This window comes from Columba livia, chromosome Z, assembly GCF_036013475.1.
Source record: "Columba livia isolate bColLiv1 breed racing homer chromosome Z, bColLiv1.pat.W.v2, whole genome shotgun sequence".
Classification (NCBI taxonomy): Eukaryota; Metazoa; Chordata; class Aves; order Columbiformes; family Columbidae; genus Columba; species Columba livia.
Window position 1 is genome coordinate 29,925,518 of NC_088642.1, and position 72,089 is coordinate 29,997,606.

Below are 72,089 nucleotides of genomic sequence, written 5' to 3' on the forward strand. Positions count from 1 at the left end.
ACTGCAGAAACCATAGAAAAGGAAAACCCAAATATTGGAAACTGACACTGCTGCTCCCAACATAAGGCGAAGTCTAACAGGTCTTAAGGGTTTTGCACAATGCTGATGTGTAGGGTTTCTGCCATTACTGAATGTGGAGACAATACACAGACCAAGTCTTCCACCACCATCGGCTTCAGACTGCTGCTCATCATTCAAAGCCTGTTGTTCCCAGGGCATTTAATGATACTTGAACCAAAGAAAATAGTATGACACTCATCAGCTGGTAAGAGAAAACAACCATGACTGTCATCTCTGCCAGAGATTTTGTGCAAAAATTAAAAAAAACTAATAGCACTGGCTCCAGCTGGGACCAAAGGCACCAAATGTTTCCCTCTGCAGTCACCTAGTTGGTCTCTGCTGTCTGGACAGTTGTCAGGTGAAGATATGACAGTCTTTATCAACCCTGAAACAGGCTGATCCTCAGCCTTGGTTAATTGATATATTCTGTTTGCTTTTTCCTTCAGGTCTTCATGCTGTTCATGTTGTATTTTTCTTTTCGGTTTTTGAGTTACTATTACCGACTTAAGTTCTGTATTTTTTTAATGTTTCCTATCTTGCCTGGCTTTAGCTTTATTAAACTCCGTCACAGCTCAATAGCTGATTTTTTCAATAAAGCTAAACTGGCCATGTGCTGTAGTGATCTGGGCCCAGACTAGGAGTTACAGTGGCATGACAATGGAATTAGTAGTTCCTTTAATTCTTTTTAGAAGCATCTTAAGTAAGCCTTCCAGAAAACTATGAAAAATTTAAACAAACCACTATTCCTTGGTGGTTTTGTATGTTATAGACACAGTGATGAGTATGAAGTAACACACTAAAAAAATCTGGGTTTTAATATGAATGGTGCAAAAGCAAACATATCCAATATCAAAATTTAATCATTGATTTAGAAAAACAGATAAACCTCTGATATAGGATTGCATTGCAATTTTACTCTGATTTATTGATGTGTGCATTTGAGGGGCTTAGCACTCTACTGCTCTGGTGAAATACAGCATTAGTACTTAGGAACAACATTTTTGAAGATTAGGATTTGAAAATTCAAACCAGAAAAGCCAACACTTGAATTGAAAAGCTGGAATTCAAAACAAAAAAATCTCAACTCCCTTCTTATGCTTGATATGTCTCTTTGGGTTTTAGAGATGATTTGTGCACAGAATTTGATCATAGCCAGCATAATGAATCTGAGTTTCTATTAATACTTTTGTTTAAATGTTTACATAATTAATTCCAGCCTTATTCAGTCCTCCTTGTATTATTTATGAACACTTTTTTTTTGTATCAGGAGTATTTGTAGATAGCAAAATTTATTCTAATGTTTGCTACAGATGGTGGATATGATTTTAAGCGTGCACAATCAACCAATTTAAATGATGAAGTAATTTTCCCATGTTCTCTATATCACATATGTGTGATATAAAAATATCATATGTTTTTTAAAAAATATGTTAGCTTATGAACATTTCCACCTTCTATATATTTCCAAGCGAAGAAGGTATGGCCACTGTCTTCAGAAGCAGTTTGGGAACTGCTCACCTTCAGATATATTTGTCGATCTTGGTGGCTAAATCTATGTGTCTGTAGGATCAGTGTACACATTTGTCCGATGTATTTACTTGTAGATGGTACATGATACTGAGGAATATGCTTCATTTCAGAAAGATGTAGCCAAAGGAACGAAGTATGGACACTGGCGTGAGTCTGAAGAGTGGCAGAATGGAAGACAATGCAGACACGTGCATTTGGAGAAATAATTTGTGAGTATTTCTGCAATTTGATGGGTTACAGTGCAGCTGTAATGATTTTCAATGAAGTCAAATGTGTGGTGAAACTCTGAATTACTTCAGGTGGCCCAAGATCTCACCTTCTCTTATATTTTTTCCTTAACCATATTCTGCTCAAAGCAGGGCAAGTTGTATTTCCTCTTGTTGCAGATAAGTGAAATGCACCTCATTCAAAAGAGAGAAGTAGCAATAATTTGACAGAGTTCAATAATATTGGTGGAATTTAACAAGGTTTAAGTGGTTTGACAAGATTCAATAAATTTGATGGCAAAGTTCACCTAATTAATTACTACATGGAAGAAAGATACAGAGGAAAATTTAGTTAGAACTGAGTTAGAATGATGCACACAGAGGCTGGAGACATGAAGAGTAAGGAGGATCCTCTCTTTGAGTCACAAGGTTCAGAGTGGACCTCTCTGCTTTCTGAACTTCTTTTGGAGCCTTGTTGTAGCTGGGCCCAATCTTGGTCTCAGTCTTGGTCAACAGTTTATGTCTAATGAAAGAGACACAAAGAGTAAGGAAGACCCTCCCATCAAGCCATGAGATTCAGAGTGGACCTCATTGTTTTCTGAAGTCTTTTTGGATCCTAGAAGCAGCTGGATCCAGTCTTAGTCTCAGACTTGGTCATCAGTTTATGTATAATGGAATTAGCCATACAATGGTTATAGTAATATTGAGTAGCTATGTGAGTTAGTAATGTTTTATAATATTAATTCAGCATGTTATCTGTCACATAGTGAGAATCTGTAGTAGGTAAGGGATGTCTCCACCTTGGGTAAGAAAGAATCTCTTAGTCTCAGGTAAGGAATCTCTAGCCTTAAGAGGCATCCCTGCTCGAGGGGAGAGTCACCTGATTTGCAGTCCAGCTGTAGTTCAGGAAAAGTCCATCTTGATAGTAATATTTATAGACTGAATAGCTGGTTATTAATCCATAGTATAGACAAGATAGATGTAGTTTTTCTAGCTTTGGTATCTTGTTCTGTACTTGTTATCTTGCACTTTTGGGTTTCAAACTCATCTTTGAAAATACTTTTCAAGACTACTTCACTCCCTTGTATGTGATCCAGGGGCTTTCTAGCTCACAAGCTCACCGCAAGGACATGAGGCCTGTTGCTCCTTAGTCAGCCTGAACCAAAGTACAGATAGGAGTCAAGTGGATCCATCACACTCATGTAGAAGTGTGTGATCAACAGCAGCTGTGCCCTAACTGTTGCCAAGGACTAAAAGATGGAAGTAAGACAAGAAGGCACATGATACACAATTTAATAAAAGGTTAAGTTTAAGATAGCATTTTTAGCAAGACAGATTAGTAAAGACACTGTGGTCATGAATGCAAGTGACATCTTCCAGGTTGTCCAGGTTCAGCTCAGGTAGATCCTGATATTCTGCCACTGCAAATCATGCTTGAATCCAGTGGCACCTTCTGTGATGAAGCTTAGGATATGCATTCAAATAGTTCCCTTCGGCTGTCTCTGCTCCTTGTTCACAAGGTAAATTATTGTATTGAAATACCAGTACTCATTACACCTATGTTGATACAGATGAGCAAGGTACAAGATGGAGAATGAGGGTCTTCAAGAGAAGATGATTTTAACAGAAACACACAAGAGAGAAAATAATTCTAAAAAGTAAGAGGGAGTTCAGTGGTTATTAAAATTGTCTGTGGTTGCTTCACAGTATGATAACATAATTCCAAAACATATAATCTGTTGAGATTTATCAGACATGAAAGAAGGCTGATAATTATTTAAAACAGAAAGTCTGACTTTTATCTTAAATGAAATGTTCCTGAAACAAGGCAGGTATTGTTTTGGTGAAGTTATACGAAATGCTGTTTTGATGTATTGAAGTTTATTGCTTGATAATTTTTATATCTCATGGCATTAATGCATGACAATTGAATAGATTCAGCTTTGAAGAAGAATTCCCCAGTTCCAGAGACTGATAATTACAGTATCACAGATAACTTCAATACAGATAAATACTTTTAAAATTAAGTCTGTAAGAAACGGACTTTGCCTGAACTTTGTCCAAATCTGCCTGAATTCTTGGGAAGATCTAGATTATTTTAACATAATCTGGATATGAAAGTTTTTTAATGCCTAGAGCTTCAGAGAAATTTAAGCTTTGCATAATTTTCAAGGTTTCATATCTTTGAACTGGTTACTTTTCAAAATTAACATTTGTCGTTTTATTGCATTTATATTGTTTCACTCATCCCATTTTGTATTGGAGCGAGACATTCTTGCTGGGCTCCTCACTTCACTAAATAAATGTTAGGTTTTGAATATTTTGTCATACCACTAGAGGGTTGTTTGAAAACCAGGAGTCCCTCTGCTTTTCATCAGCTAGTCTGTGGTAAACCTTTTATAATAATATAGTTTATAGCTTGTATCTTCATACTCACATTTTCACCAATGAAGGAAGTTGTGCATCAGTCTTCCATGTGTGGTTACATTTAGTGTAGTGAAAATGCAGCTAATTTGTACTTGTGTAGAAAAACATCAGACTCAAGGCCATACAATATCTGTTATTCTCAATGACGGGATGAGCTTTGCAGAAATCTTATAATTAGACTGTTGCTTTTCAAAAAACCTTAATTTTGACCCTCTTCTTGAGAGATCTTTTGGCTTTCTGTGTTGTATTTCCTGTTGATTCTTGGTGTAGAATGCAGACTATAGGCTCCCACTACACCAAACTTTCCTGGAGTTGAACCAGGGAGAAGCTTCCTGATAGAGTTTCTGTCTCTGGGCCAAAAGTCCTAGTTTAAGTCTGTCACGGTATTATGTAGAATACAGGGTAAGTATAGCTACAGTAGGTAGCTGTGCAATCAGGATGAAAAATAGCAACAAAAACCTCTGTCAGCTAGGCAGGATTTTAACTGCTTTGATTTGCGGCTATCACAGGCTTCAACAATAAGGTTGCTTTGGTATTTTAAAACACTTCCTATTGCTGATGCTATTTGGGCTAAAACAAGTTTCATCCAGCTTAAAGAGCTGGCTGACATCATTGTGAGACCTCTCTCCATTATCTTTCAACACTCTAGGGAATCTGGAAAGGTCTCAGTCGACTGGAAGCTGGCAATTATTGTCCCAATCTACAAGAGGGACAACAGGGATGACCCTGGCAGCTACAGGCCTGTCAGCCTCACTTCTGTGCCTGGCAAAATCACAGAGAAGATTGTTTTGGGAGTTATGAAAAAAACACCTGAATGTCAACTCAGTCACTGGTCCCAGCCAGCACATGTTCATGAAGGGAAAGTCTTGCTTGACAAAATTTCTTCCTATGAAAAGGTTGCACACCTGGTTGACCAAGGGAAGCCTGTTGATGTGTTCTTTTTGGATTGGAGTAAAGCCTTTGATACTGTCTCTCACAGTATTCTTCTTGACAAGGTGTCCAGCACCCAGCTGGATAAACACACAATGCAGTGGGGGAGAAATTGGCTGATGGGCTGGGCTCAAAGGATGCTAGTAAATGGGGTTATGTCAGGCTGGCAACCAGTCACCAGCGGGATTCCCCAAGGATCCATCTTAGGGCCAGTGCTCTTCAGTGTCTTCATAAATGACTTGGACACAGGACTTGAGGGAATACTAAGTAAATTTGCTGATGACACAAAATTGGGAGGAGTTGTTGACACTCTTGAGGGCAGAGAGGCCCTGCAGAGGGATCTGGACTAATTAGAGGACTGGGCAGTCACCAACCACGTGAAATTCAACAAGAGCAAGTGCCAGATTTCGCACCTGGGACACGGTAACCCTGGCTGTACATACAGGCTGGGGGATGAGAGACTGGAAAGCAGCACCACTGAGAAGGATCTGGGGGTTCTGGTCGATGTCAAGTTGAACATGAGCCAACAGTGTGCCCTGGCAGCCAACAGGGCAGCCGTGTCCTGGGTGCATCCAGCACAGCATTGCCAGCCAGGCAAAGGAGGTGATTGTCCCGCTCTGCTCTGCATTGGTGAGGCCTCAGCAGTTCTGGGTGCCACAGGATAAAAAAGATATAAAGCTACTGGAGGCTGTCCAGAAGAGGGGTACAAAGTTGGTGAAGGGTTTGGTGAGGAAGCCATGTAAAGAGCAGCTAAAGTCACTTGTTTTGTTCAGCCCAGAGAAGAGGAGACTGAGAGGAGACCTCATCACAGCTACAGCTTCCTTAGAAGGGGAGGAGGAAGGGCAAGCACAAAACTCTTCTCTTTAGTGACCAGTGACAGAACCTGAGGAAATGTCAGGATGATGTGCCAGGGGAGGCTGGACATTAGGAAAAGGTTCTTCACCCAGAGGGTGGTGGAGCACTGGAACAGGGTCCTCAGGGGGGTGGTCATGGCCCCAAGCCTGTGAGTATTCAAGAAGAGACTGGACAGCATCCTCAGACACATGGTATGAACTGTGGGATTGTCCTATGCAGGGACAGGAGACGGACATAATGATCCTTGCATGTCCCTTCCAACTCAGGACATTCCATAATTCTATGATTCTAAGACTGGCCTTTAACAAAAATAAATTTATTCAGCAGGGATAATAGAATCACTTCAAAGAAAATGTTCAGGTTTATTTATATTCATAAAGACTTGCTGCTCCCTGCACCTTTTAGTGAGAGTGCAGCATTCTACTCACTCAGCCATAATCCTGGGGAGGTGTGTGATGACTTTTAAAATGGTAACGCTTAAACTGTAACAATGAATACAGCATGTCCAGTTACGCAGAGTTAAAATAGTGTAGGTTTCTTCAGCAGTGTATCCTCTTTGCGTTCAGTCTTGGTTTAATTTCTGTGGCTGCAGGATAGCACTCAAGAAGACGACTGAGAATCAAAATGAATCACAATGAACTGAACATCTTGCACACTTTTAGGACATAATTCCATCTGGACTTGTTGTTTTCATAGTCAATTATTGTAGTTCTTAAAGTAAAAAATTGTCAGATGACTTAATTACAATAACTATATTGTTTCATTTTCTAATGAAAAGAAAAAGGGCCAGTGGAGAATAAGCAAATTTGAAATGATGAATAAGAAATAAGGAAAGGAAATTATGCTGAAATTAAGCATTGTTGTGTTCCTTATTTGTCCTGTGACTGCTTAATAACTGTAACTCTGATCTGCAGTCCTGTACACATTAACAATGTTGTATGCATCCATTGCTTGGTGCTGATTTACAAAGGAATGAAGAAAATTATAAATTAATTAATAACTTGTTCTTACAAGTCAACTAAATTTACTGCAAGTGGATCTTTGAAGCACTACTTTATTAAAATGTTGCTACAAAAATGTGGTGTGTAAGAGAAGAATATTATTTTCCTTTCTCAACTTGAGTTCAGCACAGAAGCTGTTAATGGAATTCCTGTTCCTCTCTCCCCTCAAGCTCACTGCTGTTCTCATTCAGCTAATGTTTCTGAAGGAACTGGGAAGAAGCAGGTGTGCCCTACTGAGTAGTATGTCGCATATGGTAACTCTCGTTTCTACAGCGGTTTTTCTCAGAGGTTGCTGGTGCTGTACAGTAACATGCCTGACTAATTGCCTCTGGACATTTGTGATGACTGTCCAGAGCGATCTTCAACTGGCAGTGTGGACTGACAGGTGCCGAAAGACATTGTACTGCTCGCTGCTCTGATTTTAAGAAGAATAGAGAAAGTGATTCAGCTTAATAATTAGCAATTTTCCTTGCATTCAGGTTTTCCTTCTTCGTCTGATTTGCTAACTTTGAGATTTATGACCTCCACTGCTCACAGCAGCTGCTGCCATGGGCTGCAGCCATCAAGATGCTCTGAAAGGCTGTGTGAGGCTACATCGAGAAACACAAGAGGAAATTGAAATGGCAAGACTCTGGAGATGGTTGATGAAGCTGGCTGATAGCTCCCACTCTGGAGGGAACCATAGGCTGTACTTTTTCAGTGTGGAAAAATAGACAGGAAACTTGGAGAGAACATGGGTAATGGCAAACCTATTTTCTCGCTGTTTATTAATATTCCTTTGAATGTCTGTGCTGGTGACTGTTAGGCCATTTAGTGACATTTCAAGGGAATGTAAAAAAAACCCTTCTGCTGTAACTGAGGGAATGCATGGTTAGGGAATCTCTAAAGTTTCAGGGTAGCCAGCTGCTGAGAGCAAAACAAATCTCTTTTCAGCTACCAGTCTACTATATGCATTGCAGAAAGCTTGCTTACAAGTGGTGGCTCTGCAGGTGAGAGTGGACAGCTGCTTCTCCAAATGAGCTTTGCAGGATGTGGGTCAGAGGTTTCATGATGCATCAGTTCACTGCTGGGAAGGAGCTGTGACTTCTGTGTAGAAGGAGACCTTCGCTTAGCCTTATGGTCTGACTTCCCAAGTGACAGGCAGGACCAGCTGCATCGGGCACCCACCACTGAAAGTTCAGCTGCTACCCCTCTTAAGTGCTGCTTAGGTGGCCTCTCTTTCAGAAACTAGGATTATAATGTAATCTCTCCCAAAGGGATTTGAATTCAAGATAAGCCTGTTTCTCAGCAACCCATACCCAAAAGTTCCGTGACAGAACTTTCAATACATTTATTTTGAGGGAAAAGGGGTGCAAGGGATTAGGTCCATGTGAGGTGGCTGTGAGGCTTTGGTGAAGGGTCTTCTGATAGAGTGGGCTGGAGGTGTGAGTCCCTGATACAAGTACTGCTAGGTAGCAAGAAGGACAGCGTATGGTCTGTCCACACATACTGCGATATAGGGCAGGAATAGTTTTTCCTTATTGTACCTTGGTCCTGTTAAACCCATCCTCTTCATCCTCCCAGGTGGCCAAAAAGGCCACTAGCATCCTGGCTTGTATCAGGAATAGTGTGGCCAGCAGGATTAGAGAAGTGATTGTGCCACTGTACTTGGCACTGATGAGGCCCCACCTTGAATCCTGTGTTCAGTTTTGGGCCCTTCAATACAAGAAAGATGCTGAGGAGCTGAAGAGAGTACAGAGAAGAGCAATGCAGCTGGTGAAGGTCCTGGAGCACAAGTCTGCTGAGGAGCAGTTGAGGGAGCTGGGGCTGCTTAGCCTGGAGAAAAGGAGGCTGAGGAGAGACCTTGTCGCTGTCTCCAACTACTTGAAAGAAGTTTATAGCATGGAGGATGTTGGTCTCTTCTCCATAGTATCAAGTGATAGGATGAGTGGAAATGGCCTCAGGTTGCACCAGGGGAGGATTAGGTTGGATATTAGGAAAAAATTCTTCCTGGAAAGGGTTGTCAGGCATTGGAACGGGCTGCCCAGGGAAGTGGTGAAATCAGAATCCTTGGATGTGTTTAAAAGGCATTTAGAAGAGGTCCTTAGGGACATGGTTTAGTGCTGGAATTAGGTTAGGTTGGGGTTGTACTTGAGGACCCTGAGGGTCTCTTGCAACTGAAATAATTCTATTATTCTAACAATGTTTTTCTGGCTTGCTGCTGATGTGAAGTCTCTCCTTGTCCTATGTGAAAGACAGTACTAAGAAGCAGCCAAGTGAATTGCTGCTGTGTAGTAGTATCCGTCCATCAACACATTTTTATGCAGTATGTTACTTTTCAATTGAATTCCAGTATCATTAGTTTAATTGGAAGTCTTTTCAGACTTTTTTTCTACTGCTAAAGGACTGAAAATAATTACAATGAAGTAATTAACAAGAAAATTTTCAGTTTGATTCTTGAAAAAACATATTTGAAAAAATCTATTTCTGTCATTCATTCGGAATGGACAGGATTATTTTACAGCTTTGCATATAAAATACATCAATTTACTGTCTAAATGTAGTGCTGAGATGTGACAAGAGACATGGGTGAGAAGCTGCAGCTGAGCGGGTTATTTAATCACTTATTTTTAGCAAAATTTTTCTGATATGAGGAAAAGCACAACTTTTCACATATAAAATTAGAAGGGGAGTTTATAGGTAAATGTAGCTGAAGTGTCAGTCTAGAAATTTACCTTATGACTACTTTCATCTTAATGTTGAAAGAGAAAACCTGGGAGAAAAACAGAACTTTCTTCAAGCACAGAAGTTTGACCAGTTTACATAATATTATTATGACACTAGATATAAGTTTATGCATGCTAAGTAAGCATGATTTTCCTTCATAAAGAGAATAGTAAGGGAAAAAACCTGCATTTGTGGTATCAGGCTGAACAAAGGGAAACTATGACAGAGGAAGCAGAGCCTTGCAATTATAGTCAAGAGGTGAAATGGAAACACTGTTCCAATTAATACAAGATGCCCAGTTTCATCTGCTGTCTTGCAGATCATTTTGGTAAATTCTGTCACCTGAGGAAAAGTCCTACTGTTTTTTATATAGGTCACGGTTATTATTCCCAAAGTCTGAAGCTCTCCTGAAGGTAGGCTGCAAATATAAACCCTATTTTCAGCTTTATAAATTGGAGAAACATATTCCAGCTGACAGAAGTAATACATTTAAGTAATATAGATAAACCATTATATCAGGAATAACATCTCTTTCAATATTGACTGTGACATATCCTTAATGTTGAGTACCACTTGCATATGCCTCTATATATCTGCTTCCTTACTTGCCAGTTAAGACTGATTTTGCTTAAAACTGTAAATGCATTTTGTAAGCTAGCAGTCATTCCAATATGTAATTTTACAAGGAATTTAAATTTTTCTGTTGTCCCTTCTCCTGATCACCTTAGGATTAATATTTTATAGAAAGAAATAGTGTGAGCATTTCTCTCAAATGTCTTTACTCTGCATTCTTTACAAAGAGAGAAAAAAAATACTGAAGAAATACAGATATTGTTTGATGATTTTAGGTTATTTATAAAATAACAAGACTTTTTGTTTTGGGTGGGAATATTATTTTCTTCAAGCTGTAGTGTTTTTGTGAAATTTCAGGGAAATTCACAAAAAAAACTTCCAAGCAAAAATATATTGAAATACAAGAAAAAGTATTGAAGTTTTCTTCATTTTTTAAAATATGAAAAATGTTAATTTTTATTACTGGAAGTAGCTTAAGCCTATTAAAGCCTTCTTTCCAGCTGTCACCGCTGCTGGCATGCAATCATTACATGCTCTAATTTTACTCTTGTAAAAGTTACCAAGAGCTACTGCTAGTTAGTAGTGATATATTTTATCTTCTGGATCAATTTTCCTCCTTTGCTTGCTGTACTATCGTGAAGTTTTATAGAAATGAACCTTAGAGTTAAAAACATAATAGCAAACATTCACAGAAAAGAAAAAAAAAGAAGTTTTAAACAATGATTTCATAATATGATGGGTTAAGAAATAATGTAAAAATATAAAAATGGAAATCCTTTAAAGACACTTTGAATTTAATTTCAAACTGGGAAATTTAGATTTATAATTTTTACACAATATTTTGAAACATTGAAACAAATCATTTTCAAATCAGGGCAAAAAATTCTCTTTCATTGAGATGTCAAACATTTGTTTCCATTTTGAGTTGTTGTTTTTTAATATGTAAAATGCTAGCAGTGAAACTATACTGAAATAGGACCAGTATAAAGAGCTGGAATTTCTGAACACTTGATTTTTAAAAGTTTGTGAAAACTTACCTTGTGTTGCTGTAGTATATCTGCCCTAGAGCTGAAGCAGGTGAAATAACAAGGATTGCAGTTTTGCATCTGGTATGAGGGGTTGCAAAATCAGATTCTTAATGTATTACGAATAATTATAAAGGCATTAATAGTTGTTCAGCTTTACATGGTGTTAATTTTTTGAGCTGTGAGGCTTGTCATTCATCAAAAAACATTTTTCTTCTTTGATGAGAAGTTTCATTTTTCTGGTCTCTATATTCTGAATATAGTTAGAATCCCCCAAACAAGTCCTGCTTGTTAGTGGAATACTGACCCTGTCTCTGGATTAGTATAATTAGTATAATATTCAAACCACAATGACAAGACATTTTCACCTGTTTGGCCTCAGACTGCTCATAGTGTTGTCTTCATTGACAGGAGCTGGGTTGTTATAGAATCCCATGCTGTCCTGCTGTGTTCTTCATCTGCAAACTAGCTTGCACATCCTATGCTCTTTCTGCACTGCTCGACGATTGTTTTGCACTGCCTCTTGGAGTGTGAAAACAAAGCTTATACCCTGTATAATTGATTTTCTCCTTTGATTTCCTCTCCTTCTTGTTCAGTAAATGAAACTGCCGCTCCAAAAGATATTGGTGAAAATTTAATATAGATTTGGGTTCTGATATGGCTAGCCAGAGCTGTCGTTTATTCAAAACTGGTAAAGGAGAATAGCCTGCTTGTTTAATTTGGGCTGTTCTCTTCCTCACACTATACAGGAAATAATGTGGAAAGGAAGGTACTGTAGATAACACGGTGGATGATAGTTTGTCATAGCAGCTCTCTCTGGAAAGGGATCAGGCAAATACCCAAGCACACATGATGCCGGAGCTCTGTTGAGGGCTGAAACACCCCTTCTTTTCCTTCATTACAGTTCCCACATGACATTTGCTAGCCTCAACTTACTCTCAAGCTGTTGGTTAATGGTTTATGTCCCTCTGGCACCTCTTGGCACCTTTGTGCATATCCAATGTGTCTCCAGGCTGCTTCTTTCTCACTTGCTGAAGTCTCCCCTAGTTTTGTGTGTTCTTCATGACCTCAAAATGGGTTTGCTCCTTGCTTCAAAGGGAGCTTTCAAAATGTAAAGCTGAACCTTTTGGCAGGTTTTTAATGTCTGATAACTATTTTGAGCAAACTGAACTATTGGGGGAAGAGTGTCAAATATACCCTTTATGCCGCACTGAGCAGTAAAAGTGGGAGAGCAGATGTTTAAAATGGGCTCGCTGGGGAGCTGCCTCAGGCTGATATGTGCAGGGAGCATGGCTTCTTGCTGGACACTCTCAGCTGAATGTACAGCAAAGGAAGGATGAAGTTTAAAAAGCCTTAGGTAATAAATCTGCAGCATGAATCGAAAATATTTAGGTGTTGTACATGTTCGCATATTGAGTTTAGCAGAAACTGTGTGTAAAATTTCTCTGAAACTTATTCCCTATGCCCTGTTTCCTCAGTGTCTTACTGTGCTTCACTTCTCACTCGTATCAACTAGGGATAAGCAGAATTGTTGGTCACCTGTGCTAGAAGGGATAAAAACTTTCCTTTTCCCATGTTATTGTGAAATGAAACATAGCCATGGAGCTCTGTTCTACAGAGAAACCGATTTTTTTGGCGCACGCCTGGACATCTGCAGTCCTGAGAGTGCATGGAGTGGTGAGAGGAAGCAGAGCAGTACAACCAGACCTGAAGAGGAGCACAACTGGTTCGTAACACTGTTCATCCACTACACAACATTGCTAAAAACTTTCAAATGGTTAAAAAGGACTTAAATCTTTGATAGACTTACAGCTTAGAGACTGTAGAAGGTTGGATGAAAGCAAGGTAAAGTGCTATATTGTGTTTTTTGGTGGTTTTTGTTTGTTTGCTTGTGTTTTGTTTGGTTTTTGTTGTTGTTTTGTTGTTGTTGTTTTTGTTTGTTTGTTTTCCACATTGCTCTTGTTACTGTATAGGACTCAGAGCCTGCTCGAATCATTTGGTTGCAACAGAGCCCTGCTTAGGTTGTTGCTGCACAGGCACTTTGAAAAAATTCTAAGCAGGTTTTCCAGGCACTCCCTAAAGCCACCTGAAATTCCTTCATCCATGGCAATCATTGGCAAGAGGCTCCACATGTCCTCGTGAGACCAGTTTTGTAATCAGTCTCCTTTTGCTCTTTTTGATCATGGCGCCAGCCATCTTTGTTTGACAGACTCTGTTTATTTGCATTAGTGGAGGAAACAACCATTCCCTATCCACTCCTTCTGTGATAATGGTGATCTTCTAAGCCTCTATCATTTTACTCAAGCATAAGCCTTTTTCCAGGCTACTTAAATGTAGCCTGCTCAAACATTCCTCTCACGAAAACTGCTTCATAGTTTTGAGTATATTTGTTGCCTGTGTTTGAAAATTTTCCAGTTCTAATATATCCTCTTTAAAGCTGTGGTATAAAGACTGCTCAAAGTATTAAAAATATTGCTTTGAAGTAAAGGATTTGTTCAGTGATGCAATTACATTTTGTGTTTTGTTCTCTATTGCTATCTCAAGTCTCAATGCACTTCTTGGTCTTTTGACTGATACTGATCTTGCAGCTGCTGGTTTTATGCAAGAGCCTGTCCCAACTGCAAGATCTCACTACTGAGTATTAATGACCAGCTCAGGGCCTGTCCTTTCCCTGTGTGCAAATGTGGAATTCTTCTGTAGTGAATTTCATCCATTTTCTGCTTTACCTAGTGCTCTGTGGCTTTATTACTCTTTCTCTTTTCCCTCACCAGGACTGCGTTAGCTCAAGAAGGAGGACCAAGCCAGCTCAGGCAAGGCCAAATGCTTCTTTAGGAGATGCACGACCTAATTTGTCCCATTTGTGCAAGGCTTTGCTAAATCAAAGATGCAGTTTCCAGACGTGTCACATCTGACCTCCATCTTGCCATAAAAATTGTCTTCCTTTCTCCCAAAAGGGCAATAGGTCTCAGAAGGAATTGCTGCAATTCACCTCCCCTGAGGCTGACTGTGAATGTGGTGAACATGTCCCAGGTGGTACAAATCCAAATAATGGATCAAGCTTCAACTTGATATGAAAAATAAATAAAAATAAAAACTGTAGCGTAAGCCATTGTTGCAGGTCAAACAACACAGATCATAAAATCTCAGGGTATGTGCAGGCAATGTTATTTGTTGTCAGGGGGGTATACCTATAGAAAAGTATTGTAGGGGGTTCCCTCAATCTGGAATTTTGCACTTTTAGGGGATGTTTCTAAATATTCCCTTTCGATTTATGCAAACAAAATACTAATACCACCTTCAGTTCAAGAAATCCAGCTATATAATAAATCAATCAGTCCATCTTAAAAGCACTTTAGTATCAATGAAAGTTTGTGTATTAAGGGCCTATGCAGTGTTCTTCAGATCTTGGGAGCTGAATTCTATTTGAATTTACAAATAGTCCAACTAAACTGAGAGGGATTGCTTTGTGGGGACCTGCTGCTCTCTGTGTCCAGTGAGAACTGCAGAGTCTGTTTTGTTTTGTAGCAAGAACCAGCACTGGCCTTTCAAAACCTCAGGCACACACATGCACCTTTGTGATCTCTGAAGTTTTCTTACTTGCCCGTAAGAAAAAGGCAGTGATTCACATGTATGTACTCCTGATTTTCCTGTGTAACTACAGGCAGAAGACCAAATTTTGATAAAGCCATGCTCTTCAGATGCCAGCAGCACTGATGCTACAAGAAGCGTAGTTATTTTCTATACTCCAATGCTGTTTTGCAGACTGAAGCTTTAAGAAAGTTTTCATCATTTTTGCAGCTTACACATTTTCTTCTACAAAATAGGAGCAGTAAATAACTGCTTCCTAATTTCAGATGCTCAACATGTAAAACTACAGAAGGAGAAATTGCAGTGTAAAATGCTGATGAAACACATCTTACACAATTTCTCAAGTTTTGTGCTGGGGACAGTAAAGGCACATCCGCTTCTTTTGCTCTTTACCTGTGCTGGCACAGGACAGGAAGATTTTCTTTTCATCTCTTAGAAGGTCTTATAGCCAACATTATGTGAATTTTCCTGTAAACTCCTATTCTTTCTTTCTGCAGCTACTTTGTCTGGGTTTCTCCTCATTTTGGATAGCTAGCACTTTTTAGCTGTTTCTTAGACTAGTACATTGGTTTTCCTTATGGCAGGCAGATTCCTTATTTGTTCTGATTTTGTCAATTTTGTAACGCTTTAATCTCTTTTCCATTTATGCTCTTCTTTTTATACTTATTTCTTAGTTTTATAAGTACTTTTACCCCATCTGTCTCTTTCAAGACCTTTCCTACACAGATAGATGTGTAAGATGCCTGATAATTAATGTCAGCTTATAATTCATTTTCATTGCACTATTGTACAAATCTTGTGAGAAAAGTGAAGGAAACCATAAAGTAGCTCACCTCATAAACTTCACAACATGTCTGTTGATTGATGTATCCCTTTGTAATCAGTGATCCCTGAGGATGTAACATAAAATTTGACTTAAAATAGCCTAGCAAGGAATAGAGAGGAGGAGTTTATTTGTTATTAGCCCAGTCAGCCCTCAGAGCTAACAGAATGAGATGTTTGGGATAATAACCTTGGAGACTTGCCCTGCTTCTTGGTAAAAGCCGAATAGTTTGTCTAGGCTTAATCTAATGCTGCAGAAATCAGTGAAACAGATGTGCCTCATGATGCACTGGATGGTGCAGGCATGTGCTTCATATGTGGTTTGGTGTACCTGTGTATAAATAGCTGTTGTCTGAAACAGGAGGATGGGTAGATTGTGTTACTTTTGGATCATGTATAGAAAGACAATTTTGCAATTTGTTAATAGTTTTATTTTATAACACTGAATCATGTGATTCTCAGTATAAAAATAGCCAGTGGAAAAGTACTACTGAACTGTGTATCTTCTCTTACATTGTACTGTAGCTTGATATAACTGTATCTCTGTTATACTGGATTCTAAGTCAGTAAATGGAGCAAAAATTGTCACTTCCACACCATGAAGCACAGTAAGTCAAACTCCATGGACGCCTCAGTTTTTACATCTATAGCAATGAAATTTTTCTGCTTTTGCATGATATTCAATTCAAACAAAAGAAATTTTAAGCCCAGAATTTTCCTAGAGAAAACAAAACCAATAGCAGTTCAAAACGCAGCCATGAATTTTTTTGCTCTGGATTAATGAGAACCTTAGCAAGGGTTGAGTCCCCAGAGGAACTGAACCTGGCAGTTGCTGTGGTCGGTGTGATAAATTAACAGAGACAGACCAGATTATGATTTAATATCCTCTCTCTTGTAAATGGCTATATATTTGAGAACATAAGGACATGTGATTAATGAAGGACTTTGAATGGCATTGTAACTGAATTTCTGACACATTTTGGCATGCTGTTTGTGAAGCACACTCCAAAAGAAGCTCCTGGGTACACTTGCAATACAATGAAGTTCTGCAGATATACAAGTTAGGGGTATATTGCCCTGGAGGGACCTTGGCTAAAGGTCTTTCACCACTCTAACCACCACTTCATAAAACAAAGGTATGTTTCATTTAAAAATATTTTCTGTGCCTTATCTTCATTGAGTTATAAGGAAAGCAATTAAGATTTATAAAAGGGAAAATGCTTTTGAACTTTAGGTGGATATGAGGGGAGACTTGTCAAAACTCCTTGAACTGTCTCCTTTGTGTTATTGCTCTATTAGAAATCATCTCTACTGTATGAAAATCTTTAACCTCTCATGAAGGTATGTATGAGTAAATCCTCCCTAACCATGTCCTTTACAGCAAGGAAGGTAGGAAATCATGTCGAGGGTCCCCCTGCATCTTATATTAATTATACCTGAAATATTATGAAAAATGTATGTGTTAAAAATGTTATTATCTGGCAAAGAGACAGTCACCTCAATATTAACCGTGTTGGATCCCGCTTGGTTTACTCTCACAGAAAATAGTCTCCTGCTAAACTAGGTTTTCCAGTGTATTAGAGAAGAACCAAATAAGGTTCATGGTACTACACAAAGTTTGTGTGGGTCCTTGAATGTATATGATTATATCAACTGCCATATTCAGAAGTTTTTGAACCAGTACCTTTCTCTGAGCTAGTTTATGTAGTAGCTTCACTTAGGTGGTACTCACAGATGAGCAGGTCATAACCATGTTTCCTCTTTCCTGTCCTTGGAGTGTGTTCTCTGGAGGCTGTACCTTCCACAGAAATGTGGCATGCCTGTACAAGAGCAGCTTGTACATGGATATTGGTTACTAAATGCAGATAAATCTGTTGATATACAACAAAATACTGCAGTGGTGTTTGCATAGGCATTTTGTACAGTGTGCAGTGAGCAGCAGAGGTGTTCAGCTGCCAGCTTGACTAAGGAACAGAGAATGTGTATGCAGTGTGGTCAAGTTTTCCGTAGAAGTAATCTTTTACTTTTATGTTTTTCTAATTTTTTTTTTTCTTAAGTTAGCAGTCTTGCAGCAATGTTGTGACAAGGTTATGAGAAAAGCTGGGCTGCTGGGAGAGGGAATATCCTTTGTAGATGGATGGTGTTGTTGGAAAAAATGACTAAAATGTTTTCCAACGGGGACCCTTCATATCTGAAACAAGCAGCAAATTTCAAATGGCTCTGACGAGCTAATACACAAATGTAGTTTTTCTTTTATGTACTAAACATCACAGTAATGCAAATATTTACAGTTGAAAATCCCACTTACTCTGTTAGCTCTTTCAGACAAAGGCACTATTTTATTCAGGTCTTGTCCAAACCCAGTTTTGGTTTGAGCAAGCACTTTTTCAGATAATTAAACTTTATGGAACTGCATCCTTTGATAAAAGCCAACTAAAAAATGGGAGACTTAAACATATTCAGAAATCTAGTAGGATGTGAAAAAATGACCATGATAAGCAGCATAAGTCAGTGATACATAATTTATGGGTTTAACAAAAATATCAGTTGTCATACTATATCTTAAGAGAGCAGACTGGCATTTTCAGGTCCGATGAAGTGAGAGTATTTTTAAGAGAGATTTAGAAGAGAGGATAGAAGATGGCAGATGGGGTTTCTAAAACAGGGAATTGCTTGGAGGAAAGTCTGGAAAGGTACATGAGGGAAGGAAATATAAATTGGTTGGTTAGCTTTATAGAATAGCCTTCTATAATAATGTTAAGGCAGATGGCATGTACAGACTGGTTATCTAAGGAGCCCAGTAGAAGCTCAATATCATCTTTAGTTTAACTTATATAAAATCCTATATTTATTATATGAAAAACAGCCAGGTAGGAAAGACAATTAATAAGCTCCTGGAGCAGTGAAAGACTGTTTTCACATTAAATCCATCAAATAGATAGAGAGCTTTCTTTAATAAAAAATGTACTGTTTTTATTTAGAACTCAAAGTTAACCTTTCAAAGGGAATGTAATTAAAACAGTGTAGCTTAACGTTTCTCTTTCAAGCTCAAGAGAGTGTAGAATTATCTTTCAAAGTCAGGAATTAAGCTTTGCAACAGGTTGCTGCTAACCATCTATGGAGTGGTACTGCATGAATATTTAGAAGTATTTCTCTTCTTGAAAATAAGATTTTCCTCTGGTTAATCCAGGTTATAAATTTCTTAAGATAACTATTTATCTGCTGAATACTCAAGGTCTGAAATTTGTTATATAAGAGTACTTTAATTCTCTTAGGGTATATTTAAAAACAGAGGGAAACAGTCAAGAAAGCAACTAAATGAGAATAAAATCCTTTGTAATGACTAGTGACAGGACATTTGAGTATACAATATACCAGTTCTAGGATGGGATTCTTAATTCAGCAAGCATTAAACACTTACCTGATTTTGCAATACTATAGAACCTTGTGCAATGCATACCATAAGTATTGCATTACAGAAGTGACAATCAGCTACAATGAGAACGATTTATTTGTAAATGTTGAAGTAAAACACAGTATCTGCAGTCTTTTTTTTCCCAATAGCACTGTATGCACACTAGTATTACCTTAGTACAAACACCAAGTTAACAGTATAAATGTCATAGCTACACTGCACTTGTTGAGAGAACATTTAATGCTGTTTTATGGCAGCTGTAGAGAAGTGGAGTTGTGAGGGCGACGGTTTAATGCAACCTCAACTGAGTACAGCAGTACCTCTGGCATTGCTCCAAGAACAACATTCTGAGCTACAGACTTAGGTTAGGAGAGACAGTAAGTAAAGCCAGGGAAGGGTACAGCTCACTGCTGTGTGTTTGAAGTTTGAACAACAAGAGGATGCAAATCCTCTTTTGACACCCTGGTGAGTGGACATGATGTCTACGGTGGCTTAGAGGTGGCCTTTGACATGAGGCCAAGTAAACTGCCCTCCCACCACAGCTGCTGAGGTTTGCCAGGGCCAGTACCTGCTCGCTGAAGGGCCTACGCCATCTTCATTCTCTGTACACTGCCCAGGGCAGTTTCCTTGCAATTAAGACATGCTTTGTGTGGAAGCTCTGAGCGTTGTGAGTGCTGAGATGAGGAGAGGAATTGTCCTATAATCCTGCCACTTCTGAGTCCTGTTACTTGCTACATGCTACATGCAGCTATAAAGAAACAAAGTGGTCTCTTTCAGTACCCACAAGACAATTAACCTGCTGGATCCACAAATATATTTATGCAGCAGGGACCATGGGTGGGTAATATTTTCCTGATTCCATACATTAATGAGGAATAGGAAAGAAGATCAGCCTTTTTAGGAGGCTTAATTTTTCTGACTTCTCAAGGATTTTCATAGCAGGATGCCAAAAAGCTGTGGATTTCTGTCTGTATTGATGATTGCATGCATGCAAACCAGTTTGGTCTCCTGTGATGGCATTGGGCTTGAGGGCACTCCTGGCGATGTTATTGAATACCGTGAGCTGTACTTTGTAGGTACAAAGAGTCCTCATCAGGTGAAGTTGCACAGTAAAGGGGTGGTCATTCTCCACGAGCTGAAATAGAGCTGAGTTTTACTGGTTCTAGAAAGTAAGAGTTTATTTTTCTGGTTTTGAATACATAGGGAGATTTTGTAGAGAATTATTATAGAGATGCACAGTAACATGCAAATTCAGTTTTTAAGTGAGAGTTCTTTTAGTTGTTGCAGTCTCTTGTATACATTACTTATCTTTTTAATTTTTGTTTCTTAGAATTAATTTAATTGCATGTGGCAGGAGACAAAACATCAAGTTATCCACTGAATAATGCTATAGATAATATTATGCCATGTATGTTAGATATTTCAAAACCTCATTGCATTATCATGTTTCCACAAAAGGTGTGCTTGAAGAGAACAATTAAAATTAATGCTATTCTATGCCCTAAACTGCACCTGTGCATGTATTGAGATGGCATGTTTTTATGGCCTGAAATGGTATACTAAAGAGATGCAGATGTGTCTTGTTTTTACTGTTGCTGGGGTGTTTTCTCTCTTGGTACCCTGCTATAATAAAAACATAAGTCTTCAACATTTTCCATAAAGAAAGTGCAGATGTAGAATCCAGGAATAAAGTGATTTCCTTCCTAAAGATGAAACTATCTTTCTGGCACTGTAGAAGCAACAGCTTCATGGCAAGCTAATCATCAGGCAGGGTCAGGAAGACATTTTATTCTTTTGTGGTACAACATCCTCCTCTAGAGAGGGTTGTAGGAGTGTCCTGCCTTCCACTGGAGTGCCAGACATAAGCCACTCTAGGGGGAAAAATGTATGAGAAGGAGTCTTAGGCGACCTCTTCTATAAGAAAGCCTATAATATGAAATGCTGAAAATGTATTTTCTATCAAACACTATGCAATTTCAGATTTAAGGAGTAAGCCTTTTGAAAGACTTGAGGAGAGTCTCATAGTTTTACAGGATATATTCAGAGAAAATATTTTATTGAAAGTACTGACAACCAATTCTGATGGGAAATTAAGGGCTCTATTATGTTTTCATTAAAGAGAGTATCAAATTTTATTTAGTTTCTATAAGAACAGGACTAGGTTTTAACTATTTTTACACTGTTAGTGCAAATGTTAGTGGTGTGTTTTTGCTCTTCAAATTTGTGCTAAACTGACAACTTCAGTTATAGAAATATTTATCAAACTATTGGTGTATTTAAGTTGCATTTTGGAGTTGAAATTATTTAATGATTTACCGATACTCTTCTAATTTTCTAAGTTAATATATTTCTAGTGAGGCATCATTTAGGACCTCATCTAGTTTTACTTCACAGTTGCAAAATGGAGGAAGTAATGAGTCTCCAAGCTTAGGCATACACGCTTTTCAGCCTTAAACAATTCTTTATTTCAGTTCAGAGGTAGCTTATCAATTAATATGTGCTTTGTGTCAGAGACAAAGTTCCCTAATAAGGCTTTCTAATCTTAATGTCTGTGACTGTCTAGCTCCTTGTAGATATACTTTTTGTTTTGTTTCTTTGGTGAAATGGCACATTATTCAAGCTGAGAGGCCTGTTTATGAGTACATTTTCTATCTTACCTTCTGTATTGAAGTAGCTGATGGGGAAATCTAATCTTCAGGAGTCAATATGTTGTAAAAGTTAAAACAGATTACTGCATTTCCACATCTGTTTCTACCACTGACTTATTTGTTCACTTTGGCAAAAGCTGTCTTATTACTTAGGTGACTGCTGAAGGTAACATGACATAAATCTAACTTACTGTGTGCTTTGTTATGTGCTTTACTGTTTGTGCGGAGGTATTTTCCAAGTCTGGTAAGTATACATTAGATTAGATGTTTTGCATGAACAACGCTAGTGGGCTAATTTTCTCAGGTCTCTCTTATAACAAAGTACCTTTACCTGCTTGTGCTGGTTGTACCACTTATTGGGTTGTCACGTAGCGAAGTATTAATGAGAGTCTGTGTCCCTAGTAAATGTGGATTGCATCTTCTTGTTGTACTGCACTGAAGAACGTACATGGGAAATTGTGCTGAAAAGCACTTGAGTTTCTCAACCATCTTCAGGCCTAGCAACAGAAGGATTCTCAAGTAACTTCAATGTCAAGAGGTATTGCATGCATGAACATTTCTACAGAGTAATTATGTGGACTTTTTCATAGGTGGCTCCCTAAGTTGTACTGTTTTCATAGTAGGCTACAAGTCTTCAGATGGAAAGCATTAAAAAAGGTATTTCTCTGCCATTTTGATCTGAATGCTATATATTTTTAAAATTTACTTTATATCAGGGAGGAAGCAGACCCACAATGAAAACAGCAGTGCTTCAGTGCAGGAGGAGATACCATCTTGTGGCAACAGGAGTTTAACTGCAACCTAAAACAAATGAGTACTTCTCCCTAAAAGATACATGCTTATACGAGTGGAAGGCACTGTGAAATTAAAACAAGCAAACAAAACCCAAACCAAACCCCAAGCCCCTACGTAAATAAATCTTATAGACTGAACATAAAAATATATTCTTGCAGTTGTGAACCATGAAGCATGAACACCTTTTGAGGTCACACAGCCAAGGACAAGTTGCCTGAAATAGCTAACAAGTAAGCAAAACCCACAGGAAAAATCTGCAGTTTGCTTCCACTTCTTTTCTGCTGGGTTGTGACGAATCTTCATTTTCTGCTTATTGAGGAACTTTTATGGATTGCAGCCATTAGCACACTGTTGGATGTTCAACCTGAATATGCAATATATTTCAGAACATATTTTCCCTTTTATCTCCTGTAACTCTGTTGCAAAAGGCTGATAGAAGTAGTTGCCTTATTCATCCGCTCCTGAGCATTTTTAAAACTTGTCAGAGTTTCTTCACACAAGAAGCGAGAAACCATGACAGTGACAGAAGATCATGCTGGCCAGAAAATTGTGAATGATGGCTAGCTGAAATGCCTAACAGAAGCATGTTTTCAGACACCTTACAGAGATTTCCCTAGTCTCCACTTGTCATGGAAGATAAACACTCAGAAGTTTTTTCTGAAGGTTTATAACAGAGGGTACTTACACCTAATGCACTGATCTCAGGTAAAGGTTTATCTGGGATCTGTGAGGTGTGTGCTATAGCAGCTTTGCAAACCTCAGGGTGGGTTTGTGAGCTACTCTGCAGCGCTTTCCCAAGCGCATCTGCAGGGGCACCACGCCTGCTGCACCCGCCAGCCCGTGTGGACTTGCTTCTGTCAGCCACATGTGCCCAAGCTGGTAAATACCTCTAACTGTTGTGCTGTTTTTTTATCATCTTCCTATCTGCTTTCTGACCTCTCCGCGATTCTCCACAGCAGGACATAAGTGTGTGCATCATTTTCTGATAATATTCCAGCAGTCTGCATTCACTTTTTGGCCCCTGTTTCATGGAGGTAATTTTATTCAGTGATTGTATGACATGGGTAAAACGGCATTCTGATTTGCTGCAGTGTGATGCTACCATAACGGCATTCTGATTTGCTGCAGTGTGATGCTACCATAACAAAGATATTTTTGAGAGGAAGAGAGAGACAAACAGGATTTCAAGCTTGTTTTAAATGCCTTTCTCATCTATAAAAAGGGGACTTTAATATATTGGCCCTGAACTGTGTGAGTACTTCTAAACCTTATGTTAGTTTTTCTTTCATCCTGGTACTGGAGTAACTTACAAATATTTTCACAATTTCTTTCATGTAAATTAGGCCGTATGCAGAATAAGAACCTCCACACAGGCTACACAGACTTATGGCAGGTCTCTGCTACAGGTAGAACCAGTTGCACTTCAAAATTAGTAGCAGTACTCATAGGCTAAGTACTATTTATTTGAGAGCTTCAGGATAAGGCCCTAGAGGATTTAATTCCAGTCTCACTCAATGGCCAGGGAGTAAACAATTTCTCAAGAGAGCATTAACTCTCCTACTTTTTAAGCTAAACTTCTTATATATTACATATGTGATGTACCTATATATCTATATCTATATATCTAGGTATCTAGATATCTAGATAGATACATATGTATGTATTTTACCCCCTTGAAGGGAAGCAAGGAGAATGTCAATTCCTGTTTGGAGCAATATATTTTTTCTGCATCTATTACAGGCTTCACTTGCCTGCTCTGAAGAGATGCTCTTGCCACATTTATAGCCTTGAAATATTTCTATCATGCTTTTATATTATGCTGTAATTTAACAATGCATAAAATTTCTGATTTCAGATTACCAGTGAACATTGTCTCATCAGTTATCTAATAAGCGGGTGTACTGCTGTAACGTATGTCTCTGCTGATGCGCATGATTTATGAAAAGCAGAATCTAACTTTATTGCCTGTTTAAAATTTCTTAAGCTTTTTCCTGTCTTGCTGTTAATTTTGGTTGTTCCAGTGTGACCTGCTTATTTCCTGGTAGGGGATTAAAAGAAAATATATATATTATTCATTTGATTAAATTGTAGCTTAAGAATTTGTTTTTCTTGCTAAGATTTTAGCAAATCAGGAAGGCTGTATTCTCTGGCTTTTGTGCCTAATAAAACATCTTTATTTTGAAAGACCTTAGATTGCCATGCATTACTACTTCCAATTCTCTCCCTAACATTAATAATCTGTTTATTATTCTCAGTAAGGTTCATTTCAGCTCATGGTCTTCATCATTGCTTTAGACTTATAGCCAAGAGCATGCATGTGTCTAAAGAGTAATAAATGCAATGCACAATAAACAGCATCCCGTTAAAGGTCTCATCCAGCTCTGACAGTTTTTCGTAGCAGTTGCAATCCTGAAGTCACACATGGGGAAAGAGTTTGAGGCTCTAAAACAAAGATATGGCCAAAAGGAAGACACAGTGGTTTGATTTCAGCTGTTCCCTTAACCGCGACTGTTTATGTTGAACACAGATCCTGCAACATACAGACTGCAAGGCCAGCCTTATCCCTATAACAGAATGTGTTTTCCACATGCCCTTCTGTGCTGTGGGTTCACCCCGACTGTCACTTTATTTGGGCGGATTTTGTCTTATTCTGCAGTATCTAGCACAAGCTCTATTAATCGCACAGGCTTCAATCAAAAGAGGAGAGAATGCCAGACATAACCTCAGCAAAAGCCTGGTCACAAAGTGCTAGGCTCTAAGGGAGATGGGAATACATGAGGACTACTCAGGGAAGCACGTTTAGTAGAAATTACCCTGCCTTTCTCATTTTTGAGAGATTAGTCAGCATTAATAGTCAGCATTAATATTCACATTATGCGTGCTTTAAACTGCTCACACTGCTGTGTTTAGGTGGGTCTCTGAGTCCTTCATATGAATGAGGACTGCAAGCCCAACCACCAAGTGCTGCATCAGCTCTGTGTGCTGCTGCTGTGATACGCAGCTTGGCTATAGTGATGGTATCACTGGAGCTCCAGTCAGCCTCTCGGCAGCTGTCAGAAACAGAGACATTTCTCAAAGATGTCATTTATATCCTGTGAAGTATACCCTAGCTGGAGAAATTAGACCATCACACAGGGATATGCCACCCTGAAAGGATAAATGCTTTTGGTCACTCTTCCTTTGGTGATGTACCCTTCCCACCCTCACCACAGAAACCATCATCACTAAGAACAGTGCACTGATGAGATGTAATGATGTGTATGTAGGTGCCTGTAGGCTCAGGAGCTGGTCCTGGGTGGATCCTGAGAGACAGATGGAGAATCAGACACAGGCTGGGTTTTCCACAGCTGAGAGCAACTTAAACATACCTTTGCAAGGTATTTTAGCGTTGTATTAATATCATTGGGAAACTCCAAAATGGGAGAAGCAGAAATGGCTGCTAGTTTGATAAAGCTGAAAAGCATATTAGGTTTCTTCAGATCCAGCACACGGGTCTAAATAAATGATACTGAGGATTCTTTCACAAAGGTCTGTTTGTTCTGTTTTTCCAAGAAAGTACATCCTATGAAGCTGTTTGTTTTGTTTTGTTTTGTTTTGTTTTGTTTTCCCAGTGCTTGATGTGGCTGTACTAAAGTTTCCTAAAAAAAAGGCATTCATTTCTCGTAAATAAGGAGATGCAAAGTATGTGGTTATGATGGGCTGTCATCATATAGAAATGCAAATGAAAAAGATTGAATAGGAACTACTCTTAGTTTTTCTTGACATGACAGTTGTGTTCCTCTGGCATGCATGCTACTCCGTGGCCAGACCCTCCAAAAAGACATCTATGTCTCTACTGAAGCGTCCTAATTAAGACAAATGGAGGACTGGACCTAGAGCTGCATTCCTGTGCAAACACAGCACAGTCCGCCCCCAGAGGGAGGGATGTCTCCAGGCAGCAGCACTGCAGCAGCTGCTCAGTGAAGCCAGGTCTGTAAGACTGAACAGCGTCATCTCTCACCAGACATCATGAGCTTTAGACCTGTAGGAAACCACTTGATGTTCTCTTCATGTGGGATGTCCACTATAACTTCTGCATTGTTTCAAACTCCTCTGTCTTTCGACAGCCCGAATGGCAGGATTATGTATGGCTTGTCTCCCATGTGGGTTTTTTGTGTATTTCTAGGACATGAAAGAAATAGAGCAGCAATATAAATGTCTGAGGACCTATGGGCAGAGATACCATCAAACCTTTAATTTTCAAAAGAAAAGTGTGCAGTTTCCCTGTATCTAGGATAGGTTGTCATCCGTCATTTGATTTTGGAACACGTGTATCCCTCTATATAGCATTCAAAATATCACTTTATAGCCTACTGTGTTCAGGACAATATCTACCCACAGAGCAAATTCTGCATATGCCTATGTGACTGTCTCTGAAAAGTATATTGAACATTAAATTCTTACTAGGACACTAACATAACAGCCAACGAGACTTGAATTTGTAATTTATACCATGAAATTTCTTCATATGACAAGTTCAATTAGTTACAGTTGTGCATCTTCATGCACAATGAATGTCATTTGCACTTGTCTGTGAAACAGCTTGTCAGCAGCGATCTCTTCCAGGGCTGATCTTTGAAGAAATCCAGAGGTGACATGTCAAAGCCAGCACTCCCTTTTCTGTAGGAATTCACTCATATTTAGACAGTTCTCATATTGCTGTTTTTGATACTTCTTCAGTTGAATAGTTTATTGCACTGTACAAAATGCCATAGTTAAGTCCTTGGGTACATAAATAGAAACATATAGATTTCTAAAACTGTTAACATAAATAGTATTGAGAAAAATACTTTTGTGAATCACATGGATACACAGACATTACCTCTAATTAGCACACTCTCTCTGAATTCTTATTCTGCTGTGCAAAGCGACTGGTGAATAATGTATTTTGTTTTTTTTGTAAATACCTAAACATATCCTTCTCAGTCAAATGATAGAATACAAAATTAGTTATAACAAAAAATAGCATATGAATTTTTAATGTAAAGAAGTAATTTAGTCAAGAAGTATTAATTTTCTGGTTATAGTGAATCTGTCATTTTTTATATTGTAAAAGTGATTATTTATAAGAGACTGCAAGACTCCTTTGCCAAGTGCAATCTTTTTTTTCAATGAATATGGAATACTGTAAAGTTCAAACAAAATGCATTTCTAATTCACATCACATGTCCCATGGAAACAGTATCATAATATTTAAACTTAGTTCTGCATGGTGTGCTTTTCTTCTTGGACAAAAATAGCATGTAATTTCATTAGGAGGAAGAATTTTGTGAGCACTTGTTGATCACTGCAGTGAGGCATTGGACAGTAAATCCAAACTCTGTTGTTCTCACATGAAAATCTTTATAGGGTTTGATCTCAGGAGTAAGATGGAGCACTCTGTGACCATGGGTGTTTCTGAGATTGTTCATTTCCTGCTCCTAAGCTGTTGGAGCTCTAAATGGTTGGGCCTGAAACTGTCCTGATAGTTCAGAGAACAGTTTATTTATTCAGATTCTGGATAAAGTCATAAAGCTTACCTCTGGCTCATGCTGGTGCTGAATTCTAGCTTCTTGTGCTGTAGTGAAGCTGCAAAGACATTTTTTCTTTTAAAGCATGTCTGAAATTTCTCTGTCTAGATATATAGTTCAATAATAAATACATGTTATTTCAGACAGCAGAAAAGGGACTCCCAGTGTAGAGTTTATATTTGCTTTTACAAATCTTTTATTCTAAGTCGAAGCTTTTTGTCAATAAAAACAGGATGAAAGCACAAGCCTTCTAATATTGTTGATTATTTCGTCTCTCTTGCACACTAAATAATTCCCATTTAAATTATTTTATGTGTGATACATGAATATTTGAGTTTATGTAAACCATACTGAAGGGTAAGTGTTTGCAGGAGAGTAGAGTTTGCAGCAAATTTGTTTTGTCACGGGGTTTTTCCTCTCAACTTTGCTCTGCCAGCAACACTTGTTCTCTAAACTAGAAGATAATTAATCATTATTAAATCTCCTATAAATTAATCCAGATTAATCAAGATTTACCTTTATAGTTATTTTACATGTGTTGCCTAAACATTTTCTGGAACAATGTATAAATAAATTAGTCCATAGGATTCTCAAGCCTGTTTCATCATTACCATGAACTAAACAGGAAAGTAGTCTGACCATTTTGAAAGTGTGGTAGTTTTCCCTTTTGATGGAAATGGCTCAGCTGACTTTATTTTTTTTTTTTTCCTTGTCCTCCATTTATTTATTGGTTGTGGCTTTCATCTGGGAGATTTCTTCCTGATCTGAATTCTTTAATAAAAGTGCAAAAAAAACCCCTAGAGCCCCTGACTCTAACTCTAGTGCGGGGGATGAATCCCAGTTTTGCGGTATTCCCTTGTGAAACGTCATCCCTGCAAACCTGCCTGCAATATCAGAACCTGAAAGGGTTTTTCTGATGGTATGGTTAAATAGCAAGACATTTCCTTGGATAGGAATTGTCTTTAGAAATTGTTCAACTTTTTCTAGATCCTCTTCCTTGCTGATGTAAATTTATGGGTGGTGTTGTTGATGAACTTGGTTACCCATTGTTTTAAATCAGGTAATTATATTATACTTTGTTATTTCTAGACTTTGTTTATCCAGTTACTAGGGGTCATTATGGAGGGTCTTGGATGTTTAACACTGACAGCTCTACAGGCAGATCTATTCAAGTCCAGTAGAGTCAGGATAAGTTAAGTAATTGAAAGCTCATCATGATAATCTTCCCTTCAGCTCTTCAAAATGGTGGGGTTTATGAAATTGTGAAACCAAGAGCTTTCAGTGAGGGGAAATAAGTCTCTCTGGTATGCTATTGTGTCAAAGGCAACTCGTTTGGAGTAAGAAAACAAATAACCTTAACAAATCTGGTTATTCTTTTTTTTTTTTTTTTCAGCAGGAAAGGTGACATTTACTAATACCTATTTGCACACATTTCTGTGAAGTACTGGTTTCTCTGCCATGTAGCTTATTCACTTTCGTTTAAAAGAACACACAATAGAAAGGTAAGAGAAGACAGAGGCCAGGCTGATTTGTTGGAAATGAAGCACAAAGCAGAAAGAGTGTAACTTTTTTTTCTTATTAGAATTCATGCTGCAGGGATGAGTGTGGTAAAAGGTTAGCTATTATTAAACTTGAATAAATGCAGAAGTCCCACAATCAATATATTTATGTCACAGAAAAATTCCATTTGTACTTAAAATTAAAAATAGTTGCATACATAGAGAATCACTTAAGATAAATAGATTTAATATTTATGCAAATACACTTCAAATGCTGCTGGTGATATGTGATAAATATCTTTAATATGAAAAAGCCACTCCAAGGCAAAAAAAAGCCTTCCACAATTTATCTTTCTTCTAGGACTGGAGAATGACGACTGCTAAAACTGAACACCAAAAATAAGCCAATAGGAGACAAAGTTAAGTATGTTTACTAGTCAACACCTTTTGGGGAAGATATTGTATTGTAGCCAAATTCCCCTCACCTTTTTTCCAGTTTCTTCCTCAGTTCTTGCCTGTGGCTCCTAGAGGCATCCGTATTCAGTTCTGCTGGATATTTGGGCTCATTCTGTTTTGTTTTGGCTGTAGTTTCCAGAGGCCAGAGGGCAAACACAAGAACAAAGCAAGTTGAAAAATCAGTTGTGGGCTAAAGAGAAAGGGAGAATAGCGAGGCAGAGAGCAAACAGCAAGAGGAGCAGTGCTGGGAGGGCAGAGAGGAAAATGTGGCCAAGAGATGCGTTTTCAGACTGTTCCCATTTCATCAAACTGGGGGAAAGGTATCCCTGATTTGTATGTTAATCCTAGAGAAGTTACACCAGTGGGTGCTCCCTTGAATGAAGGGACAGGTCCTTGGAGGAAATCCAGTCCTCAGTTGTATCTGCTTGGAAGAATAACAGAAGTCAACTGCCCATCTATATGCTGTTTCTCTGCCACTTCTCTTACATTATAACAAAAATCAACTCAAGATATAAAGGAGAATGTCAGTGATGAAAATTAGACTTGTTTTGACCATAAAAAAGAAGCACTGACAAAATCTAGAAGCAGGGAGGGAGAAGATAATGGCAGGGGAAGGGAGGGAGAAATAAAATAATGCTCTTGGGAGTGGAGTATTTGCACACTGATGGAAAGCTAGTGGCACACACTACTAACAGGGTCCTTGATTTTCATTCTTCTATTTGTGGCAGACAAGCAGGGATTTTTGGTTAAATCTGTATGTTTTATGACTATTTTTTTTTCCTTTAGAAAAAAGTGGATGAAATCTTTTTTACTGTAATTATGTACCGTTGTATGATTTACTCTGGTTAAAGTAATACCATCCTGTTTCATGAAAGAGCAGCTTCCAGAATAAAGAAACTTTTTCATTACTTCTATTTTTATACTGAAAGATATACACAAGTTACTTTTAGTGCACTTTATACTAATGTATACAGTGACTCTACTTTTGTAACTGTTTATTTTTGCTTATTAAAAAGTTCTGCTGTGAATCACCGTAGTAACATTGCCAAAAAACCTGATTTGCTTCTCATGCCTGAGAACCTGCTCTTGTCATTATTTTTTGCCCTGTAGTGCCATAAAATGAGCAGAGATTTGTGGCAAATAGCGGTGTTCAACAGAAACGTGCTGGTTTGTTGAAGCAGTTTGTCACTTTGGAAGATCACAATGTGGTGATGTTTAAGGTAGGAGAACTTGTACCAATGAGAAGTGTTGTGAGTCACACTCCTTACAATGAAAGAAAAATTCACTGTTACTGATCTATGATGCTGCCATTCTCTTGCTGCTAGAATGAGGCATAATTGTCTTGGGCTTTGCTGACTTTACTGGTCAGCCATGACTCTGAATGAGTGCTGTGAACAGGCAGTCTTTCTGGGAGTCCTTTCCTCCTCCACTTGTTTAGGATTTGTGTGGTCTTTACATTAGAAGCCTATAGTGCCTTAGAGTGTCTGTAAGGTTGAAATGGTGCCCCATTTCAACTGAACTTACAATAAAAATGCTTATATAATTCTAAGAGAAACTGCAAATATCTATAGGTGCCTGTTGATGTACTGAATGTATTCAACCTTGCATGAGATTCAAATAGTTGTTGTAAATCAGTGTCTTCTAAACTTCATGTCGTGCAGCACAAGGGGAGAAACATTCAGAAAGTTTCTTGTGAGCCAAGTAGAATTGCTAAACTGGAAAGCTGTTGATTGCCCAAAGTTTCCTGATTGTGGGATAAGTGAATGGCCTTCGCTATTTAGCACGGACGTATGTCCTGAACCTAGCTACTTACTCCAAGTCAAGCCTTGTAAAGTGGCTGGCTTTACCTCTCTGTTGTAGTGAGTAGTCCTTGCATTACTCTCCAGTTTAGCCATAGGGCCCCCCCAGTTCTACTGGCAGCAGGTTTTAAATGGCAACACAGATCCGCCTTTATACAGTCATTATGTCAATACAGTAACAAAAACTAAATAATGCTTGACAAACACATTGTGCTGTTTGCAGAAGAATACTGGACAAGATTTTTTGTGTTTTTTTGTGTGTGTTTTTTTTGTTGTTGTTGTTTTTTGTTTGTGTTTTTTTTTGTGTGTGTTTTTTTTTTTTTTTTTAAGCAGCCTCAGTGATCTGTGACAGATACACTGATCAAAAGTAGGAAAGCATGGCAGTTCACTTGGAGATACAACATACTGGAAATGCATTTCCTCTTCTAGTTTTCTGTGGTTTTTAGATATTTGTGCGCTTTGTGTTCTTGGATGCTCTACTTGTATATTTGTAGAAGTTACTTGAATCACTGGCTCTTCAAAAATGTTATGAAAATAATTTTCCTTCAGGGACCTATCCAGACTAAAAGAGCAATGGAGAAACAACTGTCAAAAGCCCCATCTAGAGATCTGTTCTCTACTCAGCTTAAAAAAGGTGAATGTTTCCCATTGAGACACTATGAATTTTTGCCTGAGCTGAGAGTCAGCAGAAAATAAGTGAAAACCTTCTTATATTGCAATCATACAGTAATGGAGCAATTCTTTAGGGTCATCAATTACACAAGATTTTTTTTTTTTTTGTCAAAGATTGTTTTCTCTGAGGTTAACATCAGTGCAGTCTAAGCAGTGAAACTGTGGCATCACAAGAGAACAGATCATCTCTGTGTTGAAGTGTCAAAGTGACTTGAGTGTTAGATGCAAGTGAAATTCTGCTCTGAACATCAGCTGTTACCTTCCATGGTATTTGAGTCTCATTTGAGTACATCTGCAATACTGAAGTGACTAATTTTCAGTCATCAATATGTTCATCCAAAATGAAACACATCACAAAATATAATGCAAAGATTTTACAAGAGGTAAAATTCTGTGATTTTTATCTGTGCTTCATGCAGTTGTGTTCCCGCATCAGCTAGAGAACAGTTTCAGAGTGAAGTATTTGGTAACAGCTTGTGCCTATGTACAGCAACATTCTCACATCCAAATTTTCATCTGTTTTTACATTTAATTAAATGATTGAGAGGGTTACTTAAGCAAGGACCTTAAGATATTTGTTTTCCTTTTCTTTTGTGCTTCTCCTGAGGGATTAATGATTGAAAAGCAATATTTTCTAGCTCTATGTGCCTGCATTTATGAAATACCTACATTCAGAATGCCATTAATTGCCTAGGAAATATTAATAGAAGCAACTCTACTTATGAGGTAAAAATGAAAATGTTATTACAATCAGATTACTGATCTTGTGGCTCCATCATGTCTGTAATCCTTGTGCAGAATTAGCACTGAGTGTAACATCAGGTAGGTGTGGGAAATGGTGCAGAGACACCTCCCTCTGCCAGGTGAGGTTCACCGAAGAAGCCATCCCAGACCCTATGCTTTCACCTTCACTTTTGATTGAGATTCAGGATTCAGATATAGGAAGGAAATGCATCAACTTCCAGTATATAGAGGAAACCTTTGATTTGTGTGGGTGTTTCTGCAGAAAACATATTGCTAGAAGAAAAAAGTAATCTATTAAAAAAATCGTAGCAGTTTGGAAAGTGAAAGTAGCAGATGACATTTAGAAGAGGAACTAACAAGCCATTCTAAGATCCAGCTACATCCAAAGGAACATCATGTAGCAAACTGTAAAGAAAGATGACTCCTTATTTATTTATTTATTTATTTATTTATTTAATATGGGGAAACCTTAGAGTGTAAAAGCTTCAAGATACACTGAAATGGAGAAAACCTGATGACAGAGTGTCAGAGACGCCACTGCTTTTTGATGTAGAGAACAGTGCCTACAGGTAGGGCACATAGTAACTGAAGACGTAGCATGTGGGTGTGTTCTGGAGGTGCAGTTGAATATGACATGGAACAGGCATAAATAATGATAAGTTGAAAAAAATAACCAGCTGTAATAAACCTGAGGGTCCATTGGATGTCTCTATTGTTCTGTTTCAAATAAAGCAGCTGTTCTGTGTTGCAGATGCAGCTTGGCAACTCCAGGACGTGTTTCTTAGGTTGTTCAGAGTTCTGCAGCAAATAACTTATTTTATGGGATAACAGAAATGAGCACTGTGTTGAAAACTGCCCAAATGGCTGATACAGGTTTTCCCATTTTGGTCAGTGAGTTGATAGGATTCTGGGCTTCTGTCCAGCACCAATTATTCTGAGGTAATAAAGATAATGATAATAACATTGAAATATCATCAAAACTAGGGGTTGGCAATTTTCCAAACAACATTTTATAATGAAACAATGTTTGATAAAAAAAAAATTCTAAATTGTTTAACTTATTTGAAATTGTTTTGGCTCTCAAGACTCTGGTTTTCAGTGAATAAGTCATTTATGGGGAAAAAAAAAAAAAAAAAAAAAAAAATTGGCCAACCCCTCAAATACAGAACTCCAGGGTGATCTTCTAGTATGCTTCAGCTGCTTTAACTATTTAGGGAAGCATTGGAAAGAGAATCAGAAAATCATCTGCTGTACTGTTAACTATTATTTCTGCCAGAAGTACCACTGAATAATTTTTTTTTTGCCTTAGTGCTATGAATTAGAAAACACCTTTAGTAACACGGTAGTGATTTGGACTCCTTCATCTGAGAGAAGGACAGCCATAATTACCTGCATCTTTGCTGCAAAAAACACAACAGGAGGAGGGAATAAAGACCAATTTTGATTTATCTAGGCTTGTGTTAGAAATTGGATCTTCAGTTTGTAATGTCTTCACTTGGTCACTGATTAATTTTTTTTCCTATTGTAAGTGCTGTGTGCAGCAGTCTCTGTTTCTGTATGTTTTGACAGGAAACAAAAAGTGACTTGTTACAACTCCCCAGGACTTATTTCAGAGAGACTCTCCTTCTGTGCAAGATGGGAACAATTGGAAGCTGGGAGTCACTCAGATGGCAGCTGCAGCTGTGCCTCTGGGATGTGCTGTAGCCCTTGCTTTAATCTGTCCTCCTAGATTTATTTTTGATCCTCAGCGGACACTGAAATGCTACAGGTATGAAGAGGCATTTGATAAGCTGCGAGAGTTGAGGGAAAGAGGAAAAATCTCATAATATGTGTGTAAGCTGGACATAAATTCAGTTGCATTCTACTTTAGAGATGAGCAGTATAGTTTTAATGAAATGTAAATGACCTGGAGCTTAAAATAGGTGTCTGATATGTTAGAGTAAAACAAAATATGTAATCATTTTGAAAAACATGTATCTAAATTGCAGATTACTTCATACCATCAGGGATCTGGAGCACTTTTCTCACTTCTATTCATTATTTTAAACAGAAAACTTACTTCTAATCTTTTTAAACAAAAGACTCATTTTGGTTTGTTTTGTTTTCCAAATTTGGGCGTGATTAAAAAAAAGAAGAAAGAAGAAAGCAATTCTGAGCCTGAGTCGTCCATTTGTTCTCATTATAGAGAAGAAACTGGTCTTGTACCTTGTGAAAGGTGCAGGCAGGATGTGAACAAGGGATGCAAACAAAGTGCTGGGAACCTGAAATCATCAGCCTGACATGGACATGCAATGCAGTTGTAAGTAGATATTTTTTAATAACACTGAATTAAAAAAACAACAACAAAACAATCAAAAGGTTGTGGGTGGTAATTTGTTTAAATCAACTACAACCGTCATTTCTGTAGCAGAAAAAAAACCCAAACATATAAGGAATATTTGTGCAGCACTTCCATTACTTTCACATCCATGGCAGACTTTTTAAAGAGCACTGGGGGGTTTGAATAGCAAAATGCTACTGAAATTAAATAGAAATTAGCAGTTTAAAAGTCTCTTTGAAAATCTCAACCCTCTTTAACCGAATCCAAAAAGGGAATGATTAGTGAAAAAAAGCTTACCTGTTTTGAGAATGATTGAAAAATAAGAGAATTTGTAGAAGCCAATGCTCTAAATAGTTAATGAGTCTGTATCTCCTGTTTGGCTGCAGTTTCTTCCATAAGAAATGTCAAATTTGAAATAAGTGGGAGTCCTTGTTCAGTTGCTCCCACCAATACTTTTAAAATAAGAAGAGAATTTATAACAGTGTTCAGCATTTCAGCCCTGTGCTGTGTGGATAACTGCTGACAGCACCAGCCCAAAAGGACATAATTTGTTTAGACAGTGGTTTTGTGTAACTGCAAGAATGAGCTGTGGGTGCTTCTGAAATTCCTGATCTTTTGATTATGGAAATGTCCTGTACAGGCTGGGTGCTTAGTTATTAATGATAGTAATTTAAAAAAAAAAAACCAAAAAACAAAAAACAAAAAACCCACAAACAACCAAAATCAACAAAACAAAAAACACAACCAAACAAAACCAACAACCGAAAAAACCAAACAAACGAAACACAACACAACAAACCATAAAACCAAAACAACAACAAAACCAACCAAAACCAAACCAAAATCAACAAAAAACAAAACACACAAACCATAGATTGTAAACATGTAAATATAGTTGTATTCTATAAAGGTGGCTAGTTTCTCGAAGCCGTTCACTGCACAGTTTTGAAAGAGAAATAAAAGGTAGATTATTTTTTACCTGTCAGTCATTTATTGTTGCTTCAAAACATGTAAAGAAAAGGTAGGACTGCCATGTTTCCAGTGCTCTACCATCAAGCAATCCTGGGCAGAAAAAAAAGTGTAAGTCACTTTGTACATCCAAGAGTAAATCAAATATATCCAGAACCTGCCTAGGAATAAGCTGCTGGTCTGCGACTTTGTGCTGTGACCTCATTTCATTCCCACAGACTTTCTGCTAGGAAGGCTTTTGCACCTGGATTGACTCTGGTAGAAACCAGACAAATGTGATGTATCCTCCCTCCCACAGTAACCTCTGTTAACAGGCTTTGTGTAGCACCGAGCAGGTGGAGGTAATCAGAGAAACCAAAGTGAGAGGTAAGCCAAACTCTCAGCTGCTAAGATGATGTATCACTAGGCACTCTAGATATTTCTGACTATAAGTCATGATTCCCCTTCCAACACCACCCTCCCAAACAGTCAAACAGTTTTGATATATTTTCCTTTCAGTTTGTATTCCCTGTATTTTTGATCATGTAAACTAAACAGCTCTAGGTCCAGCCAGATTGCAGTCACTTAAAGTGTTTCTAACACTTAAGGTAGATTTTATGGGATTTAAGTTAATTTACTGTGTTTAAAATCACAAATACTAACAGAGGCTAGGAAAAACTTCGTAAGAATCTTTTAAGACCCCTGGATATGTAGTTACATGTTTGTTTGTACATGTTTCTTGTAACAGCTAAAATTCCTATGAATCTCTGGGTAAATTGAAACTGTTCTTACTGAATTTTTGAGGGCAAGTGAAGATAAAACAACATTTGCTTTTCCTGTTTTCTCTGGGTCTAAGTCTTCAGCAACATGGGACAGAATGGTTTGCACTTCCTGTTATTCCTATGGATGAATATAGGCATTTGTCTTCTGTATTTAAAGTACTATGCACTTCCTGTAACAGGAAGGAGTGACTTATTAAAATAATATACATTTCAAAGGCAGTATGGAGTAAAGACAGTTGCCTTAACAAGTATGGGAAGAAATCCTCTAATGCTGAAAGAACAGTGCTGATTAAATACTGAAAAAAAAGAAGAGATTAATGGAAAATTTGCACATAGACTATATTTGAGAAGGCAGATAAACACATTTCTACTTTACATGGCAAATAATTTTTGATAAAGAAATGATTTCAGAAATGCGTGTGAACTCATCTGCCAAAATGTCATTGTAACATGGAGCAATAGTGAATGATACAGAGAGAGAAGATGAAAGAGAAATATTATCATAATCTATTGCCTAAAGAATGATTTTTAATCCTCCCCTTGAGGGTCACCAGGAATGAGGCTGCTTCTCATAAGGATCCAAAGAACATGTCCTTGTTTCCAGGCTGCCATCAAATCTCAGTGTCTTTCTCCCAAATATTTAACACTAGTAAAATCAGTCGCTTCTTTCTAGTATTTCTTTTCCTGAGCAGCTCATGTAATCAATTACTTTGCTTAGCCTGTGAAGCTCCACTGATGGCAGACCAAGTCAAGGCCTGTGTGTTTGCTTCCAAATACAAACCTCATCCTGCTGCCTGGCTGATGTTGGTTACCATGGTGACACAACGATGCAGTATCTCCTTTCCTTTTCAGGGCAGAAAGTTTAAACCCAGGTTTCTGGAGTAAAAGTACAGAAAGACAACAAAAATGCTGTTGAATGTTTGGATATTAGTGATTTAACTGTGTTGAGTAGCTGGGGTTTTATTCTTCCAGAGTTTGTTTTTCAATGGAAAACTAATTTCTACAGGAGTTAAGAGTTACTGAGCTTGAAAATCAAAATTATGAGCAGTTGCCACCTGGACTGTGCTCTTACAGCAGTAAAATTTATAGTGGCAGAGGTGGCAGAAGGCTGTATTTTGGTAGCCTACGTGTATCACTTTACAGACTTGAGCTTTGTCTGATAGCTCACAGTGTCTGTACATGGAGGGTACCACACTGTGGTTGGACTGCATGGTTTCCAGGCATTCACCCGTCATTTTGCTTAGACATTAAGAAGAACAATGCTTCCCTGTGCACACAAACCACTATACACAGATATATCTCAATCTATATTTATGTATCTCCAAGATAAACCTTAGTATTTCCAAGTTAAATAGACTGACTTAACAACACTAGAGCACATGCAGTCCATGGTGCAACCTCTAAGGATATTTGATCATTTAAGTTTTTAGCAGACATAAACATCTCTAGAGTACTCTGGCTGGATGAGTTTCCCCAGCTTAAGAAGATACACAATTTTCTTTCTCTCTCTCTCTCTCTCACCCCCTCCACCTGCTCTCTTTCTCATAGTGTTTGTTTACCTGTTTTCATAATAATTCTCACTTTGATTATAATCTCTGTTTCAGATTTTACATTAAACTCAACTGATTTGTGCAAAACAAGAAGAAATTGGCTGTTTTTTCCTTTTGGAAGGGACTTCTGGAGATCATCTAGTCCAACCCACCTGCTAAAGCAGGTTAACCTAGAGCAGATCACACCAGAATGTGCCCAGGCAGGTTTTGAATGTCTCCAGAGAAGGAGACTGCACGACCTCTCTGGGCAGCCTCTTCAGTGTTCTGGCACCCTCCAAGTAAAGAAGTTTCTCCTCATGTTTAGAAGGGACCTCCTATGCTTCAGTCTGTACCCATTGACCCTCATCCTAACACTGGGCACCACTGAAAAGAGTCTGGTCCCATCCTCTTGACAGAAATGATGGTGCTATGGCTTGGACTGTCTCACTTTCTCTCCCAGTTGCTTCAAGACATGTCAAATGACGAGGGCTGAGAGGCTGGAGTCTGAAGACATCCTGCAAAGGACAGATCTAGAGAAGAAGGAACAGCAGGATGCCATGCCTGTATCCAGGTGATGTCAGCAATAAGGGACAGAACAGTTCTGTGAACTCAAGGTACTGAGAATATGGGCTGGCTTTGGTACCCTGAAGAGCAAAATATAAACAGCCAGAACACTGGCACTACTGTGATCGTAGGGGTGTGAGTAGTGATTCATAAACTAAGAAGCAAGGCTTCATCGGGGAGGGGAGGGGAGCGGAGGGGTGGGGAGCGGAGGGGTGGGGAGGGGAGGGGAGGGGAGGGGAGGGGAGGGGAGGGGAGGGGAGGGGAGGGGAGGGGAGGGGAGGGGAGGGGAGGGGAGGGGAGGGGAGGGGAGAGGAGAGGAGAGGAGAGGAGAGGAGAGGAGAGGAGAGGAGAGGAGAGGAGAGGAGAGGAGAGGAGAGGAGAGGAGAGGAGAGGAGAGGAGAGGAGAGGAGAGGAGAGGAGAGGAGAGGAGAGGAGAGGAGAGGAGAGGAGAGGAGAGGAGAGGAGAGGAGAGGAGAGGAGAGGAGAGGAGAGGAGAGGAGAGGAGAGGAGAGGAGAGGAGAGGAGAGGAGAGGAGAGGAGAGGAGAAAAAAAAAAAAGAAAAAAGCAAAAAGAAAAGAAAAGAAGGAATACTATATGTGTGGAGAGTTTTTGGCTGTGTGCTATGAACAAGCCAGTGCTTGATGTGTCTGTGGTGCAGGCTAGCACCTGCGCGGAGTTTTTTCCTAGAGACACTAAAGACTGAAAGGAAGTAAACAGAAGCTGGTCTGCCCTCAACCCAGGCTGTAGGAGGGGCACTGTCATCACTGCGTGTGGACAGTGCCCTGCAGCTAATCACCATAGGCGCCGGGATGCGTGACTGCAGAGAGTAACCAATCGTTGCCTGTGTTTGTCCCATGGCCACTAAGCAAAGAGTATATAAGGGTTATTAAAACGTGTATTGGAGGACATTGATATTCAGTGTTGTTAAGAGTTCATTAAAGGGTATTGGTGTTAAATTCATATTGAAGTAGACTCATTACTCTCACTGGCCTGCCAGTCCGTGCTCAAAGAGGTCCTGCCGGCAATTTTGCTTTCTCCACATCATATGTCATATATGCCATAGAACTGCAGATCCTAAGAAGAACCTCTCCTTCTTGGAAGTACATATGACTCCTGAAAAGTCTCAAAATATAGGGACAACTTGATGATATTGCTGAAATAAATAGTTACATGTTAAAAGCATCTGCTGTTTGTGTTTGTCTCTGTTCCTGGGTCTGATTTTTAGAACTATTTAGTATCTCCAGAGAAAGCTGGGATGTGCAGTTCAACTTAATTGAACTTGCAGATAATCTGAGAACTCAGAACTGCAGGGTATAGTTGTTCCTGTTCATTATGACTTAAAAAAAAGAAAGTGTTGGAGAGTGATATAGACTTGCTGTAGAAAGATGAGCAGAAAACTGCAAAAGTGTTTAGTAGTTACCAGCATCACCCAGGGCCATTTAGCTTTAACTCCTTAAGCACACCTATTTCTGTCCCAAGTCAAATTTTGACTTTTTTTTTTTTTTTTAGGAATTGCATATTAACTCTTAAATTTCACTTGTAAAAAGGCATCTTAATTTTTACAAAGTCACAATCTGAGTCCTGATTTGTCTTCCAAAGGACAAGAATTATCATGTGTCTGGCTGTGATTTTTTTGCTCCCTTGCAATGCTGCGGAGTGATAAAAAGTAATGGATTTTGAGTGAATTATTCATGCAGTCAATATCTCTCTTCAATACAGTAATGACTGACTTACAGGCAAGGGGCTAGCTGCCACTAAAGAACTAAAACTAGCCGAGCCTTGGGGTAAGAAAAGAGCGTTTAGTTACATTATCTGAAGTTTGGTTTATATACCTGGACAAAAGTGCAACATCCCAAGAGCTTATCATTCAATCTCCAGTTAGCATACAGGCTTTGTCCTTTTTGATGCTAATAACTGTCACTGTGACATAGCTTTTTCTTTGATTCTTATGGAATTTTGTGAGCTATCATTATAATAACATATTGACAATAATGAATTTTAATGCTAACTAAATATTACTTTACCTGATTTAAGCCTTTTCTAAGAACTTTTATGAGGAATAGACTTCAGCAGCCAGGCATCTGGCAGTTCACTCTGGGTTGGATTGGGGATTTTACTTTATTATATGTCATTGCTGTAATTTCTGGAAGTCTCTGGGTCTTCACATTTCAGTTTTCTCAACAGCAAAAGAGTGAGTGATTACTGCAGTCCCAGGCACAGCCCACCCCACGGTTTTGTGTTAATTCATGTGGTAATTAACTGTCTGCCTCTGTACATGAGCAAGCCTTGCCTTACCAACTGGAATACCAGGCATCATGGAAGCTTTTGGAGGAGGTTGTGAAACTTTGTATGTCTGTGTCATTTCCTATATTTCTATCTATTTCTGCATTATAACACACTGGTAAGCTAACAATTCTCAGAGTCCTCATCCCTATAAACTCACAACTTCACCTTGCTTCCCTTATTTAATTTCCTTTATCTGAAGTATGCTCAAAATCCTGTTCTTAATCTATTATATGTCTTAGAATTAAAAATCCTCTTGAAATCAGCAGCTGTTCTTATGTGACGCTGTTGAAATGAAGACATTTAGGAGCTCAAGTCATTTTTCAAAAGGGATTTAAGGTCTGCATTCTTGAGAGTAACTGAAACCAATCGGGTGCACATGTTGGTGCGATTAAGCATCTTACGACAGTGAAGTACCTTCTATGTTGAACTCCCATTTGTAAATGGAATTTCAGCCCATATATCACTTAGATACTTTTGAAAATGGGGACCATCAAGTTTCCCTGGAACCTTTCTGATTTTGTTGTTAGCTGTCCAGAACAATGAAAAGTAAACTATGTGAGAATACATTATTACTTTTATACTCTAGTGTCATTATTTTTCTGTACCTGATTCCTCACACATTATTCATACATAGTCTAATGTCTTGTTTCCTCCTTCAGTTGGCATGAATATTTCCACCTCATTAGGGCTCACGTAACTGCATTTGGCATGGGTATGTGAAGAAAATAGAAATGAGTCAGAAAGTAAATTATTTCTATGACTGAAACAGTGAGCGATGTGAAGAAGCTGGCCGGGAACATTGATGAATTTGAAGCAGGAACAGACCAAAGTAAACATACTAAGTAGCCTTGCTGAAGCATGTCTATGCAGATGCAAATTTTATTGGGTAGCTCCTGCCTCTGTAATAGAACTGACAAAACACTGGATATGAACAACCCAGAAAACAGGGATTCAGATTTGAATTTTTAGCTATCTTCCATACTCTTTATCTGAAATATATTATTGAATATTCTGTAAGAGTCTGCAACCCCAATTCTCTCACTCATATGTTTTTGTGTTCATCTTTCTTTTACAGTTGTTTCACTTCCCCCTGACATCGATAATATATGGAACAAATGTTCAGAATGCCTGTTTCATCCTTTCATCAGAGAAGACAAAAAAAGCTCTGTAAAATTATCAGATAGGTTCTTTATCTAGTCATTCTGTTTCTAGAGAGTGTTATATATTGGATTGCAGTAAATGCCCATATTTGTAGCCCAGATCATTACAGTATGTACTTCCCAACATATTTCATTTGGTTAGATTTTTTTTTCTAAAAGTATTTTGTGATTGTATTCCTTCTCTGCAGAAGAGGGGCAAAGCCCATTTGCGTTGTATTTCTTTAGCCATGTTTCTGAATTTGAGAAATATCTGCTTTAGGAATTAACATGTCTTACTGACTCTAGAACAAAGAATTTTTAATTGCTTCTTGATTTTTACCTTCATGTTATAATTTTAATTTTTCTGATTTTTAGAGATTTTCAGGACTTTAAATATAAAAAGAAAAAAAAAGATCTGTTCAAACAGTCTTTTAACTAAATATTTCCCAATACTTTTCTGTTAAAAAGGATTGCACACAAATTTACATTTTTAAATAAAATAACTACTATACGTACTCTTTGGGAGATCATCTTGTTTTAGACACAAATGTAGTTGCTGACTAATGCTTTCAGTTAATTTGTATTCTAAATCAAACCTTACATTTCAAGTGTACTAATTTAGCAGTTAATATCTGTCTAGACAGAGAAAACTGAGATTATATTTTATGTTCCATGAGTTTATTGTTTGCTTTCAAATTTATTGGGCATCCACTAAATACCTATTATTAAATCAGTAGCACAGACTGCAGAGAGCTGACGACTGAAATTCTGTGAGCTTCAGGTTTTCTTTTCCAGGAATATTAATGCTAATTAAAATCACCTACAGAGTTGAAGACACAGTGCGTTACCAAAAGAAAACATTCTGAACATGTTAGCGATACACATGCAAATCAGTTTTGCTTCCTTTTCAGTTTCAGTAATTCATTGCTGCTGACCACATTCATGGCAGCAGTTGGTCTGAAGTATCTGTGTCTTGAACCCAAGGGAAAATATAAGCAGTCATTTAACTGATAAAATCTGATCCTTCATACTCAGTTGAGACCACCTGTGGCTTTATGATGGACCACGTACGCTCTTCTGCTGTAGAAAGAGACGTGCATGTGATGGTGAGTTTCAGTAACATTTCAGACTCCCATGACGTGTCGTGCTGGAGGGTGTGCTAGATCATCTAGCAAATCTTCTCACAAAGGACGTGAACACTTCTCTCTAAACAAATACTCCAATCAACAGCTCTTCATCTCTTCAGGCTAGAGACAAAGTACTAGGCAAACTACGGATATCTAATCTGCATGCTTTTATATGACTGTCAATAAGCTATTGTGTACTCACACACAGGCACATCGCAAGAAGAGCCAGAGGCCACAAATGCATTGCAAAGAGCGAGTTTTATTTTAGTTACCTCTCTACTGGGGGATCTCTGAAGTAGCACCTGAGCTCCCAGACAGAGGTGACACAGGTGGGGACGCAGGTGCTGGTCAGTTCAGCCCTGCTGGAAGATCACTGGGCCTGCCGAGCTCGCCTGTATTTCAAGGCTTCAGGCAGGAGCAGCCTCCTGCTCTTTCTCACAACAAAGCAGGAATCGCAGACACAGAGTTTCTCACAGGCCTATGTTATCTAACACAGAGGTTCTACTCACCAAGCACACAAGGTAGTAAAACAGTGTGATGTATGTGCTTTTTCTACAGACAGGTGCAAGTCACTTGAACATATTTACATTTAATCTTCCGCTGTATTCCCATACAGCTATCATTTAAGCTTTGTCAGAAATCTATATATTTATGTGGAATATATAGCAGTATTAGCTAAAACTCTATAATGATATATTAACAAATGTGATCTACATTCAGCAAGGGTAAGAAGAGAGATGGAGCTTTCACTACAGTAGGACTGGACCCCAGGCATGTGAATCTTAGACATAAGCTCAGCTAGGAGGCTAGAAAAGACCTGATTTTTGAATTAGTGGGTGGTGAAAAGTAATAAAAGAGTCTCAGATTATTTATTTGTATTTTTGAAACTGGGGAGTATGAAGACAAGGAGAATTTGGTGCACTTTTTTTTTTTTTTTTTGAAATGGCTATAAGCAAGGGAAATCATATTAGCTAAATTTTGCTTGAAGGCATCAGGCCAGGCATGTTTACCTACATGTCACTTAAGGTTGTATAGCAGCTGCTTTTATTCTCTGGCACAATGTAAGAAAGAGTACTTTTCTGGAGTTTTTCATCCATCGTTCTCTGACTACAGCTATGGTATTCATGTGCATCACTGCACACTTTTGAGTAATCAGATCTTTGAGACAACACAACAAAGATTTGATGTTCTCCTGCAAGTGCAAATTGTTTTTGTTCCACAAAATGTGTGGGGTTGGGCAGTAGATTGATGGCATTTCAGTTCTTCCTGAGGCTGCTAGAGTGTTAACTTTGATCTGGTAAGAATTCTGTATAAAAGCTGGATTTAACCAGGTGTGTATGCTATACCCATAGGAGCCACCGTTGCACTTAAAATTCCCAAATATCCCAGAAGCTCTCAGGAGCTTTATATTATATATAATAATGCATGTTGCTATCAGTGAGCTTTTATTTTTTTATTAATCTTAACAGTTCTTCCTGAAATGCGTACAATTAATGCTCCTTGATGTCTGGTTCATTTGCCTTTGGAAGTTGACCATTGTCCTTGACTTTGGTAAGGTAATATAAGTAACTTAGAGCAGGCAATGCAATGCATCAAATAAAAACAAACCATACTTATAACTGTGGTGAGTTGACATTGACGGGATGCCAGGTGCACACCAAACTGCTCTATTACTCTCTTAATCCCTCTTCTCAACTGGACTTGGAGAGCAAAATGATGATGAAAGACTCATGGGTAGAGATAAGGACAGGGACAGATCACAGAATGGTTTGGATTGGAAAGGATCTCTAGAGATCATCTAGTCCAAACCCCCTGCTAAAGCAGTTTCACCTACAGCAGATTGCACAGGAATGTGTCCAGGCAGGTTTTGAATGTCTCCAGAGAAGGAGATTTCACAACCTCTTTGGGCAGCGTGTTCTAGTGCTCTGTCACCCTCCAAGTAAAGAAGTTTCTCCTTGTGGTTAGAAGGAACCTCCTATACTTCAGTCCGTGCTCATTGCCCCTCATCCTATCATTGAGCACCTGGTCCCATCCTCTTGACATCCACCCTTGAGATATTTATAAGCATTGATAAGATCCCCTCTCAGCCTTCTCTTCTCCCAGCTGAACAGACCCAGCTATCTCAGCCTTTCCTTATAAGATGCTCCAGTCCTCTCATCATCTTTGTAGCCTGCTGCTGGACACCCTTCAGTAATTCCTGTCCTTCTTAAACTGGGAAGCCCAGAAATGAACTGGGGAGCCCAAAACTTAAAACACCTTCCTCCATCTTCCCAGGCACAGCTTCACTCCTGATTTCTATACCTCCTCCCTATGAGCAGTGCATGGGAATGGGGAATGGGGTTTGTGGTCAGTTCATCACACATTGTCTCTGCTGCTCCTTCCTCCTCACACTCTTCCCGTGCTCCAGCATGGTGTCCCACTTGTGGGAGACAGTCTTCTAAGAACTTCTTCAATGTGGGTCCTCCCCACAGACTGCAGTTTTTCACAAATTGCTCCAGCATGGGTCCTTTCCATGGGGTGTAGTCCTTCAGGAACAGACTGTTCCAGCATAGGTCCCTGCCACAAAACCTACTCTAGTGTGGGCCCCTCTCCACAGGGTCCCAGGTCCTGCCAGGAGCCTGCTCCAGCACAGACTCTCCACAGGGTCACAGCCCCTTCAGGTGCATCCACCTGCTCTGACGTGGGGTCTTCTCTGGGCTGCAGGCAGGTGTCTGCTCCACCATGGACCTCCATGGGCTGCAGGGGACCAGCTGGTCTGACCATGACCTGCAACATGGCCTGCAGGGGAATCTCTGCTCCAGCTCCTGGAGCACATCCTGCCCTCCTTCTTCACTCACCTTGGTGTCTGCAGAGCTGTTTTGCTCACATATTCTCACTCCTCTCTCCCACCTGCTGTTATGCAGCAGTTTTTTCCCCTTCTTTACTGTATTATCCCAGAGGTGCTACTGCTGTCTCTGATGGGCTTGACCTTGGCCAGCAGTGGGTCTGTCTTGGAGCTGGCTGGCCTTGGCTCTGTCAGACATAGGGGAAGCTTCTGTCATCTTCTCACAGAATTCACCCCTGTAGCACCCCTCCTACCAAAACCTTGCCATGCAAACCCCAGACAAAATGTTTTCTTACCATATTTTTTTGTTCGATTGTTTTGGTTTTAAGCTGTTTTCATGTACAACAGTTACAGGCATATCTAATGCCAAAGAGCTAATGTGGTAACCTGTAGCCTGGTATTCAGACTGAGCCTCCCAGCTGTAACAAAGAATTGCTCAGCTGATGCACAGAGATGCAGAGAAATGGCATTTCAGAATGAATTAATCAAAATAAGGAGAAGGTTTCAGAGGAATGAAATGCACCACTCAGGCTCTGATGAAATGAAGCTGAAAGCATTGAGATGTAGGTGAAAAAAAGAGTGAGATTATACTATTTAATGGGAGACTTGAAAGGGTTTGAAATTACTCTTTAAATTATGTTTTGATTTCTAGATGGTAGTTTAATTAAAATCGAAATACTCATAGCATAATGATGACAGCAAAGCATGGCCCAGTTGCAGATGATTTCTGGCAGCACTCTAAGGGGCAGTAGTGCTAAATCTTGGTCCCTCTCCCTCTCTTCTCCATTGCCTCTCAGACTTGTGTCAGAATAGTTTACTTTGCACATGTTAGAATCAGAGGGAACATTGAGATGAGATGTTGTGTTCTGCAGTACTTGTCAGGCAGCTTCAGACAGCACAAAGCCATTAACGAAAAAAAAATGGGCACCCTGGAAATAAATAGGTATAGCTTTCACACTTATGAAGAACAGATTGCCTGATTTAGGCTCAATTTTGTTTTATTTGTAAAGAAACTAGAGAGCAATCAGTGAAACAGGAGGCAAATTTCAGTCCCACGAAGTCTGCTTTTCAACAAGAAAGCAAACAGATATGTATGTATTGAGCATTTTTGGTACTCTTTCTGTTGTGTGATCACATTTATGTATCTACTTGGGATCAGAGTAACTTCCATTTGCGAGTGGGATCCTGGTTTATAACATAGGGGGAGTATTTCATGCTTTATATTAGCGGTAATAATGCCTGTTGTCATCAGTGAGCTTCTTTTGATTAATCATAACAGTTCTTCCTGAAACATGCAGTTATACTAAAATAAAAAACATCAGATAATAATATAATGCATTGTGCTACGTTAGCACAAAATATACCACTATAACATGACCTGTGTCAACACAAGGTCAAACAAAAATAACGGGGACTATTTGAAAACCTGTGAACCCTGTACAATGCAAACCTAATATCCTGATTTTCTGGATGGTTATTGAGGATACAGATAGATTATTTTCCATATTAAGTTGTATACTAGTGAAAAATCTCCAAAATCCATCTGTTGCTAAATATAATGAAGTATTATAACAAATAGTGAAATCTGTGATTTCACTATCATATCCATCTTGAAGCAGAACTTCTGAGTTTAAAGGAAGGCTTTTCAGAAAGGTAATGTAGCACAAAAAATAGCTCTACTATCAAAAGAAGCTGGCTTTAAATGAGCTAAAGAAAATTAGCAAGGCCCTGGAGACATTCAGAGAAATTACGCAAGATAAATTACCCCTATGAAGAGTGATCAGCAATACTGAGAAATAAAGAAAGATGGTTGGTGTGCAGTATCCCTGTTTGGGTTGAAACAAAAAATACTAGTTTGAAAGCAGCATTTTTGTTTAATAACTTGAAATATTCTGGTGTTGCTCAGTAGTCCATGGTGACAGAAGAGGAGCTTACTATTACATGAGTGGGATGTAGTGTATTATTTTTTGTTCTGCTGCAGATGTACTACTGTAAGTTAATGTATATGTGTGCCTGGGGCTTATTCTGTGGAGCCCTACATAGCTCATAAGCATAGGTTGTTTCTTAGCTGATCCTGTGGAATAATTATTCTAAATTACTTGTTTCACCTGTGACGTAAATATAGTTGCTGCTACAGATTAATCTTCATTGGATGACTTCAGAAAGGGCAGGAAGTTTCAGCAATGGATAGTTCCAGCTCTAGACTTTTGTTTTGCGCAGACATCCTACACTAACATAGCTGTTCCATGTTGGAAAAATACTGCTCTTGAAATGGGTACTTAGTTTCTTTTAATTTCTCTTTGATGACTACATGCACAGTTGAGCAACCCACCTGGGCCTCTCTTCCACAGTAGGACTATGAAGGAAGTTCAGGCACAGATACATACTGGTATCCTGCTCCTGCAAAACTTATAGACCTGAACCGTGTCTGCGGTAGACTTGAATTCAGCTTGCTTCTGTCTTCCAGGCAGTTCTCTTCTGGTTTGGAGTAATTTCTGAAGTAAGCAAACAAACAGAAAAAGCAGATCAGAAAAATACTGATTTTTAGAAGTAGTTCCATGTAGTGTTTATCCTTCAGTAATTTAGGAACAACAAAAATTAAATACTTCACCTCTCTGATAACATAATGTTGATTTATCCCAAAATAAATTCTGAAATATAAAAACATAAATAGTAATTAAGAGTATGTTAATGCAGACATTTTAACATATTTTAAGTATGCTCTTTTTTACAAACAAAATTTAGAAGTCTATTATTCTCGCAATGTACTTTTTCTTTTACAGTTATTACAATAATTAGTTTAATATGAGTGTCAGTGAAGAAAAAGAGACACATTCCCACTAAATTTATTATCATTACAGGAGGATTTTTGTCCAGCAGGTTTCAAAAGTGGGTTGCAATTGTAAACACGAGATTATATTGAGAGAAAAAATTAAATTTTCCAAATGTGTCAAGTTTAACAAAAACCATGCTGGGTAATGGTGTGGTCAATCAACAGGTCTGAAAATGTTATTCCTAATTTTTCCTGCTTAGACAGATACAACAATGAATACTCACAGCATTTTTTTTCCCAAGCTACCCAGCTGTGTCATTTCAGTGGAAGCTGGTACAGATGCACAACAGGCTTATAATGCTTATTGGTGGTAAATGGGTTCCTGCTGCTAACTCCAAAAATTTTGGTTTTCACTGCTGGTCTGCAAAAGCTGAAGGCACAGTTTGTGAATTGGAATGTATGCTTCAGAGAAAGACCACTCCAGAGAAAGTCTTAGATACCTTGCCATTAATATTTGTTGCCTTAATAAATATGAAAAAACCTCCAACCCTTAAAACACATTGTTTTTTTAGATGTTTTTAATTTCTGAACAATGTAACAAAATTGCAGAAACAAACTTTGCAACTTTCTGTTATCTTCAGCCCAAACACTTGGCTGAAAGCAAAATATTGAAAGGAAGCTCAGTTTCCTGAGTTCAGCATAGCAAAGGTCTGCCAAACAAGTGATGTGACTCTTTGTCTTATTTTGAGTACTTACACTGACCTTAATAATATTGTTGATGGAACTATTTGAACATCATGAGTTTGAAGCTACATTAGAAGCTACACAATATGTATCTGACAAGATATAACCCTGAAATCTATTTTTATTCCAGTTTCACATAGGCACCTAGCAAGACTCCTGACAGGAATCCTACATGGATTTTGTATTTCCCTTGCACTGATCTACCTCTTTCCAATAGTAACATAATTAGCAGCTGAGGCACTAAGAATGTGAGACTGTAAAAAGAAAAAAGGTCAGATCAGGCCTAAATTTTCTAAGCTCCATGCAGCCTTGTTTTTTACAGTCTATTCAACCCTATCTGAAGGGATAGGCGAGATTTGCCACTGTGAACCTCATGAAGTTCAACAAGGCCACATGCCAAGAAAGCGGGAGAGGAACTTTTTGCAAGGGCATGTAGTGTCAGGACAAAGGGTAATGGTTTTAAACTGAAAGAGGGTAGATTTAGATTAGATATAAGGAATAAATTCTTCACCATAAGCATGGTGAGGCCCTGGAACAGATTGCCTAGAGAAGTTGTGGATGCGCCATTCCTGGAAGTGTTCAAGGCCAGGTTGGATGAGGTTTTGAGCAACATGGTCTAGTGGAAGGTGTCTCCGCCCATGGACAGAGGCTTGGAACTAGATAATCTTCAAGGTCCTTTCCAACCTTTACGATTTTGTGAAAATATATGAATTTCTTCTTCTGAGGTCTTCTGAAAAAATAGTATTGAGAAGTTAAAACAAGCTCTTCTGCTCTTTCATGTCATTTGCGCTGCTCTCCATTTTCCAGTACTGCAGTTCCTCTCCCTCCTTTCTCTGCCTCGAAACCTTATCCTTTCTACTGTCTCCTTTTTCATGGGACAGTTTTGACAGCCTTTGATGATCCAGTAGACTAGACTTCAGCTACTTCTGTTTGGCTCACGTGACTTTAGACTTAACTGCATGGATGAGGTGTTACAAAATAAGGATTTTGTTCTTTTCTCTTCCTAGTCTATTCTGGGGATTCTGAGGAATGTGCAGGCTGATAACACAGGAAAAGGTCCTGTGGAACACCTAAATACCCATCACATTTGGGCACTCAGAAGAGAGAATGTCACGGCAATCCATCCTGAAAGAAACTCGTTATAATGCTTAAGACAAAATTGTTATGAAAAGTCATATATCCAGCATGACAGGAAAAGGTTACGTGTTTGAATTCAGAAGCTGAAAACATGCACAAAATGCACTCTCAGTGCCTGTATGTGGGAGCAGGGGAGGGGTTTTTGGATGGGAGACAATGTGACATTTATCACATTGAGGAGCTATGGAAGATTTGAAAGTTATGGAAGGTACAAAGTAATGACCCTGATACCAAAGAGGGTTGAATGTGTTCATGCACATTCATATGTTTGTGTGTGGTTGGAAGGCACAGAAAGGTCCACGTGTGCCTGTGAGAGTGAAAGAGAGTGAGTGAGATGGTGAAGGGTTGGCCATATTCTCCCATTTTTTTTTCTTTTTGCCAATCAAGGAGTGCCAGAAACCTTTCCAGTCAGGCAGCATGTTTTTGGGCTGGGCAAACCATCTGGTTTTGGCATGTCCTGTATCATGAGACAAGACCCAGGAGGTATAACAAAGAAAAAATTATAGTTTTCCTGCAGGAAATTTTCCCACAAGCAGGGGTGTCTCCTCCTGAGACTCTCTGGCCGAAGTACCTAGCGTTACAGCACAACATGGTGCAGAAAGCTCACAAAATGAGTCAAAGATTATTCACAGTGCTCTTTGCTGTAGAGAAGGATTTCCTGATATTATTTACAGGTAGTGGATGACTGGTCAATTTGGTAACCCAGAAATTAGTGCTAAGACAAGGCTGAGCACCATTAACACTGAAGGAGTGGGAGATGGAAATGTTTCCAGATGAGCTATTATAGCTCACTTTAACAACCTGCTTTTGTTTTACTTTCATCGTGGGAAATTGAGGTAACAGGGTGTGAGGTTTCACTGGCAACAGCCCCAAGCCATATGGGGTCTCTTTGTTTAGGCAGGGATGAGGATACCTACAGAGCAGTTTGCAACAGGACCTTGACAGGTGACATCCTAAGGAGCTGGTTACTGGGGAAGTAAAAGGAGAGATGAAAAATCACTAAATTCAACACCCAAGGAGCTAGTAACAGAACTTCACAGAACAGCTTGTGGGAGCTTCTGTGTGTTTGTCTCCAAGGTGAATGGTTGCTCATTTCTCTGCATGTCCCACGGGTGGGTCTCAGACTGTGATGTGGATGAAGGGCTGTCTGTGTACAAACCACAAGCACTGCCCTTAGTTTTTGCTGGCACAGGATTGTCTTACAGGGGACAGATGACTCCTCTTGGGGCTGGCAGCAGCACCCCAGAGGTGAGGGAGAGCTGAGGTATTCCACTCAAAGAGGCAAGATCCCAGGTCCTCTTCAGCAAACAGACCAGAAAATATCACTGTGGGGAAGCAAGAGATGAAGGACAGAGCAGGTACCAGTGTGACTAATATAAAGGAGAGAACTGTTAAGTGCCAGAGGAGCTTCTGTCTGCCCAACTGATGTACAAGGGAAGCTGCCAAACTGTTTGGCAGTGTCATTTTTATGGCATCTATCCTGTGTAGGTATTGCAAGAATGATCAAGGCTGATGGCTTGTTCTGTGTGTGTGACACCCGCCAGTGCTCAAGGATGAGAGCCTTGTCTGCCTTCCTGAACAGCTGGAGCCTGACCTGCTGAACTCTGATGGACTGTTCTACTGATGAGGAAGACACAGGTGTTTTATGTTCAGTCTTTGTCCTTCCCCTCCTGTCACAGAAGGAGCTTCAAACATGTTATTTCAGCATGTAGAAAGACACTTAACAGTTTATTTGGCGTTTGCTGTTCTATTGTGCCTTTGGCGATATGTTCATCAGCTAAAAGGTGGTGCAAAATTAACACTTTCCGCATAATTTGTTATTTGTAGGAAATAATCTCTAAAGTTCTCCTTGTCTCCTCCTGATAAATGATAAAACAGGTAAACAGAACGTGACTTACTTTTCAAACATCAAATATATATACAATATATTTTAATTTACAGAGGGACAATCATCTTATAAATACTAATCATGGTTCCAAGACTTTTAGGCAACGTCATGTTGCAAGTCACTTGTTTGCTAAACTCTCCTAAACCTGTCAGAGTGCCAGCAGAGTCCTGTGGGATGAGCAGCTCCAGGTGCAGGTAAGAATTTACAGAGATGAGAGAGAAATTTAATTTCATAAAAAGAATGCATAATAAAGAGATTAAGACTAGAAGGAATTTGGAAAAATACTTTTCAGTGAAATGTCATGAAAGATTAAACGGGGTTTTGAGATACTTCCTGGCAGAAAGGATTTTTCTTCCTGAATGTTTGACTCCTATAGTTGCATTGTCATCATCTCTGCTTTGCAGAGACTCACATTCTCATTCTCTGACTTTCATATCAAACTTTCTTCTTCTCTGGGAGATCCCAGATATCTCACAGCAGTGAGCAGCTGGCTGGCCCATGGCATCTGCCGGCCATGCAGGAGTACAAATACCACTAATCTGCCCTAGAAGAAGCAGCCACTGGTCCTGGGTAGAACAAGGGTCCTTTGGAGGATCACCTCAGGTGACATGTCTTCGCAGGCTATGTCGTGGAAGAATGCATCCTTTTCAAGTCAAGACTGCCACTGTCTACCCCATAAAAAGTGCTTGGGGAAGTAGGTCATCACAAACCTGTGGAAGAAGTTGGAGGGACGTAACCAAAGTCACTCTCCAAAATGGGTTAAATCCAGACTTAACAGGTAGCTTGGGGCTCTGCTCAGTGCAGTGGTGTCTCAGCTTCCTTAAGCATAGCAGCCTCCTGAATGTAGATAGAACCATATCTCTTGTGGAAGTGAAACAGTAGCATTTACCTAAAATAGTGTGCCATCTATTAATGTTTTCCTCTGTGTTTCTGGTGTTCACTAGGCAGTGCTTTTTGTGCCTAAATAGCAAAGCAAAAGTTGGGTTTTCTCTCTCAAACCTGAATGTAGATAATTAGATAGCATTGCTGAGAGACCAGTGTCTTCAGGTAGGCAGATATGATGAGAGCAGAGCATTTTAATATTGATAAGAAAATAAAATAAGAAAGTCCTGATTTTTGCCAGAAAACTCATTGAAATCCTCTTAATCTTTCAAGGGTAAATCTCAAATGAAAATACATTTTTAAGTGAGATAAGATCATATTCAAACCAAAAAGATCAAACACACTGTGCTATCAGATAGGAAAAAAAAAATTACATTTCACATATTGAAAGCTTTGATACTTCAGTGGTGTTTTTATTTGAAAATTATTTCTCACATCCTGTGTGGAATGCAATTTTGATCAAAATAGCATGTTAAATTGCTGAAAAATTGTCATTTTTCCTTTTAAGTTGACACTTTTTAGGAGTTTTACTTAACTTTTTGACCTAGTCATTTGGTCTTACCTCCACTGTGTCTGTTCAGAACTCTTAACCTTTCTTTGTATCAGCTGTAAACCCTGGCAAGTAATAAATATAATTTTATATATGAAGTTGTTTTGGCAATGCAGGCAGAGTAAGCACTTCTTCTTGAATTCAGTAGACCACAAGGAGCTTGATCTGTGATAAACAAAAATGATGTTCGGGATAGTCTTGTAATACACAATTCTGAAATACTTTCTCCTGGATCACCAGTTGTGCAGATTTATTCCTAGCTTCACATAGATAAGCATTCAATAACATTCACCTAACACAGCTGTATCTGGAAAAAAAAGAAAAAATAAAAAAAAAAAGTGCTTCGGCGGGATGGCTGGCTTCCTCATTTATGACACCTATTGTGAAACAGTGAACTCAAGGACTTACTTCCTGGGGAGCCTGTAACCTTAGGGAGAAAAGGGGGGAACAAACCTTTCAGATGTTGGATACACTCAGCTTCCAGGGTGTTCTGTGTGTGAAGAACACACTCAGACCTCTTCAGCCTCCTCTGGAATTATGTGAAATTCTACAAGAACTATGCAGGAATATGGGAACATGCCACCTTGTGTTAATATATATTCTGCTTTCCAAAGCCATCAAGAAAAAGGGTGAATACTTCATCTCCTTGGATCTGGCTCATTTTCTGCATATACTTTTCCATACCAGTGATTTGCAGGATGGTTTTCTTTGGGCTTCCAGTTACTGTAGACTCCATTAGGTTACAATAGGTCTTTCTCTCCGAGTCCATCACAGGGTGCATCTACAGAGTTTACAGCTAAACAGCATCATGGTTGTGCTCCCTGTGCTCTGTATTTCTGCTGGTTATGGTACTCCAAAATCCCTGCTCATCTGGCAGCTCAGCTACTGCTTTGGAGGCAAAGGGAAGGGAAAGAAAGTCTTGCAGCTCAAGATCAGCAGGACATGACTCTATGTTGTCAGCTCTCATTTCCACTGCCTGAGCAGGCTCAGGCTTTCAGCAGGAAAGATGAGAGTAAGATTTGTAAAACAGGATCTGAAAGCTGTCTCTCAAAACTTTTCTGTGAAGTAAAAAACTCCTATGATTGTGGTTTTGCCACAGGGTTTCTCGTGTATAGCCTTTCAGCAGAGCTAAGGTGCATTGCAGGGTCAGAGCCAGAATTTGCTTGTTTAACTTAATTCTCCCAGATTTCAGTATGCGCTTGGTCCCAAGCTATGTGAAGTCTGGTGATTCTCACAGTTAGTAGCATTACACTTCTGTGTACTCACTGTCACTCTTCGTACTCACAGAGTGTCTGTGTTCAATGTCAGTGAGCAGCTACTGTTGTTCTGTGCAGATTAGAAATTTCAGTAGAGATGGGCAGATAGACTTCAAAAGTTAACAGGGCTGTAGAGGATCTGTCGGAGGAGGAAAACCCCAGCTTCTGTGTGTGACACTGGTCCAGTATGGGAACTAGAGAAGTTGCTTCTTCCGAGCTAAGAAGAGACAGTGAAGATATGACATGACCTCACTTTCAGAGTAACACACCTGCTGTTATTTTACTGCTCTCTGTGTATTATTTTAAATGGGAAACATCTCTTTCAACTAAATGCAGGTGTACATATATATATATATATATATATACACACACACATAGGTACATACATATATATATATATATACACACACACATAGGTACATACATACATATATATATATATACATGCACATATGTACATACACATATATAAATGTTATAAAATCAGGACCCTGTGCACTAACTACATATGCAACCATGCAAATAGCTATATAATTTCTCTGCCTATTAGACCTCCATCCATATTACCGAACAAATTTTCATTTATGCTACATTACCTCATACAAATGGCTATTCTGTCATCTTCCAGCTTTTTGTATGTCAACACATTAATTTACTTTTGCTTAGCTTTACTTGAAGAAAACCATGGACTTTCCTGTGTTTTCTCAGCTAAGAGCAGTCCTGTACCAGTTCCTCCTGTTGTGTTATTCCTTTTTTCTGCCTTTGTTCATCTTTCTGTTATGGAACAAGGTCTTTGTGGAGAAAACTGATTTGGCTCATTTCTGTGCTGGAACTTCTGGGCACAACTTTAGTATAAATACTCAAAAATAGTGTTGAAGTGTTTTCTTGCACTAACAGTGCTGTTCCTCAAAGGAGCCTGAAGATACCAGAGAGACTTCTTTCAACGCAGGGCAGCTTCAGGCTGAATGTGACCTTAGAATGGGAATGTGAAATGTGAAATGTTATAATTAGTTATAATAATTAATAGATCACCAATAATTCTTGCTTTTTTTACATGCTTTAAAAAAATCTAAGTAACTGATGTTCTCGGTTGTTTGCAAATCAGTTAACCCACAGATTATGTGTTCGCTTCATTTTCAGGAGGAAGATATCTACTGTTATCAGAGCCAAACAACTCTGTGTGCTTGGGACATGCCAGAGACACAAGAACTGAAGGCCAAAAGATGTTTGATTTGCTGTACATCCTTAAGTGAGAGTCTGAAGAGGGTAATATACAGGAGTTAGCTAGATGAGGGTGATATATCAGATTGGAGTTGTTTTGAAAGAGATAAAAGAGTTAATGTTCTCTACAATGCAAAACCCCATGAACTTCCAGTGTTATCTTTGCCTGGTTCAGAATGTTCAGTTACCACCAATATTGTTTAAAGTATATGTTAACTTTGCAGCTCAGACTTTGCAGAGCCCAGACACTGTCACTGATGTTGGATGACTGTGTGCACACTTTTCCCTGCAGATGCCCTGGGTATCATCCTCTTCCAATTATCTTTTTTTTTTTCTTTTTGTCTCTAAAATTTTGTGTTCCTGTTTTGTAGCCGTCTTCTTTTGTCTTCTTGAATTTCCCACCTCCACCTTTTTTTTTTTTTTTAATTTTTTTTAATGAAACCACTAGTTCTTTATGATTTTTACTCTTCCTGAAGGAAATTCCTTTCCATCAAACTCTGTATGTTTCCTCTTAAGGCTTCATTGGCTGTGGTGATTCACAGAAATTAGAGTCTTCTCTTAAGTGTTTTTTGTGTGTTCTGTAGCTTCTCTCTAGCAGATGTACCACTGTGTGTTTTGTGTCATGGCTCATGTAGATGTAAAATTCATAATCTCAAATCTGATTATAATTTGTGCATAGCATAACATGTTCAAACTGTCACAGCATGGAGTAATATAATGCACTTTTTCATTATGTATCTACTGGAGTGTGAGAGACCACTTTTCTTCATCCAGGGCAAGACTTGAGATGTTATGTAACTTTTTTTTTTGAGAAATCAGATAAAGTTCAGGAAAAATGAATAGAAAAGTCTTGAGGCTAGTTGAAGTTCAAGGGCTGAAGGAATGCCAAAGACTGTCATTAAGAGAAAGATGTCCACCAGTCTGCCTGTTTTCAGTATGCAGTATATTTGTTCCAGTACTTTTCAGTCATTCCAAGAGAACCTTAGTGCCGATAAAACTAGAGAGGGAAGCCAACACAGGTTTTTCAATAATAATTTACACCAGTGCTACTTAATTGTCTTCCCCACTAGGATTACAGAGCCAGATGGCCAGAAATGGGCACCGGTGAGGCTCTTTGATCTGTCCCATAAGACACTGTAACAAAGAGGGACTAGATGCAAAGATAAGGATGACATGAGTACAAAAGTTAAAAAGCAAATATTTGAAGACAGTTACCTAGAGGAGAATGTAAATGGATGCCATGGATGTCTGTCTTGGCTTGTGTCCAGTGAGTGACTTGGAAGCTGGTGACACCAAAGTGAGAACCCTTCTAATGTAGAAAAGGGAACAGGGTTGCATGGCAAAAGAGCTTCATAAACTGGAGAGCTGACATGAGGAAGATGAAATTCAGAGAGGACAACTGCAATGTGTGGTGCTGAATTAACTTTGCAGGTGTATAGCTGGGAATAACTGGCTGCACAGTAATCCAGTATAGAAGCATCTGTGGAGGGTTTAGAGGGGCTCATACACAATGAGTAAATAGAGGGTTGCTGCTGTGGAGAGTAACCACTAATATCATATTCAGAACAGGGAAGCTTTATTTCAAGTATCTCCCTCAGTTTTGAGGAGGAAAACATGAATAAAGAAAATACTCAAAGGAAAATTCCAGCAAGTAGAACCTGCGGAAAACTAATGACAGTGGTAAGAAATGCTGTCCTTTGAGACAAAAGCTGAATGTACAAACACATAAGAACTTGTTTTGTTTTCTGATTTATCAAAGCTTATTTTAGAATAAGAGAATGACAAATTCTGATGGGACAGTAAAAGGCAAAACTGAGAATATCTGGGGAACAGAAGAATTGTTAAGAAAAAGATTCCAGCTAGCAGGAAATTGTGCACTAGAACAAACTATGCAGAGAAATTATAGAAATAAGCACTTTACAGAAGTGGCTTGTGTACAATTTACTCTTGCAGAGGGATGGACAAGATAGGAATTAACGTCTCTTCTGGCCCTGCATTTTTATTATTTTTCTCTCACAGTGCAGAAAAAATTAACTTACCTGAGATGAGTCAGAAACCACAGGTCTGACAGGCTGATTTGGCAAAAAGATGACAAAAAGGGGGCAGCACACAAACAGCAGTGACAGCAGAAACTTTCCTGCCAGTGAAATACACCAGAGGTTGGAAGCATATCCTGGCACTCTACATCCTTTTTATACCAGCAAAGCGAGGTTTTCACCTAAAACATAGAAAAATTGAACAGTGGAAGTCCTACGGCTTCTGCCCCAATTGGAAAGGCCACAGAAAATGTCTGTAGGGGACAGCCTGGCATTGCATAGAGGAAAGGACGAGGTTTTCCAGCTTCATCTCCTGGGACAGTACAGGTCTTCCATCCCTGTGTCCCTGAGCAGCTGCCGAAAATCTGGCGCTGGACACTGCAGAAGATATCAGGTTCTGCCTCTTCTGTTCTAGAGGAGGTTACTTTTTGGGTTTGATACCATGTTTTCCTTTTCTGACAGGCTGAGTTTTGCTATGGTTTGCTATTGTCAGCTGCGGAGGTGTGTTCTGCTCTGCACTCTCACAAAGAGTGATGGAGAGCAAGGGCAAGCCTGTTGTGGCAGCTGTGAAGTTGGAAGCAGTATGTTTTCGATTTGTGAGGAGGTAGCAACTAACAACCAGACCTAAGCCTCCAGTTCTTCCTATTTTCTACTAAGGCCAAAAGTCACTGCAGCTTGTGATACTGGACTGAAAAGTCAATAATAGAGTCAGTGTCTGGCATGGCATGCAGAGATTGTTCTTCTGAATATCATCATGCAGAGCCAAAACACGTTTCCTAGTGAAATCTCTGAACCAAGCTATAAATAATGAATGAATGAAATGAAAAAAAGTCTCTGCTTTCTTTCTGCCCATTGAAAATAGATAGCACTGTGCTTTTGCTGGATCTTTAGCTCCAATACACTTAGAAACAGCTAGGTGATTATTAAATTTAAGATTAAACAAGAGGAATCTTTCCAGAGGCAAATATCTGTTTTACTGAAATTGTTTTTTTCTGAAATCCACCTGATACCTGGATCTGGTATTTAAATGGGAGGAAAAATTACTTATTGTCCTGTTCCTACAGGTCATGGTATTTCCAGGCTCTGTTTCAATAAAATAATTCAGGTAATTCCTACAACCCAGAACACTTCTGACTGCTCTCAAAGGTCAGAAAGCTCTTCACCCTTCAGAAATGTTTTCAAGTGAGACTCTGATCTTGATCTCAAAGAAAGAATAGTCTCAGAAAAGGTAACATGACATTTCTCACTTGATACTTTCCTAGGGAGAAGAGTTGGCTGAAAGACAAGAGTGTCATTTTATGGCATGTCATCAGACTTTGAACTGAGGCTTACTTCTGTACAGAAAGAGCTAGCTTGCCTGCTATCCCCCACTGCTGAGCAATTAGCTCTTCTGGCATGACCTCTCTTGGTCTGAGAAAACTTTCCCACAAAAAAATCCATAAGAAGCCTCATTTTACTTTTTTTTTTTAAATCCACTTATTTTGTGACCAGTTGATTATCTTCCAAGAGTGTTATAGTTTAACTAATAGTACCCAGATGGTTTTTGCTTGCTGAGAGATGAACTCTGCAGTTGTTGGTGAGCAAGAGTTGTCACTGTTTTTTTTTATAGCTTATGTTCTCTGGGGATCATAAGCTTTTTTGCTCTGGATAAGGTGAAAATCAATTATATTCAATTTATGTTACAGTTTAAAATGTCTTTCAAGAAACAGAGTAATCATACGTGCTCTTTTCTTTTTTTAAAAAAAAAAAAAAAGTAGCTGCCAATGAGCTGTTTAGTGCTTGGGGTAGTTTAAAATACTTTAGCTTTCCCTTTCCTATATTATTTTCTATTTTGTCACCTAACACCATCTTCTATTTCATACTGATTCTAACAGGTTTTCCCTTGCAGAACAAGAACAAAAATTTAGTGCAGAAAGAATGGAGAGACTGTGGGATTCTCTGAGGCTGAATATACAAGCAAGAAAGATTGTGAAGTTGAACATTTTGTCTTTAGACAGAGTCACAGGAAATTCTGTATGCTAGTATTGAACAAGTTATTGCTAAAGATGAGATGAGAATGGCATTTGAGTGATGCAAACAGGTGTTGATAAACATTTTCTTTCTTGCTGTTGGTTTTTGCCTTTTAGTAAGGGAGGTAGTAAGGGTATTTTTCCTGTTTCTTGTAAATACAGTTTTTTGTTGTTTCGCTTTTCTGTGTCTGCTATCAGTGACAAGAGAGTTCTTCCACTTGAGATTTTTCTCCACTCTGCATTAGTCTACATTACTCTCCAGGAAACCAAAGGCTGGGTTTTATGTCCTCTTGCTAATTGCTTTTCTTACAGCAGTTGGTTTCCAGTCTCTTAGCAAAGGCATTAGCACAAATGCAGTCAGTCTCAATGGGTTAAATTAAAGGCTGTGCACACTGGGTGGATCGTTTAAGATGTTTGATTATTGGTGAGTATATCTAGCCAAGCCATTCTGCAGGGATTCAGGTTTATTTCTGTTCTTTTAATGAGGGAATATTTTTCTCTTCATTTATTACTTTGTTTTTTAAAAGTCAAGTAAACCATCCTCAGATTCAGTCATGTAGAATTACACTGGAAATGGTCTGAAATCGTTAGCACTTCATTATAGCGGTCTCTATATCACATGATATATATAGTATATATAGTATAGAGATTCAACCTCTAATTTTGAGCTGGGTTAAGTTTTGGGCTGCTGCTCTGCAGCACTCATATCCCATCTGGTGTCTTTCCCCATCTGGGTCTGACACTCTTTGCTGTCCTCTCCACTGGCCTCTGACCAACCGTTCCTTCTCTCTGCTCACTATGATGACCCTGAGCATGACCTTGCTAATACCAGATGTACTCCCTTTCTCCGCCCTGATTCCTACCTGCGGGCCCCCTTCTCCACTGCACCTCTTTTCCTTTTGGGATTTCAGAAGCTGGCTCCAGGGGGAAGGCCACTGCTTTTGTACAGTGCTTGAAATGATGTCCCTCCTGGCTCCGGTTTGCCTGGGTCTCGTGCATCCACACTGGGTGTGTAGATGAAATATCTATGTTTCAGCAGCCTAGACAAACCACTCCCAGTGGTTAAGAGCTACCTATAGAAATTTTCAGTTGAATGTTTGGTCCAGAAGCTTTCTGTAGGCTGCATATCTCAACTTTAATAGCATGGTAATGTTTTTTTTACCCTCTTAAAGTTATTTTTACATTGTTGTTGAGAATATAAATATTTTTTAATTTGGTTGGAATGTTACAGGACATTAAGAAAGGAAGCAAAGCACTAGATCCAAAATAATTTGACAACCTGAGCACATTACACCTCAGATTTATGAAAGAGGTGTCCAACATGTTTAAATTCCCTGTTGCAATCCTGGCCGCCCTTTCTGTGCTGACAGCATTGCAGTGTGGCAATGAAAGGCATGGCATTGTCCTGCAGTTAATATGAATTTGTGTTATCAGCAAAATGTCAAATGGCATAGAAAATTATGAGTTGGTTAAAGTTACTTTTTTAGGGTAACCTAATTATTGAAACATGCATGGCACTAAGAAGACACACTAGCTGTTTGGAGTTATTCTTTTTAATTCTGTATTGTCAGAAATACAGAACTCTGAAATTCTGTTTCTTTTCATAATTAACATTGAAGTGAGAAGTGCATTTGTGGCTCCATTAGCTAGGACATGTGTCATTTTGCATTCAGATGCCAGAGAGGATTCCTAACAGGCATTGCTTACACTGCTGTAGTAAGCAACTCACCTCTCCCCCATAAAGCACTCTTTGTGGCAGTTGAAAGCCTAAATGACTAATAATGCCTTGGCACTTATAACTCTACCTTTTGTGAAATACAGGCCTTTTAAGGCATGCTGGATAAAGATGTAAACACCAGCTCTCTATAATTATGTATATGGGCCATCAGTTCCAGGAAGATCACCCAGAATGAGATTTTTTTGCCTTTGTGAGAAGTAGTGAACATTGCTGTTCCCAGAAGCAGCCAGTTATGTCATGTTTGCCTTCAGTGACAACAGATGCTGAAGGACTAGTATTCAATGGGGTTGATGAAAGACTGTGACTTAGCACTTTACATTCAAGTGACTTAATGGGGGGAAAAAAGTCATTAGATATTTTGAGTGGTTTTCCATATTTTCAAAGCATTTAGCTGATAAGAACAAACACCAGTGAGTTGAGGGAAGTGTGAAACAACTGTGAATCATGAAGCTGGGCAACCAAACAATGTATAGGTAAGACCAAAATGCCTTTATTTTCTTTGTAGAAAATATATACTTCTTTCTACTGTAAATACTTTCCTGTCTTCCTGCAAAACATATGAAAAAAATAAATTAGCAAACAAGAAGGAAAAACAGCAACTGAAATGCCTTTTTCAAACTCTGGCTCCAGAGACTTCCGGTGAAATGGAACTGCAGGAGTTGACTAGGAGGACCATGCTGGGATGAGTGTTTTGCAATGCCAGAATGTGTTGTTTGCATATGGCTGCATATTTCATATACTTCGATTTTTCAAATACCAGATGCCAAATTGACAGTGGTAACTCCACTCTGCCGTTGATACTACTACCATTTTCCACTAAAGCCTCCTTTTCCCCATAAGCACTTCGATAACCCTTTGAATTGCAGCTCCTTCCAGCCCTGCTTTAGTGGCACAGCAGTTAATATGATGAACAAAGGTTCCTGACAAAGGTTTCAGATTGTTAATTGTCATACAGAACTGCATTAAATAATGTTTAATTATAATGATAAGTGTTAATTATCTGCTAGATTTATTTCTTCTATATAATTGTTCAGTATTCTCCAGTTATCCTTTTTCACGGAAGTGATTTGTAAGAAACAGAGGGGAGCTGGAGTAATTCTGTAAATGCAGATGTCAGTAATCTTGCATCTTCTGGAAGCTTCTGCTCAGAAATGTTCTTTTGTGCTGTCAGACAACTGGCTCTGCTGACAGACGAGCACATCTCACACCTTGCCTAGCAGAGAATTTGGAAGGTCTAAAAGTCAGGCAAATCAATGAAATACAACATAGTGCTCTGAAGAGGTAAGTGCTGTTGGTTCTCAGCCTGAACAGGATGAGGGGACACAAGATGAGCTTACTGGTACTGCAGCATGAGACCATGTAGTTTCCTGTTGCTCAAAGGGATAGAGTGCACATATCTCTAGCTTGTTGAGCTTGCTTGCTGGAGAACACATCCATTGAAAGTTATGTAGTGAACAGTATTGTCAAGAGCTGTTTATGTGATGTGACAAGTTAAGGGAATGTTTTGTAAAGTCCTACTTTAGCCTTGCAACAGCAATTCTTCTGCTTCAGAAACTGGGGTCATGATAGCTGCTGGGTAAACATGTTATTAAGTAACTCACAAAAAATCAGAGGATTGACAGGGTTTATATGCAATGTATCATTCTCAAATACATAAGCAAATCTATCAAAAATTATATTAAAATGGTATTTGCAATTGCTAACTAGTTGCCAAAGTATCCCTGGGAGAGTGAGAGGAGAAACTAGTCAGGCAAGTAACTCCAGAAGACCTTATCGATGGCATATCATGTGATCATAGCTGTATCATGTGATAGCCAACATGGGTACATTTATTGTCTTTAGTCTGGATAAAAGAACATCCCTGAAAAAAGAGCAGTGTGGGGTGAGTACTAGCAAATAAAGCTGTGTAACTGGCGCAGGGAAAGGTAGGAATGGCTGCTGAGAGGTATAAAAGCTGGTGTAAATGTCTTCACTGCCATCAGTACCTATGCTACCTTAAGTCAGCCAATGTTGCAGCCATACCTGCACTTTGCTATATGTGCATATCCTCACAAAGAAGCATAGCATCATGTGTATGCTACTGTTTCCTGGACTCTTGCTGTTGATATCATTGCCCTCACTGAAGAATATTTTTTTCCTTGCCTGTTACATCTTGGTCTGGGAAATAGATTTTGAACAGCTTGCTTACCAAATTTGAAGTGACAGTATTCTAAAATTATTTTCAAATTTGTGTAGAAAGTGGTGTACACTTTTACATACAGACGAGAAAAAAGTATGGAAAAAATAAAACCTTTTGATTATAAAGCCTAAAACAAGTAAGAAAAGATTTCATCTGAAGTCAACAAAAGAAACGTTTTGTCATACCAACAGGGTTTTTTTCTATGCCCCATGAAAGGGCCAAGTGTTTTCCTGTTGCTTAGGTACTACCAAGGGCAGCAGAGCTCCTGTCTGGAGGGTGTTCTGGCTTCTCTTACATGTCTCTAGGCTCTGACTGCTCTGGAGGAGGCTTCCCTTGAAATGCTTAAAGGGCAGATATCCAAACCCAGACCCATGCAGGCCCTCCAAAATCTGCCTGCACTGTATTTTCCTCCCTTGAAATCCAGTGTGTGCTGGCCATACCTGAGTGCGTACCTCAAGATCTCCTTTGGAATTTGCTTATGCAGCTGCTTCAAGCAGGTTTGTTGCAGCCTCTGTCTCCTTCTCCCAGTTGCACATCAGGGACTAGAGCATCTCCAGAGGGGAAACTGCCCTTAACATCAGTAGAGGAGTTTGCACATCACCACACTGAGTGGCACAACCTGTAAGGATCTGCTCCCCAGGGTTTCTGAAAGGCTTACAACAGGACACTGTCTCTAACATGAACACAACTAGAAACAGTCTTGATGCCAGTTTTGTAATCAAGTTTTTAGTGCACTGACGGTTGATGTAACATTCTAGGCAGATTGCTTGAGAAAAACCTCCACCCTAAAAAAACCAAACCAAAACAAAGAAGAGTAATCAAATATGCCAATCACTTCCCTGTGGGATATTTTGCATTAGACCAGTATTCTCACTCCTGTGGACTGGTATTCATGCGATGCAAATACATATAAATGGAATTTCTTAATTCAAGCATGTTACGCAAGTTGCAACTGTCATTAACATATTCAAAATGATCATATACGAGGAAATTATCATCTGAATATACATAAATTGTGATTAAATACATACATTTGCTCTCTAAACTCTTGAGAGGAGGTGGATTGCCGACAAGCTGAAGTTTTTAGGAAACAAGTCAGTAATCAAGTAATCAAGTATACACTTCCACATTTTGTTATTGAGGTATTCTATAACCATCAGAAATGATATGACATTTTGTAGACATGATGTCTGAAGCTAGACTCCTGCCTATGAGAACTTGGGTTTACCTTGATTAGGTTAGGTTTTTGTTTCCTGTTTGCAGATTGAGGAGAAGAGAGAAGGTGCCAAGCCACATCTGAGAACAAGACAAGACAGCTGCAGAGTCTATGTGAAAAGCGAATGCATTTTGTGCAAAAGAGGGGGGGTGTTGGTGAGGAACATGCTGCTTCTTGTATTGAAATGGGCACAGCTGTCACTGAACTGGCCAGGAATGTCCTTCAGGGGTACATTAACCTGGTACCATGCCCTACCTGCAGCAAATGCTGTGCTGCTGCAGGTTGATGCATAAGCCTTTCAGTATAATCTGGCAGACATGACCTTGCCTCTTGTGTTGGGAAGAAAATACCGGAGGCACCTGGGTTTTGATTGCCTGTGAGACTGTGTTATACTTCCCAGTGATGTGACAGGATAATTCTTCCTCAGTATGCAGAGAAATTCAGAAGAGAAATAAACCCTTTACTGAGAATACATGGTCCATTAAGATCACTTTGAAAGACAGTGATGGAAATAACTGCAAAACCAATTGCTGCCCTAAGTGCCTTCTGGAGAGATGGCTGAACACTGAAAATCAGCACCAAAATCTTCAGTTTGCGGAAAGATTCAGAGGGAGTTACATAAGTGATTGCTGAATAATGCTGCCAAAAGTATTTTGACAGTCTTTGTCTGATTTACATCATCAACATCAATTTTAATCTTGCTTTGCATTTTGTTGTTTAAGTGTTTGCTTGAAAAAGTTGCTTTATGTTCATTGATAGCTATAAAGATACACTGATTTAAAATTAAACACTACCTTTATAATAACTGCAGTAATTTTTGGTAACCATAATGTTATACAGAATCATTACATATTTACTTAAACAAATATTTATTGGGACTTTAAAATTTCACAGTTTCATTATGCTGAAAAACAAGAAATCAAGTGTTTACTTCTTAGAATAATGGTGGTTTCAGTGGTGAATATTTGTCTGCCTACATTTGGGTGGATGATGGAGATCAGTTAAAATACCCTGAAAATAAAGTTTTAAAATAATTGTAAGAATTTCAGTAAAAATATCTTAAATATTAAAGTTAAGTTTTTAAAAATTAACATGGTGCATAAAACCAGTAGGCATATTGAAGAAAAATACCATCCGTAGTTAGCTGGCGACTATTACTGACTGATTGCGGTCACCATGCTCTTCAGATTTGTTTCTCATATGATGGCAGTTCTTTATTTCCTGCATTTTTAGCCAAAAGTGAACTTGGGCAGTAGCTTTCTAGTGTTCTCATTCTCTGGTAAGATAGTGCAAGTAAAGCAACATAAACACCATCCTGTGAGTCCACATACACCCAAAGGCAAAGACTTTTTGCCTGGAGAGGAGGTGTTTGTGCATTTGCCCAATGCTTATGAAAGGTATAACTGGAGGAACATGTCATCCTCACAACCAGCTTGGTGTGCAGTTACTCCTTTACAACTAAAAGATAGTTTCTATCTGTGTGAGCTCCTTGATCAGCCTAGGATTGATTCCTGTGGTGATGGGTGGCACTCTTTCCCATGTCTCATGTGGGCCAATGCTTTTCCTACCTCTACCATTGTATAGAAGTGTTGCTGCTGGAATTGACTCAAGAAGGGTTGGGGATCAGTACTGAAATCCCTAGGAAAGACCTAAGCCTCTCCAACTGAGATGTTTGGAAGGAAACCTGATATCTTCCCCACAGCTTGACCTGGAGGCTCTGTGGGATGAACATCCAATAACACAATCTCAGCTCTCCTACTTTCCCTTCCATGAGAAAAGCAGAAAATGTCTCTTGGAGACTTTGACAGAGAAGAAGATATAATGAAGTTCTGGTCCTAGACTGTGTACCAAGAGATGGAGGGACATTAATGCTGGTGCAGAAGGTCTCTATGGGTAAACACATATACTGTCTTGTGTGCAAAAGGACATCATGCACTGAGAACCTCTAATGACTTGACAACACATCTCTAAAACTTTTCTGCATCTGTATGTTTCTATCAGATCAGGTTTAGCACCTCAAAAATCTGTCATTTCAAATGCTCAGTTACAGTTCAGGCATCTGTTTTACTTTAAAGCTTGAACAGTAAATATCACATCTCCTGAGCAGTTCTCCTTGATCTACAGAATTTTGTTGTGATTGATGTGACTCCGCGATGGTGCTTAACTATTCCTACCATAGTACCCTGTAGCCCTTCAGCACTTGGCCTTGTACTGTTCTTTAAGTGCAGAACAGCAGACTGAAAGTAAGACAAAGTGAGCATTTGCTACATCTGTGTCTTTTTTGCCTACAATTTTTATTTCTTCTTGAACCTTTTAAAACTCTATCTTAAGATTCTTTTAAAAATTCCACGTCACAGTGACAATCTTATTGTAAATTGTTCTAATCTATGTAATTAATTTCAAGACATACCAGAGATTTTAACTGGAAGTGCTGAACATTTAACTGGAAGTGCTGAACATGATTAGTTTCATAAATCCTTGTGCCTAATCTACTTGCCCTTCCACTCCCTCAAGCAACTTCAGTAACACATTAATGAATTCTGCCTTTAAACATGACATAAATGTTTCAGTTTCTACTGTTCTATAGAGAGGAGGGAAGGGTTCCATATTGAGGAATTTCTTATACACAGAGATGATCAGAACTATTCAGGACAAACCCCTGCAATTTCCTACAACAGAACTCTATATATCTAGTTTATGAGAAATTGTGCACACAAATACGGTTTTATATGAACAGAAAATAGACTTTATAACTCTGGTATAATTATTTTTCTTTCTGTAGTTAAAAAAATAGTTGACTTTCTATTTGCAGAAATAATGGCCTTACAAATTTGTCTGTACTTTTGAATGGTAGGATACATTACAACCTTCTGCACTATAGCATAGAGACTATTAAGTAGTCATGCACAAATTCAATAACTTGTGGAGTGTTATATTGCTTTAATTGTGTGAGGCTTGACTTGAATTCTTATTGACATGCAGTGAATAAAAATACAGCTTCTTTCAAAACCCATTACCAGAACCCCATCCCATCCCTCCCTCAGGATGGACAGGTTAGAGCTAGTTCAGCTGCATCTATTCATAACATATAAATGGTTTTACTGACATCTTGATATTTGTTAATGGACATTTTAATATTGATATTGGAGAGTGCTGATTCATTTCTGTGCCCCCTTCCCTGGTGTTCTTTCCTGCGGATTGTCTGATGACTGCTTGACTGCAGCTTCTTTTTTAAAAAAATCCGTATCTCTTCAACTACATCAGCATGTCTGTTGCTAAGGGTCAATCTCTGGTACCTTATGCAATCATGCAAAAATGGTTTTGTGTGAGATAATAAAGCCTTGCCACTTTTAAAATGTCAGCATTTCTGTGTTCTGATATTATCAGTAATTACTGACTGATCATTATGTAATTGTTGTTGTATATGTTGTTTAAAACTGATAATTTCAGGTAACAGCTAGTGTTGCAATTCTGAAATGTTTCCTTGAGTTTACATTTTAAACCAAAGCCGAATTTTCCACTCCTGTGGCAAAACCTGTGGAAAGTATATGAGGAGAGGAAATCAACAGAGTGTTTTTCAGGACTCATTTGAGATTTCTTCTATATCCAGGAAAGCAGCAAGGTTGTATTCATCTTAACTTTAGAATCCTTAAGAATTGCACAGAACACAAAATTCGCTTTACCTTTTTCCTAAGAAACATATCAATTCAATTGCAAAGTTAATATGATAGAAGGTTTTTGAATAGCTGTAGGAGGTAGTGCTTATTAGAGAACACAGTCATTGGGGATTAATTGCCATCATAACTCCAGTCCAAGCCAACTCATGTTTTGCTTTATTGTAGCGTGGCTTCCAATTAAATTCTCCTGTTCCTTCCCCTAAATAAATTTAATAATGGTAACACCACTTAAAATAAACAGAGTTATTCCCAGTTAAAGCAATAGTATACAAGATTGCAAACAAATCTGTCTTTTAACACCTTTTCAGCACCCTTAGAACAGTTTTGACCACTCAGTTATATGACATTCAGTTATGCAGCTTTTCATGCTTTGATTTTATTTGCAGGTGAGTCAGTACTACAGGTATGATTATTGTATAGACCTGTAAAGTTTAAAAGCTTGAGCTCTGGGAATCATAGAATCATAGAATATCCTCAGTTGGAAAGAATCCACAAGGATCACTGAGTCCAACTCCCATCCCTGTATAAGACAATCCCACAATCCATACCATGTGCCTGACGGCGTTGTCTAGTCACTTCTTGCATACTGACAGATGTGGGGCCATGACACCTCAGTGGGGGACCTGTTCCAGTGCTCCACGACCCTGTGTGGGAAGAACCTTTTCCTAATGTCCAACCTAAACCTCCTCTGGCACATCTTCCTGACATTCCCTCAGATTCTGTAGTTGGTTGTAAGAGAGAAGAGTTCAGCACCTGCCCCTTGTCACTCTCTTGTGATGAAGCTGTAGCCATAATGAGGTCTCCCCTCAGTCTCCTGTTCTCCAGGCTGAACAAACCAAGTGACTTTACGGTTTCCTCTCCAAAACTTTCACCAACTTTGTACCCCTCTTCTGGATTCTCTTCAGTAGCTTTTTTATCCTGTGGTGCCCAGAACTGCACACTGTGTTCCAGGTGAGGCCGCACCAGCGCAGAACAGAGCGGGACAATCACCTCCCTGGCCTGGCTGGCAATGCTGTGCTTGATGCACCCGGGACACGGTTGCCCTCTCAGCTGCCAGTGCACACTGTTGGCTCATGTTCAACTTGCCATTGACCAGAATCCCCAGATCCCTCCCTGCAGAGCTGCTCTCCAGCATCTTGTCCCCCAGTCTGTATGTACAGCCAGGGTTGCCATGTCCCAGGTGCCAAATCCAGCACTTGCCTGTGTTGAACTTCATGTGGTTGGTGATTGCCCAGTTGTCCCATTTGTCCAGATCCCTCTGCAGGGCCTCTCTATCCTCGAAAGTGTCAACAGCTCCTCTTAATTTTGTGTCGTCAGAGAACTTACTTATGGAACAGCTCATTCTGGGTGTCATTTCCAAGCATGTGGAGGAAAAGAAGGCTAGCAGGATTAGTCAGCATGGATTCACCGAAGGGAAATCATGTTTGACCAACGTGATAGCCTTCTATGATGGTAAGACTGGCAGGGTAGATGAGGGAAGAGCAGTGGACATTGTCTACCTCAACTTCAGCAAGGCTTTTGACACCATCTTTTACGACATCCTCATAGACAAGCTCAGAAAGTATGGACTGGATGAATGGAGAGTGTGATGGATCGAAAACTGGCTGGATGGCCAAGCAGAGACTGAGAGAGCTGGGTTTATTCAGCCTGAGGAAGAGAAGACTGAGAGAGGATCTCATCAATATTTACAAACATCTTAAGGGTGGATGTCAAGAGGATGGGACCAGACTCTTTTCAGTGGTGCCCAATGATAGGATGAAGGGCAATGGGCACAGACTGAAGCATCTTGCTCTACTCTGCACTGGTGTGGCCTCACCTGGAGCACTGTGTGCAGTTCTGGGCACCACAGTATAAAAAAGGTATTAAGCTTCTAGAGAAGATCCAGAAGAGAGCTACAAAGTTGGTTTGGAGACAAAACCCTGTGAGGGATGGGTAAAGTCACTTGGTTTGTTCAGTTTGGAGGA

General features: G+C 39.0%; 2 long non-coding RNA genes across 2 annotated transcripts; one reads left to right on the top strand and one right to left on the bottom strand.

The window, feature by feature from the left end:
- Positions 1–1,659: 1,659 nt before the first annotated feature.
- Positions 1,660–39,335, top strand: LOC135577247 (uncharacterized). Its single transcript, XR_010468809.1, has 5 exons — positions 1,660–1,799; positions 34,870–35,068; positions 35,433–35,599; positions 36,808–36,955; positions 38,955–39,335. It is a non-coding gene; the product is annotated as an uncharacterized LOC135577247 (long non-coding RNA).
- LOC110357389 (uncharacterized) lies at positions 36,599–39,505 on the bottom strand. The gene is made up of 3 exons (XR_002411022.2): positions 39,328–39,505; positions 38,132–38,226; positions 36,599–36,682 (listed from the first exon to the last, which is right to left on the bottom strand). It is a non-coding gene; the product is annotated as an uncharacterized LOC110357389 (long non-coding RNA).
- Between the last annotated feature and the right edge of the window lie 32,584 nt (positions 39,506–72,089).